At 42.6% G+C, this 70,155-nt stretch overlaps 1 protein-coding gene across 1 annotated transcript; it reads left to right on the forward strand.

Moving 5' to 3' along the window:
• Positions 1 to 25,232: 25,232 nt before the first annotated feature.
• LOC113420049 (mucin-3A-like) lies at positions 25,233 to 47,470 on the forward strand. The gene is made up of 11 exons (XM_087947335.1): positions 25,233 to 25,301; positions 26,706 to 26,793; positions 27,145 to 27,263; positions 27,566 to 27,624; positions 28,141 to 28,304; positions 32,591 to 32,653; positions 38,728 to 38,890; positions 40,495 to 40,656; positions 42,342 to 42,448; positions 42,671 to 42,725; positions 47,006 to 47,470. The coding sequence occupies exons 1-10, from the start codon at positions 25,233 to 25,235 to the stop codon at positions 42,706 to 42,708; spliced, it is 1,032 nt and encodes a 343-aa protein (XP_087803461.1). The 3' UTR covers positions 42,709 to 42,725; positions 47,006 to 47,470.
• The last annotated feature ends 22,685 nt before the right edge of the window (positions 47,471 to 70,155 follow it).

Here is a 70,155-nt window from a genome sequence, read left to right on the forward strand (position 1 = left end):
ATCTTATTTACCATTCTACATTTTCTATATAGCTTCTCCCCTCTTTTCACTCTCTTAATTCTGTTTTATTTATTTCATCTCAATTTAAATCATTATACTTATATCCTTTGTCTGTTGTGTTTCAGCTGTCTATTATCTTTTCTCATTAACACAAAATTTCTCCTGTAATCACTGATTGGAGTATGACGCCTTTATATCTTTCCCCTAAATTTAACACTTAAAATAATACATAATTTTCATTCGGATTCTGTGTAGTACATTCTAAAGCTACATACTATATTTTAAAATAAGAAAAAAATATAAGTTTATAATATAATTAAAACAATAATCCATAGCAATTAAACTCTATCGTTAAAATTAATATTCATTTAAGTCTTAAACATTTTACACATTCCTTTTCAAATAGATATCATGCTTCTATGGGCACCCTTATAAATTTTGCTTAATTACTTCCTCCCCGTTTCACTTATATTTTAAAGTATTATGAAATTAAAATGTTCCAATTACTTCTTAGTGCAATTCTCTCATATTTCATTTCATTTATTTTATTCAAAAAAAAAAAAAAAAATTCACTAAATTACTTTAAATATTTTATCCCATTTTATAATCATATATTGTTCCAATTTTCTAACATTATTTCAAATATAAATACAACAATATAGTCTTATGTACTTTTGCAGAATCTCTTTTTTAGTTATATTTTTACCCATTATCTCTAAATAAATCCTGTTTCTTTACATCTTGTTTGAAACCTTTGTAGCTTCTCTTCCCTTTTTTCCCTCTTTGCTTCTCCAGTCTAGCCTTTTTACCCCTTTGTCTCTTGATCTCCACCCTCTTCTGTATTCCTCTTTTCTGTTGCTTTCTGACATTGTATCGACTTTTGACCTTATTTTTCCCTTTTTTGGTTGTTTTTTTAAATCTTAAATTCTCCATTCTTTCCCCCCCCTTCCCCTTTTCTTCCCCAGCTAGAGTTGCTTGTTCATTAAAGTTGGCTTCTTCTTCATCCCAATCTTCTTGTTCTTGTAATTTCTCATAAGTAGAAATCGCCATTTCTAAGAAATGAAAAATGGAGCCAAAAGAGCCCTTCCCTTCTTGTTCCTCTTCTTTATACTTTTTGAATTCCATTTTCAGTTCATCGACAAGTAATGCCATTGTAGAAAATTTTTTAAACAACCCAAATGTTTTTAGTCTTTCAAATAATAGTTTCCAAAGGTCCCAAAGTCACCAAGCAATCCAAATACACACAGACTGTTTCGTTTAACACTTTCTTCTTTTTACACTTTCTCTTCCTGGGGTTACAATTACAAAGTTCCAATTAAAATGTATCTTTTAGAAGTCTTGTTACAATTTAGCTCTAGTCTTGTAAACTTCAAGCAGCCTCCTCCAGCAAAATCTTAATCTTAATTCTTTTCCTCTCCCTTCCCACTTACAGCAAGAAAAAGATTTTTTCCCCCAATGTTCAGAAATCTTTATTGTCCCCTTGGCTTTAATTTTTTCTTGCCTGTGCTCACTGCTACCCCTTGCTAGGATGGGGTTTTCTCTGTGTGAGTGGAATATGTATTTTCTTGTATTTCTGATGCATCCTCTGCTCTAATAAATTATTGCTTTATTTATCAAAAATATATCCTGCCAGACTACAGAACAAATTACAGATACTATAATGATTTTTTTTAAATACAGTGTTTAGGAATACTTCAACTATAACTGGAATCAAAGGGCCTCCAGAAAAAGTCTATTTTCAGCTTCTTCCAGCAGGCAGATAATATTAGAGCCAATCAAGCATCCAACTACAAGTGATTCCTGGCAGATGGATCCATTGTGGAGAAACAGAACTTCCACACTTAGTTCTCTCAGATCTCCCAAAATTAGGGGATAATCAGCTTCTACTCCTAGCATGATGTTCAGGGCAACTTCAGTGGGCAGATAGTAGCCCTACTGCATCAAGTAGTTAACTCAAGGCCCATTCATTAAGGGCTCTGTAGATTAGACAGCATTTTTACTTGCACTGATAAGTTAATATAGGGCAGGGTGTCAAACTCGATTTCATTGAGGGCTGCATCAGGGTTGTGGTTGACCTCAGGGGGAAGGGTCATCATGGCCAAGGTGGGCATGACCAGGTGGTTTCAACTGATTGGATGGGCATGGCAGGAGTAGATGTGGCCAGCTCGATGTTGCTCGCGTTGGGAGCTCCTGTGGTGGTTGAGTGGGGCTGGGGGAAATCCATTGTCTCCAGCGGAGGAAGGAAAGACCAGGGGTGAGCACCAAACCCTTGTCCACCAGAAGAGCCTTCTCTTATTTCTCCCATTCTTTTCCTCACAAATGTCACAACACAGGGCTGCAAGGGGGGGGGGGCCTGCACACACACACACACACACACACACAAGTGGTCAGAGGGTTCCCATTTTTGACCCCTCTCCCTGTCATTGCCTCTGCACCTGGACTCTGGCCTGACAGGCCTCTGTGTGGCTCTCAGCTCACCTCTCCCAGACCCCAGACCTCTTTTCCTCTCCATTCATGCCAGTCTGGTTTCAGTCCCCCTTCTTTCTAGCACCTGCCTGGTCCCCAGTCCCCTGTTGGACCCCTACAATGCTAAGAAATTATTTTGATTTCTCCACCAAGTTTGTTCTCCCCTCCCCTTAACATGGGAAGCCTCTACTTACCACTGCCTACCTGTTCCCAGCTCTGCCAGGAGCCTCTGACAGCTTAAAAAACAAACAAACATGAGGAGGAGCAGCTTCTCTTTTCCCTCCGTTGACTCTATGCTTAAAGTGACTTTATGCCTGATGCCAAAAGGGCAGTTCTGCTTCCGCGCACCACCACTGCCACAAGCCCATGCCACTGCCATTTGCCTGCTGCATTCCCACCCACCCTCAAAGCCCCTGCAATTGCCTATTGCCCATCACACACTGATTGACAGAAGCACCATGGCTTGTGCCAGCCACCCGATTGGCCTACTCCCATTCAATTCCCACGTAGGGACAGGGGCAATCCTGGGGGCAGGGCATGGAGCTGCTGGTGCAGGTGTGGTGCTGATCTACAACTTGCTGTGGCCTTATAGGGCAGACCATGGTCAGCCTTAGATCTGACCTATATGGCCGCCCAGGAGCCAGCATGGGGCTGCCCTTCTTGTGCACAGGTGTGTGGTGAGCGTTGGCATCTAGATGAAAGGGAAGCACTCAGAATGCAGTCAGCCTGAAGAGCAACATAGTCCCCAGGGATGCCAGGCTCTGCATGCTCACTGCCATCCAGGGGGTGGGGCAGGGGAGGCCCCTCGCCAGCTCCAGGGCAGCCCCATGGATCTAAGGCTGACCACATTTGGGCCCACATAGCTGCCACCAGGTTGTAGATCAGCACCCAATCAGTCTGGGCTGGGCTGAGGTGTCACGGGTTGGTCCTTCACTGTTTCCAGGGTAGACCACATTGTGGCCAGATCTTGCGTTGTGTTTGACATGTCTGATATAGGTCCTACAAACTAGCTGTAATACTGGCATCCACCCCATCAAATTTTGCACGAACTAAAATTTCTGGGTAGTTTTTGAAGGCAGTCCCACTTCCCTCCCACATTCCCTATGTTGGAATGTGGACTTGGACATCTGCGTAAGTAGAAAGTTAATTATAGAGTGACTTTTATTGACTTAACTGCAGCATATGACACTTTTAATAAAAGGATATTGCCAAGCAACTTAAATAATATCACTGGAGATAATAAACTTACTAGGGTCATTGGCAGCTTCCTCCAGAACCAGAGCTTCTATGAGACATTGAATGTAAGCACAGTAGAGGGTGAATGCAGAAGAATGGGCTGCCACAAAGAAGTATATTGTGTCTGACATTGTATATCATATAGGAATGATCAATCAGTCCCTGGAAACACATGTCTATTCATCTATGTAGACAAAACCACAGTGGTGGCACAAGGATCAACTTTTGATGGGAAACTTATAGTAGCACTTGAAGAATTACAACAATATTATACCATCAACCATTTAAAGCCCAACTCATACAAGACCCAAGTATGTGCTTTCCACCTCCAAAAATGAGATGCAAGGGAAGAATTGTATGCTATGTGTCAGCACTGTACAACACCAACAGTATCTTGATGTTATACTTAACAGGACACTCTTTTTAAAATAACATTGCCTGAATATTAAAGCTAGAGGAACAATATCATCAGGAAATTAATAAAGTACATATGGGAAGCTCAACCATCTACATTGTGCACATCAGCTTTGACCAAGAGCAAATTGACATCACTATCAATGAAGCAGCACACTTAGTAACAGGATGTCTCAAACCTACAAGAAAATATATCCTCTCACCGGCATTGCCTCACCTAAGGTCAGGAGCAAGGTAGCAGCAGGCGCCAAGAGCACATACTCTCCATGGACATATGCCCCAAGCCTGCCAACTCTTAGATCTACGAAAAGCTTTATGGCAAGAACAAACATTCTTGAGAGTATGTAAGAACAAAATCAAATTAAAAGAAGGAGGAAGGAAACCGTCAAGCAAGGAATAATATTAAAGGAGGATATGGCAGAAGGATCCAACCTCCAGGAGCCTAAATCAGTTGAGGGTTGGAGAGCCTAAATATAAAACCAATATGCTCAAGGGGAAGCTTTTAAGTGGGTAATAACATGCTATGTGAATGTGGAGAGATGCAGTGTCCAGCCCATCTGCCTTTACAAAAAACATACACCAGCAATGACCTATTTTTGACCAATGACAAAGCCAAGAAGATGACTTCATTCTAGCAGTCTAAAGTTTGTTCTTGACATGGAAGAAGAAGAAGAAACATTCACAGTTATGAAGATGATAAAAAATAACTTCATAACTAATCCCTGCATTATGATCTTCACAAATCTGTAAAGCAAAAGAGAACTGAAGTAAGATCACAAGTAAGTTGTTGTTAGCAATTGCTTGATTTAATTATTAGATTGTCAGTCCCAATTGGGATAACTAGACAAGGACTATCTGTATAGCTTCATGGATCATAATCTGTAAAATGGTAAGTAGAAATCTCTGGGGTTTGGTGCAAACTCCTTCTCTTCTTACTCATTCATAATCAGGAAAGGAGAAGAGCAGTGATTCCCATTGAAGACATCAGAGTTTCCAAGACCTCCATTTCTGGTGCCTACTGCTGCTGAGGTGACACTGAAAAACAGCAAGAGATGAGATGACAGATGTGTTGACAGTACTTCTTCCCTTACTTGGTCTTTTCTTTCTCTATACTGGTCATTGCTCCAGTTGGGCCCTATACTATGGTTACTCTGTAAGGGCAGCCAGAAAACATACTGTTTCAGCAAAGAGATGCAGAAAATATTAACCTGTTGTTGTCATCAAGTAATCATTCATGTTTTTGTATATCAGATGTAGCAGCTCTTCCCATGTGAAGCAGGTTGTTGAAGGACAGGGTAAATAGTAAACAGCCAAGAAAAGCCATGGACGTGCAACGTGTGCCAATTGCCAGTATTTACTTCCTAGTATTTACTATATATCATTGATAACCAAAGTCTTGTCTAGAAACAGCCTGACTAAAATACCCTACTATTTTAATGAGGAAATCATTTCTGTTCCTTATACCCAACTTGTTTAACAGTATGGATAAAGCATCTGAATTTTTGGGAGCACAGCTCAATGTAGAAAGTGTATTATAGTAATTCATAGGAATGTGCCAGATTCCTTCTTGGATATCTTACAAAAGTAAATATTAACTTACCGGGATTAAAGCATGAATTTATATTCTTTTTTTAAAAAATAGATTTTTAATTGTGTTTTTCTACAAATACAAATCTTATTCATATTTTTAACAGTGCACTGGCATCAACAAATATTTTTTGTATAAAAAGTTTTTTATTTTTTACAACAAATATAACAAATAAAACCTTCTTTCAATTACACAGTGGTACATATGTCTTGTGCACAATGTTTATGGTCTTTTTCTCTTAGGTTTACATTCATATTGCATTAATTAACTTCCCATATCATATTGTATTATTATTACACCAGCATTAGACTATTAACTTCAGATCCATGTTATCCTTTAGAGCAAACCTCAATTCTTAATAATTTTTATTCATATTATAACTCATTTAAAAATAATCAGTTTCAATACATCATTACTACTATATTATACTTAAATTTCCTACTTTTCTATCTAACCATTAATAAAACAAATCCCATATCTTGTAGTATTCTTTTTCTTCTTGTTCTCTAATTGCTAATGTTAATCTACTCATTTGTACACATTCCATTATTTTCTTAATCACATCCTCCTCCTTCGAAATTTTCTCGTTTTTCCAATTTTGAGCAAATACAATTCCAGCTGCAGTTAAAATATTAATAATCAGATATGTCAATTCTTTGTTATAGCCTTCAGCAGGGATGGGTTTCTACCAGTTCGCACCAGTTCTATAGAACCGGTTGTTAACACCACCGGTAGTTCTAAGAACCGGTAAAACCAACCCCTGATTGGCCCCGCCTCCCCCCGCCTCTCCTACAGGCCAAAAACCAGTTTTTATTACTGCGCATGCGCAAAATCCCTTCCTCATTCTCCCCCGCCCACCCCTCCCTTCGCTGCTCTGGCCCCGCCCTATCCACCACTCCAAAGTAAAAAAAAACCTTTTTTTTTTAAAAAAAGTTTTTTTTTACTGCAGATGCGTGAAAATATCTTCCTCATTCTTCCCCGCCCTGCCCCACTTGTGCGCTAATTACAAAAATTTACCTGTGTGGCGCCATCGCTCACACCACCACCACCAGCAGCAGCAGCAGCTGAGCCAGCCAGCCAGTCAGCCGTCCCTGCCTGCCTTCTGCTGCCCTGCTGAGTGAGGGCAAGCCGCAAGTCCCAGTTGCCACCGCTGCTAACTGGCCTCACCTGGCTGGCCTGCTTTGCCCTGCCTGCCTCCCGCCACCACTGCTAGCCATCCTCGCCTGCCCGGACTGCCTACCCTGCCGCCGGCCTCCGAAGACACAGATCGGTAAGCACGACCTCTAACCTGGTCACCTACCTACCACCGCCAGTCCAGGATGACCGCCCTTGCTGATGCTCCCTTCCTCTCTCACCCCCATCTTCCTCACCCGCGGCCCTCCATTGTTGCTGCCTTGCCTTCCCACCACCAATTGGTAGTGAGGAGGCAAAGCAGCAATTCCTGCTGCTGGCCCGGTCTGCTACCTCCTCCTGCTGCCACCGCCGCCCCCAGCCGGGTTGAGAGCTGACTCCGGGCCAGGCGCTACTGCCTTGCCCCATGGAGGCCACCATCTTGGCTAGGCTGCTGGCCCTCCACCTTCCCTCGCCCGCCGCGGCCCAAGGGTTGCTGCCTAGCTTTCCCACCACCGATTGGGAGTGAGGAGGCAAAGTAGCAAGTCCTGTTGGCCCGGTCCCCTACCTTCTCCTGCCACCTCCGCCACCAGCCCAGTCAAGAGCCGAGTCCTGGGCCGGCCATCCTCGCCGCAGCAAGCTAGAAGACTGAGGAGGACCCCAGCGTAGTTGGCTAGCCAACTTGCCTGTCTCCTTTTTGGTAAGTTGCTTTTTTATATTTATGTATTTATGTATATTTTTACTATCTGTTTTTGTTTTTATTAATCATAAAAACAAAACAGATGTCCCTGTGGGAGGGCATTATTTTACTATTCATCTTGATGTTTCTTTCTCCTTTGCTTAAAGTAACATCAAGATGAATAGTAAAATAATTTTTATTTATGTGTTTATTTATTTATTTAGTATCTGTTTTGTTTTTATGATTAATAAAAACAAAAACAGATAGTAAAAAATAAATAAATACATAAATTTATTTCTTCTTCCTCTGCCACCCACTGCTGTTGCTTCCTCTGCCGCCTTCTGCCCATGCGTTGCCGCATTTGGAGTGCTGTGCATTTCTTCACCAGCAGTGTTTCAGCCGCTTCTCGGTCGGGGAAGCCGTAGCTTCCACGGTTCCTGCCGGCGCTGGCGCCTCTCTCACCAGCGCCATCTCCAACAACAGCAGCAGCGGTGAGACAGACCCCACTGCTGACGAGAACTGCCTGCCCTCCCACAGGGACATCACTTTGATTGACGGCAGCTGCGTCGACAAGGTCCTGCAAGTCAGTGAGTCTTTTGGGGTTGAGTGGATGGAAGAGGCAGTGGGAGGGTGATGCGATCATTTCTCTCCCCCCACCCACGCCTCACTTTGCTTCCCGCCCCAGAGTTTCGGGTCATGGTCTCGTCCCTTGTATGGTCGGGCGCTCTCCTCTTGCTCCAGCCACCCAAAACCTCCCCGGTAGACCCTTTCTCCCCTATTTAAGTTTTCTTTACTCTCATTCCCTCCATCAGTTCCCTAAGAATACAGACTGGTCTGGCAGCTTCTTCCCCACCCCTTCCAGTAGTTTTAAAAAGGGAACCATCTATCCATTTTGCCCTTTGAGCAGAGGCAAACCTTCCAATCCAAACAGAAGAGACAGGGGATAATCCTACAGACTCTTAACACCAAGCTTCCCAGAGGATTCTCCCAAAAGATTCACCCCAAAGGAGGGGAGTGCATTTAAGGGGGTGAATCCTCTTTCACATTCATATTTTTTTTTATCTTCCCCTGTATTTCATTCTGTAGTTTCCAATTCTCCTTATTTTTTTTAGCTGTATATGCTATTGTAATTCCTCTCACATATGCCTTAGTATCCAATAAATTCTGCAGGGTAGCATTTTGATTCCAGTTTATCATAAAGAATGTTTCCAATTCATTTTTCATCTTTTGATTATATTCCTATTGGGTATTATTTCTACTGTAACAATATCCTTTTCAATTACCCCAATCACCCACACCATATCAATTCTCGACCAGGACCTGTGCACATTGGAATAAAATGTATACTCATTATAATTTGAATTTCTTTTTTACCATGTATCTTCCAAATTAGTTTCTTTTATCAATTCGAAAAATGGTTTGGGTAAAGTTTTCTTTTTTCTTTTTTCAATTTGTTCTTTACTAATATAGTCTTTTTCAATATCCACAACGGCATTAAAATCCCCTACTAAGCAAATATTTTCTTGTTTTGTTTCTATTATTTTCTCATACAGTTTGTTATAGAACTCTTTTTGGTTATCATTGGGGGCATATATCCCCACCAATAATATTTGTTTTTGTTGAATTTTTAGTTCTGCCATTAAAATTCAGCCTTGTTCTTCCGCGTAAATTTGTTTGGCTTTTATTCCTTTCCTGATGTACCTTATTATCCCCCCTTTTTTTGATCCATCAATGCTGTATACAGTACTCCTAATTTGGGACAATCTAAGTATCTACTGTGTTGTTTTTGGATGTGTACCTCTTGGAGGCACACAATATCAACTTTATGTTTCACTAATTTAACCCAAGTTTAATTTTAATTTTATAATTTTAATAGTAATCATACCTCTTCAGCCCTTATTCTTAATACTGGTACACCACAGGGTTGTATGTTGAGTCCCTTACTCTATACTCTTTATATGCATGACTGCATTCCTACTCACGCTATAATACTGTTGCTAAATTTTCAGATGATACAACAGTGGTGGGACTTATCTCTGGGGGGTATGAGTCTGCCTATTGAGATGAGGTAAACCGGTTGCTTTCATGATGTGGAGACAATAACTTGGTCCTCAACACCAATAAGACCAAGGAGCTTATAGTGGAAGGAACAGATCAGACCTCCAGCCCTTGCTTTTCAATGGAGACCAAGTGGAGCAAGTGACCAGTTTTAAGTTTCTGGGTGTTACCCTAAAAGAGGACCTGACCTGGGGTGCCCACACTGCAGCCCTGGTCAAAAGGGCCTAGCAGAGATTATACTACCTGAGGCTTCTCAGAAAACAACTGAATGAGAAACTGCTGGTGACCTTCTACCGCTGCACCATGGAGAACATTTTAACATACTGCACCTCTGTATGGTTTGCCAATTGCACAGTGGCAGATAGGAAAGCACTCCAGAGGGTTAATGTCATTGCCCAGAAGATCATGGGTTGCCCTCTCCCCTCTTTAGAAGAGCTTTATAGCTCCTGCTGCCTTAAGAAAGTTCAAAACATTCTCAAAGATCCATCTCCTCCTGGGAACCCCTTTTTTTAACTATTACCATCTGGCAGATGGTACAGAATAATAAAAACAAGGAAAATTGGCTGAAAAACAAGACTATCCCAGGTCAGTAGCTGTTTTGAATTCTGCTGTATAGTGCAGTGTTGGTGTGGTGTCAGAGGTTTCCGGTTCAATGTGTGGAGGGTGAAGGATGTGTGTTTGTGTTTATTTTCATGGTCATGGTCATGATGTGCACTGAAGATGGTGTTTGATTTCTTTGTACAAGGTGCAATGACAATGAAGTAAACTAAACTAAACTAAGTTTGTTTCCTCTTAGCCAGGGAATTTAACCTGTTAATGTTTATTGAAATTAGTTTAATTTCTTCATCCATTTTACTAGTTGTAGGTCTGTCTTGGTCTTCTGTTGGTTCTTACTACTCTTTGTATTCTTACTCTTAGTACTTCTCTCCTTGGTTTTTCTCTCTCTTCCTTGTCTTTTTCTTCTTGTTCCACTTGTTGTATCTCCTGTTGCTGATCTTCATGGCTTCTGCTTTCCAACTCTTCTTTACTACTGATTTCTTCTTCTGATCCCACCAACTGTTCACACAATTCTTGTGCCTTATCAATACTGTCAATTCTAATTCTTCTTTCTTGCCAAGTCACCAGCATTCCTTTAGGGACCATCTGAACCATATATTTTGTTTATTTAGAAGTGATGCTAGGAATCTATAGTCTTTCCTTTGTTCCCTCACTCACTTGGGAATCTGTTTCAATGTTACATTTTCTTTTTTAATATACATCTTTTGTAATCTTGTAAATAATATCTCTCACCTTCTTCCTCGCAAATCGTATGTGCATCTCTCTTGGCAGCTTGTGTCTCCTCACATCATTGGTATGTATTCTGTAGATCTCATCGAGTTCATTCACAATTTCTTGCCAATCCCTCTGTAGTGCTTCCACTATCAGTTGTGACATTATAGCTCCTAGATCTTCCTCTTTAGCTTCTGGCACATTTTGAAATCTCAAATAGAATGCAGCACATTCCATTTCTAGGTGCACTATCAAATCTTCCAGGTCTTTATTCATTGCCATTACTTTCCTGTCCATCACTTTCAACTTCTTTTCCGTTTGTTCCACTTTAACTTCTACATTTTTTAATTTTTTGCTTGTTTCTCTCTATTGTTTGCTGGATCGTACCTATTTTATCATGCAGTTTGTGGATCTTGTCTTTCATCTCTCCCATCTCTGTCTTCAATTCTGTCTGATTTTTCGACATCATCTCCTACATTTTAAACATTGTTTCCTGAATGGCTAACAGTGTTGTTTGCATTGCTTGCATGTTGGTGGTGTTACTTGTCTTTTCTGCACTGAGCATCCTTTCAATTGTATTTTGACCAGCTGGCAATGCAATGGACAGAGATGAACCTGATGTCATTTTTTTTGCCTTTCAGTGTCGTTATTGTGGTGCTTGTCATGTTCTTTAGCTTACTATATAGTACTTCCCACTTCACCATCCACAGTTGTTTACACACTTCACTTTCTATCCACTCTATCCACACTATTCAGCACCATCTTTCACTATATGTCTTTTCAATTATATACAGTGTACTACAATATTTATATTATATATCTCCTTAAACCAAAATTAGGTGAAATGTCAATTGTTATTTAGAAAAAATATTCCAAAAGGAAAATCCAGTGTCCTCTATATCAGGGGTCCCCAACCACCAGGCCGCGGACCAGTACCAGTCCGTGGAACATTTCCTACCGGGCCACCGGTTTGCTGGGCGCCGCCATCTTGTTTGATGAGAAAGTGTTTCTGGGTGAGCTTTTCCAGTTGGAAAGCGGCGTTTGGGTCCTGAAGGAATCCTCGCGCCTTAGTTTCATCGAAGGGGGGGGGGGCTTCGAACGAAACTAAGGCGCAAGGATTCTTTCAGCACCCAAGGCAAGGCGAGCCGAGTGACAGTCCCAAAGCCGTCCCGAAGCGAAGCCCATCGACAAAGGTACAAAGGAGGAAGTTGGCGGGGAGAAGCGGGGGACGGCTGGCTGGTCAGTCGCTCGGCTCGCCTTGCCTTGTCATGCATGCTGATGCCGGTACCGGGCCATGGATCATTTTGTGATGCCGGTACCGGGCCGTGGCACAAAAAAGGTTGGGGGCCACTGCTCTATATATACATGTGGCCACTTCAAAGACCTTCTGGAAGCTGCAACAGTGCATACTGCAGCTATCTGATGAATAAGTAAAATAACTAAAAAATTGCTGCCTTCTTGCCGGTTGGTTCAAGTTCCAATGAGAAGACCACTTAGTGGTGGTGCCCCAATTACAGATATATCTCTCTAGAGAAGTACATTCAACCTTAAGATTCCTAGAAACAATAAAAGACATTTCTATCTCTTTGTTTCTTAAATGAATTCTGGATTAATTTTTTACTTTTACTGGATTTATTAATTATGATTGTTTTTATTATTATTATTATTATTGTTTAATTATGGGCTGCTCCAAGTGGAAGACGGGTCTAGAAATAAAATAAAAAATAATGAAAATTCCATAAAGTAATCCCCTTAATTTTATATATTGTACCAGTAAAGAGATATACGTATAAGAAGATTCTGTGTTTCATTGCCCAGTTCTATAAATAGGAATAATGACACAGAAACTTCAGATAAGGCATTGTATTCAGAGATGGAGAGAGGTGGAGAAATGGTCAAAGAAAAGTACAACACAGCCTTCTTTGCAGCTTTAATCCTAAGCAGTTTTCCTTTAAATATAGCTATATTCTTTTTGCTGCTCGTGGTCCAGCATTGTTTGAACTGAAATGAAGGTGAGGAAAGCCACTTTTCTATTGCTCAAATCAGACATTTTCATTGGGGACAGAAAGGTAAAATTGGGAATATAAAATATCACATTAAAAACCAACTTCATATTATTCCATTTTTCTTTTTAGGTGGATTCAGCGGTGATGCTAGAAATAGACTTACATATAATGAATCTAAAAAAGTACAGCATGTTCAATGGGAAGAGGTGGAATCAGAAGATGAAAGAACTTGGAAAGGAGTTACTACAGCTGAGGATACTAGTAGCCCTTCCACCACACAAACTATTACGGCCGATACTAACAGTCTTTCCACCACCCTAACTACTACTGCTGAGAGTACTAACAGCCTTTCCACCAGGCAAACTACTACTGCCGAAACTACTAACAGCCATTCTACCACCCTAACTACTACTGCCACGAGTACTAGCAGCCCTTCCACCACCCAAACTTCTACTGCCGAGAGTACTAGCAGCCCTTCCACCACACAAACTACTACAGCTGATCGTACTAGCAGCCCTTCCACCACCCAAACTACTACAGCTGATAGTACTAGCAGCCCTTCCACCACCCAATCAACTACTTCTGAGAGTACTAGCAGTCCTTCCACCACACAAAGGTCTACTGCCGAGAGTACTAGCAACCCTTCCACCAACCATACTATTACTCCTGATAGTACTAGCAGCCCTTCCACCAACCATACTATTACTCCTGATAGTACTAGCAGCCCTTCCACCACCCAAAGTTCTACTGCCGAGAGTATTAGCAGCCCTTTCACCACCCAAACTATTACTGCTGAGAATACTAGCCGCCCTTCCACCACACAAACTACTACTGCCGAGAGTACTATCAACCCTTCATCCACACAAACTACAGCTGCCGAATGTACTAGTTGCCCTTCCACCACACAAACTACTACTGCTGAGGCTACTAGCAGCCCTTTCACCACCCAACCTACTAGAGACGAGAGTACTAGCCGCCCTTCCACCACACAAACTACTACTGCCAAGAGTACTAGCATCCCTTCCACTACCCTAACTACTACTGCGGAGAGTACTAGCAGCCCTTCCACCATGCAAACTACTTCTGCCGAGACTACTAACAGCCAATCTACCACCCAAACTACTACTGCCAAGAGTACTAGCAGCCCTTCTACCACACAAACTACTACAGCTGAGAGTACTAACAGCCCTTCCACCACCCAATCTACTACTGCCGAGAGTACTAGGATCCCTTCCACCTCACAAAGGTCTCCTGGTGAGAGTACTAGCAGCCCGTCCACCACCCATACTACTACTCCTGAGAGTAGTAGCAGCCCTTCCACCACAGAGACAACTACTGCTGAGAGTACTAGCAGCCCTTCCACTACACAAACTAGTACTGCCGACAGTACAAGCAGCCCTTCCAGCACCCACACTGTTACTAATAAGAGTAGTAGCAGCCCTTCTACTACCAAAACAGAAAATGCCACAGGGATATTAACAGATGTCACTTCAATACCTGCATCCGCAAGTACTCCATCAGCAGAAGTAGAGGTCACAGCAACCATGCGTAGCACTTCTATTTCCAAAAGTACTAGCAGCCCTTCCACCACCCAATCAACTACTTCTGAGAGTACTAGCAGCCCTTCCACCACCCAAACGTCTACTGCTGAGAGTACTATCAGCCCTTCCACCACACAAAGTGCAGTTGCTGAATGTACTAGCAGTCCTTCCACCACACAAACTACTACTGCTGAGGCAACTAGCAGCCCATTCTCCACCCAAACTACTACAGCAGAGAGTACTGTCAGCCCTTCCACCACCCAAACTTCTACTGCCAAGAGTACTACCAGCCCTTCCACCACCCAATCTACTACTTCTGAGAGTACTAGCAGCCCGTCCACCACCCATACTACTACTCCTGAGAGTAGTAGCAGCCCTTCCACCACAGAGACAACTACTGCTGAGAGTACTAGCAGCCCTTCCAGTACACAAACTAGTACTGCCAACAGTACTAGCAGCCCTTCCAGCACCCACACTGTTACTAATAAGAGTACTAGCAGCCCTTCTACTACCAAAACAGAAAATGCCACAGGGACATTAACAGATGTCACTTCAATACCTGCATCCGCAAGTACTCCGTCGGCAGAAGTAGAGGTCACAGCAACCATGCGTAGCACTTCTATTTCCAAAAGTACTAGCAGCCCTTCCACCACACAAACCTCTACTGCCGAGAGTACTATCAGCCCTTCCACCACACAAAGTGCAGTTGCTGAATGTACTAGCAGTCCTTCCACCACACAAACTATTACTGCTGAGGCAACTAGCAGCCCATTCACCACCCAAACTACTACAGCCGAGAGTACTGTCAGCCCTTCCAGTACCCAATCTACTACTTCCAAGAGTACTACCAGTCCTTCCACCACCCAATCAACTACTTCTGAGAGTACTACCAGCCCTTCTACCACCCAAATTACTACTGCTGAGAGGAGTAGCAGTCCTTCCACCACACAAACTACTACTGCTGAGGGAAGTAGCAGCCTTTTCACCACCCAAACTACTACTGCCGAAAGTACTAGAAGTCCTTCCACCTCCCAAACTACTACTGCCGAGAGTAGTAGCAGCCCTTCCACCATCCACACTGTTACTAATAAGAGTACTAGCAGCCCTTCTACTACCAAAACAGAAAATGCCACAGGGACATCAACCGATGTCACTTCAATACCTACATCCGCAAGTACTCCGGGCAGAAGCACAGGTCACAGCAACCACGCGTAGCACTTCTATTTCCAAAAGTACTAGCAGCCCTTCCACCACCCAAACTACTACTGTCAAGACTACTAGAAATCCTTCCACCACCGAAACTACTACTGCCACAAGTACTAGCAGCCGTTCCACCATACAAAGTACTACTGCCGAGGGAACTAGCAGCCGTTCCACCACCCTAACTATTACTGCCAAGAGTACAGGCAGCACTTCCACCACCCAAACTCCTACTACTGAGAGTACTAGCAGCACTTCCACCACCCAAACTACTACAGCTGATAGTACCAGCAGCCCTTCCACCACCCAAACTACTACAGCTGATAGTACTAGCAGCCCTGCAACCACCCAAAGTTCTACTGCCAAGAGTACTAAAAGCCATTCCACCACTCAAACTACTACTGCCGAGAATACTAGCAGTCCTTCCGCCACACAAACGTCTACTGCCAGGAGTACTAGCAGCCCTTCCAGTACCCAATCTACTACTGCCAAGAGTACTACCAGCTCTTCCACCACCCAATCAACTACTTCTGAGAGTACTACAAGCCCATCCACCACCCAAACTACTACTGTTGAGACTACTAGCAATCCTTCCACCACCGAAACTACTACTGCCACAAGTACTAGCAGCCGTTCCACCATACAAAGTACTACTGCTGAGGGAACTAGCAGCCGTTCCACCACCCTAACTACTTCCACCACCCAAACTCCTACTACTGAGAGTACCAGCAGCCCTTCCACTACCCAAACTACTACAGCTGATAGTACTAGCAGCCCTTCCACCACCCAAAGTTCTACTGCCAAGGATACTAGCAGTCCTTCCGCCACACAAACGTCTACTGCCAGGAGTACTAGCAGCTCTTCCAGTACCCAATCTACTTCTGCCAAGAGTACTACCAGCTCTTCCACCACCCAATCAACTACTTCTGAGAGTACTACCAGCCCATCCACCACCCAAACTACTACTGTTGAGACTACTAGCAATCCTTCCACCACCGAAACTACTACTGCCACAAGTACTAGCAGCCATTCCACCATACAAAGTACTACTGCTGAGGGAACTAGCAGGCATTCCACCACCCTAACTACTACTGCCAACAGTAGAGGCAGCACTTCCACCCCCCAAACTCCTACTACTGAGACTACCAGCAGCCCTTCCACCACCCAAACTACTACAGCTGATAGTACTAGCAGCCCTTCCACCACCCAAAGTTCTACTGCCGAGAATACTAGCAGTCCTTCCGCCACACAAACGTCTACTGCCAGGAGTACTAGCAGCCCTTCCAGTACCCAATCTACTACTGCCAAGAGTACTACCAGCCCTTCCACCACCCAATCAACTACTTCTAAGAGTATTACCAGCCCTTCTACCACCCAAACTACTACTGCTGAGAGGAGTAGCAGTCCTTCCACCACACAAACTACTACTGCTGAGGGAACTAGCAGCCTTTTCACCACCCAATCTACTACTGCCGAAAGTACTAGAAGCCCTTCCACCATCCAAACTACTACTGCCGAGAGTAGTAGCAGCCCTTCCACCATCCACACTGTTACTAATAAGAGTACTAGCAGCCCTTCTACTACCAAAACAGAAAATGCCACAGGGACATCAACCGATGTCACTTCAATACCTACATCCGCAAGTACTCCGTCGGCAGAAGCACAGGTCACAGCAACCACGCGTAGCACTTCTATTTCCAAAAGTACTAGCAGCCCTTCCACCACCCAAACTACTACTGTCAAGACTACTAGAAATCCTTCCACCACCGAAACTACTACTGCCACAAGTACTAGCAGCCGTTCCACCATACAAAGTTCTACTGCCGAGGGAACTAGCAGCCGTTCCATCACCCTAACTACTACTGCCAAGAGTACAGGCAGCCCTTCCACCACCCAAACTCCTACTACTGAGAGTACTAGCAGCCCTTCCACCACCCAAACTACTACAGCTGGTAGTACTAGCAGCCCTTCCACCACCCAAAGTTCTACTGCCGAGAGTACTAGCAGCCCTTCCACCACCCAAAGTTCTACTGCCGAGAATACTAGCAGTCCTTCCGCCACACAAACGTCTACTGCCAGGAGTACTAGCAGCCCTACCAGTACCCAATCTACTACTGCCAAGAGTACTACCAGCCCTTCCACCACCCAATCAACTACTTCTAAGAGTACTACCAGCCCTTCTACCACCCAAACTACTACTGCTGAGAGGAGTAGCAGTCCTTCCACCACACAAACTACTACTGCTGAGGGAACTAGCAGCCTTTTCACCACCCAAACTACTACTGCCGAAAGTACTAGAAGCCCTTCCACCATCCAAACTACTACTGCCGAGAGTAGTAGCAGCCCTTCCACCATCCACACTGTTACTAATAAGAGTACTAGCAGCCCTTCTACTACCAAAACAGAAAATGCCACAGGGACATCAACCGATGTCACTTCAATACCTACATCCGCAAGTACTCCGTCGGCAGAAGCACAGGTCACAGCAACCACGCGTAGCACTTCTATTTCCAAAAGTACTAGCAGCCCTTCCACCACCCAAACTACTACTGTCAAGGCTACTAGAAATCCTTCCACCACCGAAACTACTACTGCCACAAGTACTAGCAGCCGTTCCACCATACAAAGTACTACTGCCGAGGGAACTAGTAGCCGTTCCACCACCCTAACTACTACTGCCAAGAGTACAGGCAGCACTTCCACCACCCAAACTCCTACAACTGATAGTACCAGCAGCCCTTCCACTACCCAAAGTTCTACTGCCGAGAGTACTAACAGCCATTCTACCACCCAAACTACAACTGCCGAGAATACTAGCAGTCCTTCCACCACACAAACATCTACTGCCGGGAGTACTAGCAGCCCTTCCAGTACCCAATCTACTACTGCCAAGAGTACTACCAGCCCTTCCACCACCCAATCTACTCCTGCCGAGAGTACTACCAGCCCATCCCCCACCCAAACTACTACTGTTGAGACTACTAGCAATCCTTCCACCACCCGGAAACTACTACTGCCACAAGTACTAGCAGCCGTTCCACCATACAAAGTACTACTGCCGAGGGAACTAGCAGCCGTTCCACCACCCTAACTATTACTGCCAAGAGTACAGGCAGCACTTCCACCACCCAAACTCCTACTACTGAGAGTACTAGCAGCACTTCCACCACCCAAACTACTACAGCTGATAGTACCAGCAGCCCTTCCACCACCCAAACTACTACAGCTGATAGTACTAGCAGCCCTGCAACCACCCAAAGTTCTACTGCCAAGAGTACTAAAAGCCATTCCACCACTCAAACTACTACTGCCGAGAATACTAGCAGTCCTTCCACCACACAAACATCTACTGCCGGGAGTACTAGCAGCCCTTCCAGTACCCAATCTACTACTGCCAAGAGTACTACCAGCCCTTCCACCACCCAATCTACTCCTGCCGAGAGTACTACCAGCCCATCCCCCACCCAAACTACTACTGTTGAGACTACTAGCAATCCTTCCACCACCGAAACTACTACTGCCACAAGTACTAGCAGCCGTTCCACCATACAAAGTACTACTGCTGAGGGAACTAGCAGCCGTTCCACCACCCTAACTACTACTGCCAACAGTACAGGCAGCTCTTCCACCACCCAAACTCCTACTACTGAGAGTACCAGCAGCCCTTCCACCACCCAAACTACTACAACTGATAGTACCAGTGGCCCTTCCACTACCCAAACTACTACAGCTGATAGTACTATCAGCCCTTCCACCACCCAAAGTTCTACTGCCGAGAATACTAGCAGTCCTTCCGCCACACAAACGTCTACTGCCAGGAGTACTAGCAGCCCTTCCAGTACCCAATCTACTACTGCCAAGAGTACTACCAACCCTTCCACCACCCAATCAACTACTTCTGAGAGTACTACCAGCCCTTCTACCAACCAAAGTACTACTGCTGAGAGTAGTAGCAGTCCTTCCACCACACAAACTACTACTGCTGAGGGAACTAGCAGCCAAACTACTACTGTCGAAAGTACTAGTAGCCCTTCCACACAAACTACTACTGTCGAAAGTACTAGTAGCCCTTCCACCATCCAAACTACCGTAGCCAAGAGTACTATCAGAACTACCACACATGGTGAGTATCAGTGTTTATTTGGTCTATGTTTTCAGTCTTTCCTATTTTAAACTTTTTAAAATTCCATGACAATTTTTTTCCTTTTCTGTGATCAAATTATGGTGACCTTTGGTCTGAAGCACAGGCTGGATCTTTTAATTTTTTTAGAATGGATTCAGTTTAGGTCTGATAGTATGCATGGGATTAGCCACTATTTGTCACATTTCTATCTAAAATGACATAGTGCCTTGTATGTGTACCTGTGACCGAAGCGTAATCATATGAGGTGATTCTCCTTTCATAATATGTGGATGATATTTGCGGCTTTCCCTGTAGAGTGGCTGCCCCCTTGTCTCTTACTACTGGGGGCTCCTGTCTGGGGTGGCTAAGAGTGATATTTCAGCAGCAGCTGAGAGGCCACGGGAAGCTCCCATCTGTTTGGGGAAGTTGGGAGATTGGACCCCTCCTTTGTGACATGACTGCCTTGTGACAAGTTCTAGAGTCAGGGCACACTAATCATTAATAAGTTTGTGCAGATTATTTCATATTCACCGAATAATCGCTTTTAATTTGGTCTTGCCAAATTTTGATTTGAAGGAGGCCTGTTATGCAGAACTCCCTCTCCAATGTTCCTTTGGAGACAACTGTTAATGATTAAGATTTTTATACTTATTGGAATAATTGCATTGCAATGTTTGCATCTTAAGAAAGGAAAGTCAGTACTGATTCAGAACATCAACAAACATTTAAAAATGATGGAGAGAATGTTTTTCTAAGAAAAAAGAGGCAAGAACTTCTTTTTAAAAAATAAAAACATTCTTAATTGCCTTGATTTCATTTTCCACTTCATTGCTTTAAAATGATCAGCTTCCCACCCTTCCTGTCAGCTAATGTCATGTTAGCAGCTGAAAGAGTGAGGAGCAATTTGGCATTACGTGAACGCATGTCAGCTCACTTCATTTATCTGCTACATTGTTTATTTTTAATACATGCATACTGTGATAAAGAATTATATTTCTATGTAAATTGCTGCATTGATTGTAACTTTCAAATTAGATTTGTATAAGTGGACTTCTCTGTTCTAGACATATGCCTCAATGGTGGAATCTATGATGGAATCAAGTGCATCTGTAATGAAGATTTATTCTACGGACCCAAGTGTGAGTTCCTCGTGGATGAGATTCCAGTCACTGAATGTAAGTACAATCAGGGAGAACGTGATTACTTTTTCCTGAGGGCAGCCAAAAACAAATTGTTGCTTCCAGATATGTTGGATTATCATACTAGAATAAGGAGATTGTATATGGAAGAAATGTGGCTTAATAGAAGCTCCTTTATAGTGCAAGTAAACCAGGAACCAGTAGAGAAATAGATAGCTCTCCGTTTCCAGTTCTCTCTGGGTTCACAGAGGCTTGTAATTTGCCAGCTCCAAGCAAAAGTGATTAATTTGGACCTAATGTTTTCCCCCAAATGACTGAGAGCTCTCATGAATAGCTGAGAAGGTAACTCGGTTCTATGCTGAATAAAGTTTCTTCATCTAAGGAGAATCAAGGAGGTGAGATTTGGAGATTGCCTCAAAAATTGAAAAAAACAAAAACAAACTAGTGTCAGCACAGGATTATTAAACACAGATCATTCCAAACCAGTCTTATTTCATTATTTGATAAAGTGACTAAATTAATAGAGTAGCGAAATGCTGTAGACACTGGATTCAAATAAGTTAATAATGCGTTCTCTACCCTAATGACCATCTGGGTAGGCATGGCTGGGTGATCATGTGACTGGGTGGCCAACTCAATGTAACTCATCATGCCCGCTGCTCTCCTCAAAGATCTCTACAAGATACAATATCTATTTATTTACTAGTACTGAACATCTTAATGGTGGTAAGGAAAATTACAAAACACAGCAAAATTCACTTAAATCTTGCTTAGCAATGGAAATTTTGGCTCAGTTGTGGCCGTACGTCGAGGACTACCCCTTTTGGTGGGGTCCAAATAATGGTTCTCTGCCCTAATGACTGGCTGGGTAGGCGTGGCTGGGTGGTTATGTGACTGAGTAGGCGTGGCCAACTCAACATCACTCATCACACCCAGTCCCACTTCCCGGCCACTCTACCTTTCCTCAGGACTTGGGCCTATATGTAACAACTCCAGAAATGAAAGGGTTAACCAACCCTTAATTTCCTGATGCAAATGCCCCCCTCAGTGAAAGGATAGGGAGAGACCAGCAAAGCATTCTGTTCCCAACACCAAGGAAAGTAAGACATTGGAGGCTGAGCTTATTAAAAAGCAATATATTGTGTCATAACAGCCAACATTTTACACCGGAGGTGGCAGAGGCAATAAATCCCTTTGACTCCTCAGAAGCAATTTACAATTAAAGCCTATTTCCACTCCAAAAATAATAAATAAATAGCAGAAGGAGAACGATTGACAGTACTTCTATGCAGGCAATTATGAAAGAAACTAAGCTAAAGCTGGATCAACTCCTTCCTTCCTTCTTCCTTCTCTCCTTCCTTCCTTCCTTCTTTCCCTCCTTCCTTCTCCTCCTTCTCTTCTCTTTCCTTCCTTCTTTTTGGCTTTCTAAGTAATTTTTTGGGCTATTTTCGGCCATTTTGGGGGTATTTTGGCTATTTTGGGGGCATTTTTCAGGCTGTTTTTGGGGCATTTTCAGGCCGAAAATGCCCCAGAAAATGGTTGCATCTTCCAAAACGTTTTGAGTGAAGCTTTCCAGAATATTCACATCTTTGGAGAGCAACATTTCTATTCTGGGCATTTTTATCTAAAAAAATAAATATGACTCTTCAAAAAGAAGTAGTCCAAGTCTTAAAGATTGACAGTGTGGTCAGATGCTAAACAGAATGGGCACATTTGGAGGTCCTCTGGATCCCAGAAGTTGCAAGGAGGGGCTTGTCCCTTGGCAAAGTCTGAGTACTTACTAGAGATGCAGGTGGAGGAGATGCAGAGACCCACAAGGCCCGTTCTGGGGCCACAGAGCTGCAAGGTTTCTAACTGTGTTGAGCACCCCCGACCTGGCCAAGTCCAGCTTTTTTCACCCCCTTTATTGGCAAGCAGGTTGTCTAAATGTGAGCTTTGAGGGAGGGTGGACTAAGCCAGGGCCCTGAAAATTAAGAGTTACAGGGCAACCTGAATACTGCCGTGTTTCACTCCTGAGCAAGAAGTTCAAAATAGCAGAGCCTTTTCTGGCAAGCCTTGCCGTCCACAGAATCTGCGGGGGTGGGGGAGAGGAGTGGTGCAGGGAGGCACAGCAGGTGTTGCTGCAAATGAACGTGGCTCTTTCGACTCGCAGGGATCAGGAGGCTGAAATCCTGCACAGGCATTGAGTGGATCTTGTCTTGGGGACTGATTGTTGGGTGCTTGAAAAAGGAATCCCGCAGAAGGAAGGGCCGAGCCCGGGTGAGCAGGGCGGGCAGGATGCAGGGCAGGTGCCACTGAAGCCCTAGCCCTTTCAACCGTGTGTCCCCTGACCACCCTGCTTCCCAGCAACTTTCGCCTCCCATGAACTGCGGCCGGCCATGCCCCGCAGGGGAGACCCTATCCAACCCCCCCATTTGCTGCCCTGAGTGATCCCCCATGCTGCCTCCCCCTCACCTTTGAAGATGAAGTTGTAGTCACCTTCCAGCCCCACCACCTTCACCATGCTGCTCTGTGGCTGAGGCGGTGGGGGCAGTGGGTGGTGCCCGTAGGCAGCAGGTGAGGCTTGCCCATGCACTGTCTCCTCACAGAAGGTCCTGGAGCGCATTGCAAAATTCGGCCTCTTGGCATTCCAGGGTGGGAAAGCGCCAGTGGGGAGAAGTCATCCCGCTTAGCCCCAAAGGTGAGCTGTGTGGCACCTAAGAAGGAGCTGGGTGACCACCAAGGTCCATCCTGGTGGGCAGATCTCTCTCCCCACCGGCCAAATTTCACGATGCGCTCCAAGACCTTCTGTGAGGAAATGGTGCATAAGCAAGTCCCTTCGGTGCTGTGAGGTATGTGCATATCTGCTCTGTGTGTATGTTTAAGGCCGAGAAGGAGGAGAGAGGGAAACAGGGCAGAGGTAAGCAAGCTGACTCAATGAAGGGTGAGACCACAGTGGAAATATGCAGGAGCAAGTGAAGTGGTGGTGGGGAGGTGTCCTTTTAGAAAGGCAGGAAATGGGCACACATACTGAACACTGTGGCTCCTCCTTCTCAGCCTTAAACATATTCACAGAGCAAACACACACTTACACACCTCACAAGGCAGGTGGGACTTGCCCATGTGCCATCTCCTCTCAGAAGGTCTCGGAACGCATCATGAAATTCGGCCAGTGGAGAGAGAGAGACCTGCCCATAACAGGACCGGTCTCGGTGGTGATCCTCTTAGGGACCACAGAGCTCACCTTTGGGCTCAGCAGGGTGACTTCTCTCTACCAGCGCTTTCCTGCTCCAGAGTGCCAAGAGGCCAAATTTTGTGATGCACACCGGCTCTCTTTGGCACTCTGGGATGGGAAATGCAATGTAGATGCCAGCATGAGGGAAAGACAAGGAGCAGGGAAGGAGGAAAAGTGGCCTCCTTCCCACAAGTGGCTGCTTCATCGTTGTCCCCCTCCCGCTATCAAAGTGGATCCTGGATGCTGTAATGGAGAGGCCAGGAAAGACGAGCAAGGAAAGAGGAAAAGTAGCCTCCTTCCCTCATGCTGGCCAATCCGTTGCCCATTTCTCCATTGTGGTGCAGCTCCATGGAGCTTGCTCCACCCATCACCATCGCCCAGATGCCCTCGCTTCCCAAGCATTTCTTTGCCTAATTTCCAGCTCCACCACGTGTCTCATTGCATTCTGCCTGCAGTGCCCATGCTAACTGTCCCTTCCTGGCCAGAGCTGGAATGCTGCTGCATTTAAGTGTCAATAGATGCCAGCCTTCCCTCTGGTGAGCCTGGGCATGTGCTGAAGAGAGACGGGTCGGTTTCAGTGCCTAGTACCCAGATGCCCTCGCTTCCCCCTCAAGCATTTCTTTGTCTACCTGATTTCCAGTTCGGTTGCATTTCTCAGTCGGGTTTCTTGCCACCTCCAAATTGTATTGATAAAGGGGGTGGGTGGCTAAGTGAGGGGTGCAGGAAGCCCTGCCATGCCCAATGAGGGGTGGAGAAGGCATGGCAAGAGGAGTCTCATCTTGCTATACGCACCCCAATTAAAGATAGCAGCAGCCGGGCCGCTCCCCTTCCCCACCGTCTCCAGCACTGGTAGCCAAGTGTCAGCCACATGCCCAGTTGTCCATTCATACCACTCTCTGTGTCTCTGGCATCACATGGTGCCAGTCCACCATGCAGGCCGAGAAGGGCACACCTGGAGTGGAGTGGTGGGCAGCAGCAGGGCATGCTTGGTGAACTGCTCAATGAACTCATGCAGGCAGACATAGAGTGTGTCTAGGAGGCAGATGCAGGCCAGGAGGGTGCAGGAATACTCAGGTGCAGGAATGGCAGCAGTTAGGAGGAGAAGAAGGAAGGGCGCTAGGCTGGCCCCATGAAGGGAGGGCTGCCACCCCACCTTGCCGCCCCCCCCCCCAACCTCAGGCTGCCATCCATGAAGAAGCACCAAGATGCCAAAATGGCCTCAGGAGAGGCTGTCCGAGGTGAGGAGTGCCTGGGAGTGGTGAGGGGTGAGACAAGCCAATGCTGGGATCAGCTGGTTCTCCAAACTGCACACAATCTTAACAACCAGTTCGGCCAAACTGGGCCAAATTGGCTGAATCCCAACTCTGCTTATAGTATACTCATAGTATGCTTAGTATACAAGACCCTTATCTGATGTGACCTCCCAGTTACAACACCTACTGATCACACTAAGGCTTTATATGTAGAACACCAACACTGAATTTTCCTAAATTCTGCTGAAGATGTTACAAACAATCAGAAATCAACCCAAAGGTTCAGATAATGAACCTCTACCCTCATCCTACACCTGAGCTACAGATATTCGCCACTACTGCATAGTATACTTAGATTTCAGTAAGACATTCAATAAAGTAGACCATAATCTACTTCTTGGTAAGCTAGAAAAATGTGGAATTGACAGCATCACCACCAGATGGATTGGTAACTGGCTGGCAAATGTTACTTAACATGTAATTCTTAATGGTACTACATCTACATGGAAGGAAGGAAGGAAGGAAGGAAGGAAGGAAGGAAGGAAGGAAGGAAGGAAGGAAGGAAGCAAGCAAGCAAGCAAGCAAGCAAGCAAGCAAGCAAGCAGTGGAGTACCACAAGTTTCTGTCTTAGGCCCGGTACTCTTCAATATCTTCATAAATGACTTAGATGAGGGAATAGAGGGGGAACTCATCAAATTTGCAGATTTCACTAAAGTGGCAGGAATAGCCAACACCCCAGAAGTCAAACACAGGATCAAAAAGGATCTTGACAGACTTGAACAATGGGCCCTATCCAGTGGTCAGATTCAAACATTTTTACTAACGGTTCTGTGGGCGTGGCTTGGTGGGCGTGGCAGGGGAAGGATACTGTAAAATCTCCAGTCAGAGGTGGTATTTGCTGGTTCTCCAAACTACTCAAAATTTCCATTACTGGTTCTCCAGAACTGGTCAGAACCTGCTAAATACCACCTCTGGCCCTATCCAACAAAAACAAATTTTAATGTGGGGCACCCTGTAGCACCTTGCCAGCCAAAACGGGACACGGGGGATCTGCACACACCCCCTCCGCCTCATTTTATCCTTCCATGGCCTCCTAAAGCACTCTGCCAGCTGAAAACGGGCCACGTGGCCCATTTTGGGGCCATTTTCCAGCTGTTTTTTTTGGGTCATTTTTCAGCTTGTCTTGGGCCTGTTTTGGGCCCATTTTTGGCCTGTTTTGGGGCCACTTTGAATCTGTTTGGGGCCTGTTTTTGGACCACTTTCAGCCTCTTTTGCCCCATTTTTTGCCCATATTTTTCGCCCATATTCAGCCTGTTTTGGGCCCCCTTGTTTTTGATATGTTTTGGGCCCATTTTCTGGCCCATTTTGGACCTGTTTTTCAGCTCATTTTTGGACCTGTTTTTGGCCAGGTTTCAGACAACAGAGGTCTGCAGGAGACCATGGAGTGTGAAAACGAGACACGGGGGCACCACACACAGCTCGTTTTAGCTGCCAGAGGCACAGTGGGCCAGTCCCTTGATATTTCCAGGCTGGCCCTGTGTGGGTGGATTTAAGCAGATCTGGCCCATGGGCTTTGAGTTTGACACCCCTGGTATAGGCCTCCTACTTGAGCAGGTAATTGGACTCAAACACCTCCAAGGTCTCTTCCCGCACTAATCTGAAGTAAAAAAATGTATCAATAAATCAAAAATGACTTTTCAAACCAGATGAGGATCTTTGGATTTAGGCATTTGAAAACATGTTGGCGAATGGGAACACATTTGCCTCTTGCCTGTCATATTTTAGAATTACTTTATGGGGAAGCCACTTGTTGAAGTTCATATGAATATCTCTTTCCCTCTCTTTTAGTAAAGGTGACCATTAATGTCGAAGCTCAAGTAAAAATTACTAACAAAGAGTACAATAAATCTCTGGAAGACTTAACCTCTAAATATTCTCAGGAAATTCAGGCTCAGTTTAAAAGCCAGGTAAGATTTACTGGATCAAGGAAATAGCCTAACTCTGATCAATGTCACCATTTCAATGTAATGTATCTTACACTCTTCTTTAACCAAGACCAGCACTCCTAATTCATACCAAGAATGTGTCTTCTTCCCACTCAGAAACTCGATTCTTAGATTATTAGCTTTCTGAAGCTGGAGAATTTAGACAAGACACAGCACACACCACACACTCAATGCTTTAGGAGGCTGGCTTCTAATTAAAGTCTCTTTCCTGGCATAGGTTTCTTTGTTTATGAAGGCTTTCTTTTACTTTTTCTTCCTTGTAGATGAAAGATGTTTATCGTGATGCCCCTGGATACCTTGATGTGGAGATCTTACGAATGAGGTCGGTGTCTAAAAAGAGACTAATTTAGGCTCTGGGATGATGACCCATTAAGTGGTCTTAAATATGAGTAGAACTTTTCTTCCATTGTGGATCCTCTTTTTTGGTTTAAGTAACTCTCCTTCAGATTTCTTTCTTTTTTTATCAATATGGATAGACCAGGGCGTGAGCATGTCTTATATATACTTTCAGTCACCATGTATTCCAAGAAGCATCTGAGGGGGATGAAAAATGTTCTTGCAAGTAAAAGCAAACAATTGAACTAAAGTCCAGGTTGAAATCCCACTCAGTTATGAAGCTTCCAGAGGAATTTTGGCCTAGTCTGAAACTTTTATTTTAAGCTCTCTTGGAAAACTGTTGTGTGGATTAAATGGAGTAGAAATGGAGTAGAAGTACTAGTTCATTTTGCATTTCATGGAGGAAAGGGGTGGGACTATCACAGTCTTTAGCATATCTTCATGGAGCAATGAAGGGTAATTCAGCACCTGAGGAATTGTTCTTCCTTCATTGTTCTCTTAGGGCTGGCAGCATTATTGTGGAGCACAAAGTCCTCTTCCAAGTACAAATAGAGAATAATGAGGAAAAGATCCAGCAAATAGAGAATACTCAGAAAACTATTACAAAAAAAGTGAGCGATTCCTTGGCAGACATCCAAAGTGATGGGCACTGTACCACGGATTCAGGTATGGTCTAGCTTGATAAACTCTTTGCTGGAATGTGATTTCCTTTGACTGACAAATAAGCAAGATTCCTGGCTACTTCTTTTAGACAAGAGTGTTTTTAGGACAAGCCACCTTTTTTCTGCAGGAACAAACATCCTTTTGGATGGCTTCCCCCTTGCCACAAAATGTAATAGTGGGGAAGGGGGTGTTAGAGCAAGGTACCATATCTAGGCTGCAAATCTTAAAATAGCCACTAGATGGTGGCAAATGCATCTTTTTTTCCTGAATGAAGGCAAATATAAGTGCCCCAGGATAATGTTGCAGGATCCAATCTAGGTCAGCCACTGGGGCCAGAGATTTACTCTTCCAAGCTTTCGGATTCATGTTGAACTCCATTCACAGGGTTCTTCCCTTTACTGGAATATGTGCTTTGGGCTATTTTTAAATTATTATTATTATTATTTTTTATTGTATATTTTTTTTGGTTATGTATACAACTTCTACATACACAATAACCAGTTAATAACTCCCATTCACAATAACTCCAGTTCAGAGTGGTTCGGGTGAACCCCTTGTTCTGACAATCAGCTGGCTCCAAACCGGTTTGCTCCAATGAGCATGTGGGCCCGCCCGTCCACCCCTGCTCTTTCCCGTGCTTTATGTCTTTTTGTTAGAGCACAGCTGATTTGCGTGACAGAGCGGTTTGCCGCGCCTCAGCTGTTTTCTTCAGCTGCAGTTGAAGGTAAGTTTTAGCTTTTTTAAACGTGGAGCACACATGCAGAGTGCGTGTTTGGTGCGCACGCATGCCCACCGAACTGGTTGTTGTACCAGTTGAATCGCACCCCTGACAATAACAGTATATCGTCTGGGTACAATCTCTACAATTTCTATTGAGTACAGATAATAAATCTTATACGCACAATAGTTATGACTATAATACCAAATACCTATTCACCTCCATCTTCACTTATCGTTATTAATTTTTTTGCGTTATTTAATTAGGCCCTCTGTTCAATTTTACCTATAATCAGTTAATAATATTCAACATTATAAACATCATATAAATATCACATTTATAACCATTAGCCTCCAGATAATCATAAGGTTTACTTATCTTAATTATTCAATGTTCATTATTCATTTACACAAATTACTTCACTTTGTTTACATATCCAAATTTCTAATGTCTGCTGCTATTTTTAAACCATTAATAAAATAGTTCCCAAATTAAAAAAGTAATATTTTCCCCATTTCTAATTTCTATCTTTATACTAATTCTTAATAGTACAATTCCTGTGTCAAACAGTATTCCGCATTTATCCTTCATCTCTTGCTCATTTTCATATCTCAACTCTTACTGATTTCTTGGCACATCTCCCATACTCCTCCCTTGGGATCTTGTATCCCTTGGGATCTTGTCTTGATCTAAGTATTTCTTCTATCTCTGCTGCTTGTTCATTCTTTTGAACCTTCAATACACCTTTCAATAATCTTTTCCTCACTTTAGGGGTGTCTTTCTGTGTATCCCCTTCTAACTTTTGATCTCTTGAAGTGTAATTTACCATTTCTATTTCAGTTTTTATTATCTCTTCTTTTTTTTCTTTTTTCTTTATCATTTGTTGTTTTCCCTCCTCTCTCCTTTCCTCTGTTCTTTTTATTTTCTCCTCTACTTCCTGAATTTCATGTTTATTGTTCAGTGTCTTTTGCTCATAGCTTTCTAGTCTCACAACTATGTCATGTATCAATTCTTTTATCTCCCTATGGTTCCTTGTCATCATTTCCTGCGTACCTTGGAGCATCAATAATATTTCTTTACGTAAGACATTTATTTTCCCCTGCTGTCCCATTTTGCCTTATTTTAATAAATTTAAATTTTTACTCAGACCTGTCAAAATTCCAATGTCCCAGTCACACCAAAATAGCCAATATTAGACCAGTTCACACAATCACTCCATTAAATAGTTCCTTAACAATCTCCACTTTGTTTCAAAACTCTAAGCTGTTTCACACTCTCACACTGTCCAGCATGTTTATAATCCTCAAGCTTCTAACAGTTGAATGTTTATGTTTTCACAGTCTGTCTCCAGGCATGAAGTATAATCAGTTTGCAAGTGTTGTTTGATGTATTCCAGCTAATCTGCCCTAGTCTTAACAACTTTTGCTTCTTCCACCTTTTCCAGCTGTATATTGCCTTACTCAGCCAGCAAATAAAATGCTGCAAATAAAATGTCTCCAAAAATATTTTCCAATAATTTCCCAAAGTCCTTCAAATCAAGGTGGTAGTAAAAGTATAATCCAGAATTTTGAAACAATTTAAATTTTGAAAACTAACCAATCCAATCTGTCCTTTATTTTTAGAATTACTTCTGTCTACAATTTATTTTCTTTCTTTTCCAAATCTGACAGTAGCTCCAGGTCTTAGTCGCAGCTATTTACCTCCACTGAGTCCCACTTTCCAAAGGAGGTGCTTTAGGGAAAATTCCATGGCAAAAGTTAGAAGAGTTCTTACCCAGACCGAGCACACTGTTACAAGATCTTTCCTTTCTTCTCTTCCGTTTCAGCTGTCATCACAGCTTTGGTTCACCCATAACGGCCATCTTCTCTTCTGCTGGTTCAAGGGGCTTTCTTTGGGTTAAAAGGGAAGATTGCACTCTCCTCGCAATCACCGAAGCATTCCCTCTATCTTTGTCACCCCTTCAGGGTGACTTTCGGCCCTGTAGAGCAGTGATCCCCAACCTTTCTTATGCTGCGGCCCGGTATCCCCAACCTTTTTTATGGCGTGGCCCGGTACCGGCATTAGCTGGGCGCCGCCATCTTTTCATCAAAAAGATGGCGACGCAGCGCTTCGGTGAGCTTTCCGGGTAGAAATGGCTTTCTGCCCAGAAAAGCTCACGGCAAGCGCTACGCCGCCATCTTTTTTGATGAAAAAGCTCTCGTGAGCTTTCTACCCGGAAAAGCTCACCGGAAGCACTTTTTCATCAAAAAAAGATGGCGGCGCCCAGCAAACCAGAGGCCCGGTAGGACTTGTTCCACGGACCGGTACCGGTCCGCGGACCGGTGGTTGGGGACCCCTGCTGTAGAGCCTCCGGGATGAAGAAATCGGAGGGACTTCGCGGAACTACCGCTCGTCCACACTGATTCACTGCAACATCGGCTGCCTTCTCTGCTGTGGGCTATATTATGGGTCATATTTATATGTTGTTGTTTCCCTGTTGGTTGGTTGATTGATGTGTTGATAGCATGTGATTGGCTGTTGCTTCCTTGTGCTGCCAAGCCCTTGGTTCTTAAGTACCTGATAAGCTAGTGGTAAATCAGCCCTTCTGTTGAGTGACAAGAGGCCCATTTCCCAGACTTCAATCATTTATCTGGCTATCTTTGTAGCTGCATGGCCAACAATGTTAGTAGCTTTGAACTTGAATGTATGACATTGTTCATTGCAATGTAAGGCTATCCATGAGTTTGGCATCCTCATCTGACTGCTTACTTGTATTCTTACTTACTTCCCATCTGTCCTCCATAGTCACAGGGGCAATCCATGCAGGGGATCCAGTAGATTACATTAGAAGTATATCTCACCTCCAAGATATCTTTGTAATGCAGGATTTGTCCTCATGTAATAGCCTCTGGACAGTGTGTGATTCCACTTGTAAATCTTGGAATCTGTGTTCTGCTGCTTCTGAAATGTTTTTAATGTATTTGGGTGTGCCAAATAGTTGGCCTTGTACCTTCTTTTTTCCTTTCTTTCCATCGCATGCTGACCAGGCACTTCTAGAAAAATGCTTGTAGGTACCCATTCTGCCTGAATTATTCATGTAGGTCCCAATTGTTTAGCTTTCTGGGTACTAAAGTGGGTTGTCACCCTGCCATATAGTGTGCGACAATTTAGGACAGACAGGGAGGAAGCTAACCACCAGATTGCAAGAATGCAAGCGAGTGGTCAGACAAGGAGACTTGTACTCATTGGTACCCTCACAGTGCAATGAACAAAGACATACATTCAATTTCGAACCTACTAAAATTGTTGGCCATGCAGCTACAAAGATAGCTTTGTAAATGATTGAAGCCTGGGAAACTGGGACTCTTGTCAGGCAACAAAAGACTTTTTAAAACCTTAAACTTAGACACTGATGAATGTTTGACATATCATTTGATGATTTATTTTCCCCAGATTACTTCAAAAAGATAATTATTTTGGTGCAATGGTTTCTATTTAATATCACAATGTTTTTACTGCAGAAGAATCTTGAAGGAAATATACAGTTATACAACCACCCCAGATAACTAATTCATACAATTTTTTTTTTCAGGATCAGAACTATGCTTTGTTCCTTTACCTAACTTAATTCTTGGTTCAAGTTATTCATTCAATGGTAAGTTTCAGTAAACAATTGGGTAGATGTGTCAAGATTATTGGGACTATGATTTATATTTTCAAAGTACGAAATTGTTCAATCCACATTTTAAATGTATAATTGCTTAACAGTACCACGGATATCTAAACCGTTGGCTTTTCACATATAAATGAAAGTCCCTAGAAGATTTGTTAATATAGAGATGCAATCCATCAATCAAATCAATCCATCTCATCAAATTACTTTATGTCAACTTGTAGTGTCAGTCCCATAATTCAATCATGGGGAACCAGGCCAAATCCACGAAGAATCACTCAGTCATTCACTCAGTGGAGGGATTCAGACGGTTCTCACAAGTTCACCTGAACCGGTAGCTAACTGCTTGTGCAGTTTGGAGTACTGGCTGAAAATAAAGTGCAAGAGAGGTTTTTTTTCCTTTTCTCTCCCTTCAGTTAATAGCTCTGGGCAGACAGCCAAGAACCACTTAACAGGCTACTTAATTGCGATAACAGCCAACACATGCCTTGAATAAAGTAAATAAACAACAGAAACTGACAGGATTAGTGTAGGAAATACCCAGGAAAGCCAGCAATCACCCACAGAGATGGCATTAACCTTTTCCTTTGAGGAAGAAGGACAATATTACAAACATTTTCATTATAAAAAGTATTAAGTAGCACTTCTGTGATCAGCTGATACTCCCTGGAGTTCCCCAAGGCCTTTTATAGTGGCTGTAGTGTTGGCTACTTCTTGTTTCTTCCTGGGAGGAAAAATACAGGAGAAGACAATGATGCAGCTTGATCATACAGGCTGTGAATTTAGTGCGTGGTCCAGCCAGCTGTATTTGTTCTGCTGTGAAGCACCCAATTTAGAATATAGATAACATAGAATAATAGAGTTGGAAGGGTTAATAGCTTTTGGCAGAATGTCCAGGCTTTCAATTAGCCCGAGCGGCTGTTCTTAGTTTCCCTCTCAGCTGGTGCTTTTGCTATGGGTTTGTTTTTAAGGGAATGGCTGTTTTAAGTTTTCTGCATTGTGTTAGTGGTTCCTGGCACTGTCCTTTTGGGGTGTACTCAGTGGTGGGATTCAAATAAATTAACAACTGGTTCTCTGTCCTAATGATTGACTAGGTAGGTGTGGCCAGGTGATCATGTGACTGGGTGGGTGTGGTCAACTTGACAGCACTCACCACATCAGGCCCCACATCCTGGCCACTTGCCTCAAACGCCTCAAAGGCATGTGCGGCAGATACCTGACAATCAGCTGTCTGGCGGGAGGCGCGCATGCATGCACAGTCAATCTATTCCAGATGACGGCTCACATGCTGGCAAAAATGGCTATGTGTACCACTTCCAGCATGCATGCCATAGGTTCGCCATCATGGGTATAGAGTCCGTATAGGCACACAAAAAGATACATTAGATACTATATATACTGTATGTGTATCCACACACACACACACACACATACACACAAACACACACACACACACACAGACCTCTTCTAAAACTATACACATTCAACCTCAGTTACTGAGTTTGGAAAAACACACCTAGAATCCACTTTCTGCCATACATTTAACTATAACTTTTGTACATTAGAACATTACACATGCTTTCAGATTTACTTCCCTAACCTGTACATGACTATTAGAGTGAGGAGATGTCATGGGTATTGCCAGGGAACTCTGGGAAACAAAGGGTGTGTCAGCCAGCCATGGCAGTGGGCAACCAAAGTGCACGGCTGGGGCCTACACAGCTGCCCTCCTCCTCATCTTAATGAAGCCTATGTCCTTGGGCATACTGGCAGAAGCACTGGCAACACATGTTAAAACTGTAGTTGCCATCCATGCCGGTCGGAGGTCATGCAGCTGCGAGAGGAAGAGAGACCAGGTGAAAAGGACCCAGAGGCTTCCCAGCTCCCCTCATCCCAGAAGCACCAATCTCACACTCTCCCCTCTCTGCTAGCAGCTGCCCCCTTCATTCTCTGCCTCCCCACTGCCAAGTGATCCTATGTTCCCTGCTGCTGCCGTTCCATAGAGCTGGAGGTGGCTGGGAGGCCAGGCATTCCCACAACCTGACTGGGTGGGCAGGTGGGAAAGGGGCGATCAGGGTGGTGTAACTTCGCCCCCCACCCCCCGGCTGCCCCTATCTGCTGGCAGCCACGGCAGGCAAGGCCCAGCAACTGCAGAGAGTCCAAGTTGGGGCAAGATGCAGGAGGGGGAAGGGCGAGCAAGCAGAGGCTGCTCAACCTGGCTCATCTTCCTCTCTGCCACCAGCTGCGGCAGGAAGGGAGGGGCAGGCAGGGATGACAAGCGTAGCCAACCAGGAAAGCTGAAACGCTGCCCAACCCAGAGCTGCCGGTGGAGGTGGGCAAAGAGGGGGCTGCCGGGCATGCCTGGCTTTAAGTTCCCAGCCTTTTTTTTTTACTAAAACAGCCCAAAAGATGGAGGGGAGAAAAACACCAACTTGGCCCCTTTGTACATGTGAGACAGCAACTTTCTAGCCAAGCAGCAAAGGCAGGTGAAGACAGGCAAGCAGGTGAGGATCCAGAGAGAAGCTGAGCCACAGGGGCTGCATGGTAGGCCAGGGCCGAACGCAGGCAAATGGGTGAGGAGCTGGAAATCAGCTGGGCTGCAGGTGCCTACCACACGGCAGCCATGGCTCGGCTGCTCCCCAGCTCCTTGCCCACTTGCCTGCCTTCGCCCTTGGACTACCAGGCAGTGCCCGCAGTATAGCTGCTCTGCGGCTCTTTGCCCTCTCACCTGCATGGGCGCCGCATGGTCCAGGCAAGGAGCGAAGGTGGGTGAGGAGCAGAGATCAGCTGAGCCTGTACCGTGGGTGCCACCTGGTCTAGGTGAGCAATGAAGGCAGGCAAACAGGTGAGGGAACCAGAGAGCAGCCAGAGAGCAGCTGGGCCGTGGGTGTGACTTTAGGCGTGCGAGTGAGGTGAGATAAGGAGTGGCTGGGAGGGGAGGGGCAGAGTGGGGTGGGTGGGACTGGGCCAGCCAGTGGTGGGATTAGCCGAACGATGTAAAAAGTTAACAACCAGTTTGGCCAAACCGGTGAGAACTGACTGAATCCCACCTCTGGGTGTACTTTCCTCACTCTTTTTGAAAGCCTCTAGTGATGGAGCACCCACAGCTTCTGAAGGCAAGCTATTCCATTGGTTGATTGGCCTCACGCTTAGGAAATTTCTCCTTAATGCTAGGTTGCTTCTCTCTTTGGTTAGTTTCCATCCATTGTTTCTTATTATGCCTTTTGGTGCTTTGGAAAACAGATGGACCTCCTCGTTTTTGGAAGAGTGCTGTTTTATTGTGCTATTTTATTGTGACTTGTGAGCACTATTTTATTGTGAATTGAGGAGTTGTTTGGCAAAATTGATTAAATGGAAAAAGAGGACATAGTTGAATTTGCTTTTTAAATCCTGTCAGCAGTTCTCTAGATAAAAAAATGAAAGATTAAAAAGATCACCAGTATTGTAGAGCTGGGGCAATTTTTGCACTGTCAGTTCGAAACAATCTCAAAATTTCCAATGGAAAAAGCACAGGGGTGGGATCTGACCGGTGTACCTACCGGTTCGGTGATTTATGTTTTGCATGCGCATATGCACTTTGCGCGCGCATGTGGCAGCTGTGCTGCCCGGATAGCTGAGCAATGCTGCGCACGGGTGCGCAGGGTTTCAAACAGCACTTTTTTCCTGCTTTTTCAACCGCAGCTGTGCCGCTCAAAGCAGCTGAGGTTGAAAAAGCAGGAAATAAAGGACAGGTAAGAGCCCGGGTGGGCGGGTGGGCCAAACAGCAGCAAACACAGAACCGTTTCGGTGTCTGCTGCTCTTCAGAGCTACCGGTTCTACAGAGCCGGACAGAACCGGTAGAATCCCACCCCTTAAAAAGCATATAAAAGAGGAATGGATGACTTTCCTACCTTTCTGTAGTTGATTAGGTCGTACCAGTTTGATGAAAGGTGGCTGTCTCAGGTGCCTCCACCTTTGTGTCTTAATGTAGCTGTTTAGTGATTTCTGCTGTCATTGTCTGTCAGAGTCAATCACATGGATGTAGTTACCTGATGTTTTCCCACATAATCCTGGCATGTGAGACAGGTAAGAATTTCACAAGCTATGCCATCATTGAATAAAAAAAATAGAAAAAATTAAGTGGAGAAAAATGAAATAAATGCTGTCGTGTAAGGCATATGACAAGGCAGTCAGCACTCCTTCTTCTTTAGAAGGACATCATTCTCACAAATGATTGATTGATATTGTTAGATGTTTAGCCTGTCTTTATTTCTTTATAAGGAACTCAAGGTGGAGAACTTATCTAATATTCCTTCCTCCTCCTTTTGCCAAAACCACAGTCAAAGAAGTGATTTGGGCTGGGAGAGAGTGACTGGTCGGTCATTCAGCCATTTTTGAAGCCTAACATGGGACTAGAACTCAGAGTTTCTTAGTTTCTGGGCCAGCACCTTAATGGCTACTTTGTTTGTAAAAATCGTATGCGAAAACAGGATTGGAGGAAACAAACTTGTAAAGCTGCAAATATCACAGATAACATTTCAGAATAATCTCCCATAGAATGATGCAAAAAAAAATGAGAGAGGTTGTAGCAAATTACAATTTGGGATAGATCTGTTAGTAGGAAGGGAGACTAGAAGGGGAAGTAATACGAGAATGGGAAGTAATGGGAAGTTGTAGGATGCATCAAACCTGAAGTCAAGATATTTGTTATTTATTTGCAAATGCAAGCAAAGTGAGTGGCCGGGTGTGACAAGGAGTGGCTGGAAGGGATGGGCAAGGCGGGGCTGGACTGGGCATGGCAAGGAGAGGCCAGGTGAGATGAAGCACCCATTGACGTGAATGATGTTGAGTTGGCCACACCCACCCAGTCACATGATCACCCAGCCACGCCTACCCAGCCGGTCACTGGGGCAGAGAACCAGTTGTTAAATTATTGTAATCCCACCACTGCACTCACTCACTCAGTCATTCACTCACTCAATCAATCAAGTCTTCTCCAACTCCTATATGTCCAGTTGTAACATTAGCAGTGAGGCAATGACAGAAAGTGAAGATGAAGAAAAAGTTGTGTAGGTCATGCTAACAGATATTGCAATTTATGTTCTTCGTTTATGTTAAAGTGCTAATCCTTGAGCCAGCAGAAAAATTTATGGGCATAAATTGTAGACCCAACACAGACAGTGGTAAGGCCTGCCCATGATGCAGTCATTCTTGTTAAATGTAGGACAAGTTAAGGAAAGGGATTGGTGGATTCCCTGGTTTCATTTCATCTCCTATCAAGTTTATCCTTATACAGGAAAAGAACCCTCAGTCCTTCTTGCTATAGAGCAGTAGAGGTATGGGATGCAGCTCTCCCTCTGTGTCTTCTTGTGCTTCTACTGAAACAAGGAAACAAGTAAAAAGTATGCCAATGTGAAACTACTGAAACAAGTAAAAAGTATGCCAATGTGAAACTATTTGTTGCCAAAAATAGCAAAAACATTTCTAGGGCGTACAAGAGCGATAAAGCAATAGCAATACAAAGCAGCTACATGTTTTTTCTTTTTCCAATTTAAATTGACTTTCTGTGCAGCAAAAAATCTCTCTCCCAAGAAGTTTAGAAATATTGGTATACTATAAGTATAGTGACTGAAGAAAAAAAATAGCTAAAGATATTCTATAAGGACTCATTTATACTGTGGTTAGAAGGACACGAGGAAGAGCCCAAAGAAAGATGGAAAAGATGAGTTTTCAGTTCCCACATCTGTTTTGTAATAGAATTTTAGTGCTTCCTTGCAGAGCTGTCCTACCTATAATTTTTTCAGTTCTTACAATCATCTCGATTCTCTCTATCTCTGAAGTTGTTGTTCCATCATGACAACTCATTCTTGTTCATCTTGCTATCTTTTATTTTCTACCATTGAAGGATATTTTTCAAAACTGCTTTTGTAGTGTACATGGGCAGTTGGCGCAGGAACAGGATGGTCTTGCTATGTCTGAGCAAATTTGCTGCACTTCAGTCATCAGTTGTAGTACAGTTTGACCTACATGTATTGCCCATATTTCATTATATATTTAGCACCTCTTTTGTTCCCCAGGCACCTGTGAAAATATTATTGATCCGATGTATGCAGACTACTATTATCCCCACATAATTGACGGTACTGTGCGCTGTGTCTCAAGATGTATCAACGGCACTCAAGATTCCATGAACTGCTTCAATGGAGTTTGCCGACTCTCTGGAATTGGTCCCCACTGCATGTAAGTAAACAGGAGGAGGAGGAGGAGTAGTATCGAAGGAGTCCTTAGATTCTACAACCCACTACTTAAATCTTGAATAGTTACTAATTATAATTGGGTACTCTTCCACCTGATTTTTATGATCCATGTATGGATAATTTTTCTGTCTGTCTGTGTCATGCACAGATTATTTTCTGATTACATGGAAGCTGTCCAAGCAACCAACTGGTGCAGAATGGAGGATCAATTAGAATCTTCCCTAAGGATCTGTGGGTTTCCAACAGAAATTTGGAAATAACTGTGAGAATAGTTCCATAGTGACTCTTTGAGTTCCCTAAAAAGGATTTGGTGAAAGTCCTGAAAGAAATTGCTTCCAAATGGCTTCTCCCTATATGCAGACTCAGGAGGATTTCATGGTTCAACACAAGAGATTCAGAACACTGAAGACATAAAATTAAGAATCAGCACAACTAAAGCTGGGTATGAACCCAAAGTTCTGCTTCCACGGTGCAATAAGAAAGGTGTTGTTACTTCTCCAGGCTTCATGTATCAGCAGACAATCATTCAATGACATTAGTTAGGGCATCTCAAACTCTCCTTGGGGATAGCAGATGACACGATCTGCCTCACAGCTCCTGCAAAAAGAACATGTGAAGTTTTTATGCAAAATATTGTTTCTTGAGCATTCATACCTGGATCACAGTAATGCTCTTTTCAGTATTTGGGTCTGACTCTGGAGATTATTTGGAAAGTAGAACTGGCCCCAAATGCAACAGAATGCTTACTGATATGCCCAGTTTATTTCAGTAAAATCCCAGACATCTTGCAAACCTTGCTTTGATTCCTGGTATATTTCTGGGTACTTTGTTGTTGGCTGCAAAGCTGTTTATGGTTTGGTTCCTCAATTTCTACAAGCCTATTTCCTCAAAACAGACTTTTCCAACCTATGCACTCTATTTGGAAATGTATCTAGATTGAGTTGCTCTCTCTAGATCAGGGGTGGGCAAACTACGGCCCGCGGGCCACATCCGGCCCGTTGGTCTTTTTAATCCGGCCCGCCGAAGATTGGTACAGAATTAAGGTTTGATGTGAATGATTGAATGATTGCATTCATTTGATTTTGACTTGTAATGACAGGCATTTTGACACCAGGTGGCGGACCGTCTGTCAAATTTTAAAAGTCAATGAGGCCCCCGAGCCAAAAAGTTTGCCCACCCCTGCTCTAGATGGTCTGGATGTTGACAGAAAAGCTGGATGTTTTTTCCATAGTTATCTCAATTCTGGAATTCTATTTTACGATCTTGAGAAGTTAGGATGGCTCTTTCCTTATTAATGTTCCAAAACTAGGTGAAGGCCATCCTCTTACATCAGATACCAGAAGATAGATTGCAGAAATTTGACATCAGCACAGGTCTTGAAAAATGTGGTTTGATGCCTACTGGTATTATATTATTTGGTTTTTGTTTTTGTTTTTTTTATTATTTTAATTTTATAATTTTTAATGAAGCTTTTCTATTGGGAGTTACCCAGAACCTTCTGAAGTGCACAGCATATAAATACTGTAAAATAAAAAAAATTAAAAAGAAAGAGACCCTTCTTTATCAATTCATTTCTTTTTCCCATAGTTGCAATAATTTGGACATATTCTTGTACCTGGATAGTTACTGCCAAATGCCTGTCCAAAAGACCGCCCTGGGCATTGGTCTTGCCCTGGCTGTGCTCTTCGTGGTCAGTATCATCCTTGTTATTCTTCTCATCAGAGCCAAGCGGAAGAATTCCAAAAATAGGTAAGAAGCATAAGTCCAACATTACAAAATAACTGAGGAGAACATGGATTTTTATATCTGACTGGGGAGGAAGTTGAAATGTAAGAATGCCCAGAAACCCTGAAATGTTTAATATATAGAATAAACAGTCATTCCTAGTTATTTAAGGTCCATACGTTTGGTTTGACCAGTGGTGCGATTCAAATTTTTTTACTACCAGTTCTGTGGGCGTGGCCATGTGACTGGGTGGACGTGGCTTTTTTGCTTTTTTGTAGCCCCCACCCATTTTTTGGGGAGCTTCCTGGCCTCAGAAGAGCCTCCGGGGGGCATTTTTGCTCCCCTAAGGCTCCTCTGAAGCTCAGGAAGGCAAAAAAATGGAGTGGGGGTGTTCAGCCATTTTTTGCCTTCGTGGGCCTCAGCAAGGGGAATCCTGGTATAGCTGATCTATGTACAGCTGATTGTTGGGAGGGTAAAAAACAAAGAAATAGCTTAGGCGAACGTCAGGTGGGTGGGGTGAGCGAGCATCGGGTGGGAGGGCGTGTGGCCAGCCAGAACTTATTACCGGTTTGGTGACCCATGCCAAATTCTTGCTACCGGTTCACCCGATGCGGTGCGAACCGGCTAAATACCACCACTGGGTTTGACCCATCTTTAATAAGGCCCGTCTGTTACAGGAATAGATAACAGCATCTCCCTTCCAATCCACGCCATTATAAATTCAACCCTACCAGGTTTTCCAGTTTTCTGGGATATTATGCCTTTCAGATAAGACTCCAGCACTTTGTTCCATTTTAGTGGCAGCTCCAGCTCTGATTGGCTGCAATATCAGGTGTGTCTCCTCACTTCCAATTTAGGGTTGCTGCCCTATGCATTGAACCCTAGATTTCCAGGCTGCAATATTCTTCACATTTTTTTTAGTAATATTTCAGTCAATAAAGCAATTGCCCATTGAATCAATGAAGTTTACTTCTCTCAGTGGCTACCCTTTCAAGATCTGCTCAGGCCAGGTATAACATGCTACTCTTGCATTCCAGTACCTGCCCAGGGTTGTCCAAAGTCTCCTCTCTTTTTCTCCTGTTTTTTTTTTCCTTTTAAAAAAATCTTTAAGTTACAATAGGAATATTATTTCATTTATATGAAACTAATCTTCATTTCTACAAAGCAGAACAATAGTAGGAAAAGGAGGAAAAGGAAAAAAAATGGTCTAATTTATGGTCCAGGGTATGAATATGGGAAGGGGATATGTTATGTGAAGACATCCATGTTGCAAACATATGGCGAAGCAGAGAAAAAGTGCCAGGAGAGAAGAGAGGGAACAAGCCCTAAAAGGAAAATATGGTCACAGGTAAACTGGTCCATGTGGGAGCCAGCCCAATTTGGCTTACCTTCTCTGCAAGAATGAATAATGGAAGCAGCAAAGGGAGGCCATTGGAGTGGCCATTGCTTGCACTGAGCATCAGTCCAATCCTATTGTCAGTCCGCTATAGTCCAGAATTTCTGAAGCTGGCTCAGAAAATGGCTGAGACCAGCAAGGGAAATAATTATTTTGGGCTCAATGCAGAATTGCCTTAACAGATGAAAAGATGCCATTTTGGAAAAAAAAAATGGTTATGTGCAGTGCAAGTGCATAGTGAAAAGAATAATCTGTCCCATGGAAATAAGCTTTACCTTGTGTTTTTAATATTGACCTGCTTTTGTGATTGCAGCTGGTCTGCTGATGCTGACATCTGGTATGGAGAGGATGCAGATGAAGAATGGATACCTTCAGGTGGTTTGAACATTATAAATACAACAGCAGCCTCATCCTGGGATGGTAATAATTCTTTTTGCCATGAGGAAGATGACATCTGTTTTAAGCACAGGCATCATAGAAGTTTTCTGTTTGAGGGTCAGGATTTTGATTTCCACAGTGATTTAGACCGAAAGAATAATGAAGTGTAAGGAACTGTCATTATGCCCTTATAGACTATAGATAGGCTGTTGAGAGTATGTGTGTGTCATAGTTATTCTCATGCTATGGGTTGTTTTCCTTTAGAACATCAAGACAGAAGGAAAACCCATCACTTCAGCTAGTAAATACTTCACTGCAGGTGTGTACAGCCTGTTTTCTCTTCATATCAAACAGAAAATACATAATTATCTAAGTTAGAGCATCTCAGTCTGAATGACTATAGAACATGTTGGCTTGAAATTTTGAATGAGCATTTGTGAAGTCTTTGGGCATAATGGAAATAACTGTAAAAGGATTTTGAGTAGAGGTAGGGGTTCTTCAAGGATCTTTATTCAGGCTTGTTCTTTTGAAATGGCTCATAAATAATCTGTCCTCAGGGATGATTAGGTGAAGTGGCCAACTTGCAGTTGATACCAAATTATTCAAGATGGCAACACATAAAATGAACTGATTTACTTATTAGAATTGTTTTGTGTGATTCATGATTCTAAGTGGGCTACTTTAATACCAAGTGGAATACTTTAAACAATAATGTACAATACATATAACATGGTACAGTAAAATGTATATAGCAACAATAGTAATAATAAATACCATCAATGTAAATTCAGAAAAAAAAAGCAACATCCTGCCATTACATACAACATCAAAAAACCAAATTCATCTCAGTTTACGCACATTTCTCATACTTATCCCAAATGGAGATCTAAAAAGCCACATTTAAAAAGATTATTTTCAAAATAGCACTAGTACTAGCACTTATATATTGCTTCGAAGTGCTTTACAACCTCCTCTTAAGTGATTTATAGAATCATCATAGTTCCCAACAATCTGGGTCCTCATTTTCCCGATCTCAGAAGGATGGAAAGCTGAGCCAGTGAGAATTGAACTGGCAGTCAGCAGAATTAGCCTGCAATACTGCATTCTAACCAGTGTTCCACCACGGCCCTTTATATTAAGAATGTTAAGAGCAAGAATGCTGTTCTTATATTTGGTGAAAGGGCATCCCACAACTAGGAGCTCCTGAACAGATTCCAAGACTCTTCTTGTTGCACCTCATATAGAGCGTGGACTCTCCCTAGGCATGGCTTGGGTGGGTACATTCTGGTGGGAGTAGGTAGTTTTTAAAGACAGCCAGTTCCCAAGCCATATAGGAGTGATTTGATGGTCACTAGCCCCTTGAATTGCATCTGGAAACAAACCATTAACCACTGCAGCTTCTGCAATATTGTTGTTATATGAGAATATAAGGTTTTGGTTAATATGTGAGTTTTGGACTTTGTATGATTTGCAGTTTTTGAATGGTCTTCAGCAGCAGTGTCATGTTCATCACATTATAATAATCCACTTGGGAGGGTAACAGGAACAGTAGTCACTGTTACTAACACATTTTAAGAGCTATTAAAAATATCCCCCAAATGGATGAGCAGGTTCTTCTTTGGACAATATTTATGTTTTGTCACTGATAGCGGTATAAAAATGTGTACACTGGACTTCTGGCTGACATCATGGCGAGATCAGACATGAGGAACTATAAAGCCACCCTGTAAGGGTGGTGAAGAAAAGAGGGGCACCCTGTAAGTCATGGAGAGCAGCAACTCTCCTGCCTGACTCAGGGCTTCTTCCCTCTCCTCCATAACGAGGAGAAGAGGCAGTCATTATGGCTGCCATGAAACTGGGACAGCCGAGACAACAAAGAAATGTGCAGGAGTGGTATAGATGAACAGTGACTGGAGCTGGGTGAGAAGATTCCTTTTTTATTTAGACCCTAACTTTAAGAGAAAAAAAGAGGAAAATCCAGGAAAAGAGACTCTTAGAACTATTTCTTAAAGTGGCAAACAACTGTAGAGAGAAAAATCCTAGACCAGAAAGAAAGGAACTAAGGAGAGAAAAGCTAACGACCTTTTAAAACATAGAAAATTGGATTTTTAAACTGGATAGGCATTGTTTTGGAAAGGCATTATAAAACGCTGGAACTATCTACTTGAATCTATTTCAATAGCCGACTTTGCTTCCATAAATTGAACTAAATTTGGATTAATCAATTTATCAGACTTGAAACAATGCTGAAACCTAAGGTGAGGGCACCATCTACTAGTAATGGAATATACCATACCCCTACAAGTTTAGGGAAGAAATTGATAAGAGAAATAAATAACATTCATCTGGAGGACTGTGGTGATACTCACTATTCTATAACCAGAGGTTTTAGGAGGTTCTGGAGGTTCAAGAGATTCTGACCAGTTCTGGAGAACCGGTAGTGGAAATTTTGATACCACCTCTGACTGGAGATTTTACAGTATCCTTCCCCTGCCATGCCCACCAAGCCACATCCACAGAACTGGTACTAAAAAAATTTGAATTCCACCACTGTCTATAACTATCTACTTTCTGATTATTGGAGATGCTATTGTGAGAATAAGGAATACTCCTAAGTAAAGTGACTTTTGATTTGTGGAAACTGCCTGGACTACTTAAATGGAACTGATTAATAATCCTGAGATGTAAAGAAATAAGATCATTGAACTTTCTAAGGAGCAACATTGGACTGGAATATATTGTTTTGGGACTTGAGTAAGACCAGGACTTATTAAACTAAGACAAAATGCTCCATCAGGCAGAAATGAGTGAGATTTCAAGAGAAATGCATTGATGTTTCAAAGCATTAGGGATACTATGACAAAGAATCACAGAGATATAAAGAACCTAATGCAAAGCATAAATGGGAAAATAGAAAATATGCTACAATTGATAATGAATGAAGATCAAAGAATCCAGGAAAAAGAGGATACAGCAGAAAGAATGGAAGAAAAGATAGAGCAGACAAACCAGCAAACAAAGCAAGAAGATGAAAAGTAAAAGACAATAAAGATAATAATGATTTATGAGAAATGTACTTTAAGAGATTTAAAAATGGAATTGGATAACCTGGAAGATACTTTTGAAAGGGAGATAGGGGTTTGTGTGGATACTCTGGAGACCTGGCAACCTAGGAGAATAGAGATAGGAGAAATATTTCATCTGAATGGTAAAGACACAGATGCTGATAGAGACAAAGACCCTAGAGAGGAGTATGGGAGACAAGGCAAAAAATGAATAAGCATTAAAGTATTAAAACGATCAAGAGATGATGGATAGAATGGAATTTTTTATTTTTTTCTAATATATTGATGGCCTGATCAAAAACTAGAATAGAGGTAGAAATAAGTATACATACCTTTATATGAAGAAATAGTTAGATGGAAAGATTGGAGGTTGAAAGATGGTATTATTAGGTATGTTTAAATAATAGGATGACTGGTATTTGAATGGCGTATTGTGACTTTGAACAACCAAATAATGAAGGACTACGTCTTACTATAAATATGTGTATTAACACTAGGATTAGTAATGGTGACCTGAAACTAGAATAGAGGTAGAAATAAGAAATAGAGGAAATATTAACGGATATAATTTTTATATAATAGAATATAAGTAATAATTAGATGGACAGATTAGAGGTTGAAAGATGGTATTACTATGTATCCTTATAATATCATTGGCATTAAAATGGAACATTGAAATATTGAATAACTACTCTAGATCAACCATGTATATCAATACTAGGATATTATTATTATTATTATTATTATTATTATTATTATTATTATTATTATTATTATTATTATTATTATTATTATTATTATTATTATTATTGCTGTTTGCATCAAAATGAATCGTACTCAGAGGCTACACGATTCATGTATTGATATTGATGTATATTTAAAAATAAAAATCCAATAAGACTAAAAAAAATGTGTACACTAATTGGTCTGAATCATGTGGCTGATCAGGAAAGAAATCCTGGAACTGTAGTGAATGGCACAGTGAAAGTCACAGTCTAGGGCAAGGGTGTCAAACTCAAGGCCCACAGGCTGGATCCGGCTCATGGGTTGCTTAGTTGGGCCGTGGTGTTTCTGCCAACGAAAATGGAGCTCGGGAGGGCCGTGCGCAGCCTCCCCAAGCTCTGTTTTCCCTGGCAAAGGGCTGCAGGAGGCCCTTGTGGTCGAAAATGGAGCCTCGATGAGTGACGTTGTGTTGGCCACCCAGGCCACAACCCCCTACCCCCAAGGTCAAACATAACCCTCATGTGACCCTCAAAGAAATTGAGTTTGACACCCCTGGTCTAGGGTATATCATTTTTCTGATTCATTGATAGATTCTAAGTTTAAAGCAACCTGCCTGGCCAGCCAGGAACTATGTGGTTTTCTCTTCTACTACTGCTTGGAAAGTCTCAAAACTTTTGACTAGATTACTGGTCACATTCCACTTAATTTAACTTGTATATTAATTTAAGAGTTAATATCCTTATGTCATACTTCGTTTTGAATGAACAGTAAACTGTCAATTTATACTTCTTTTTTGTGATTGCATTTCCAGAAGTGAACTGAATTTTATCGTGGGACACATCCTGAATCTTCCTCTTGAGTAGCTGTTGAATAGTTAAATTAGCATCCTAACCACTGTACCAAAGTATACTAGTAGTCTGGTGTATCTAATAAATGGCATTACTAAAGTCTACCTTCCCAATTGTCTCAGTTCTTAAATCATCAGCTTATTAATAAACCAAAGATACAGCTGAAAAAGATATTGAATGCAACAGTCAATTAAGAACATTGAAATTGCTTGAATAAACAGTTTTATATTATATTTCATTGAAGAGGGAAGGAGTTTATGGCCGTTTCTTTAACATGATTTAGATCCCTCTGAATATATATTGTTTTTAAACTTGGTACATGATATCTGATTTGCTTTTTCTGAAACTGTATGAAACAATATAATTGAGGGAATTACAATAATCCTTCTGTAAATGAATTCTTCTATAGATTGATTAAAGAAATTACAAAGCCCCAATTTTTCATACTTCTTCTGTTGCTTTAATTGCATTAAATTAATTAAAGATGTGTACTTAAATAAAAAAATAACTTATTTTATTTAATGGTTTTAAAATAATTTAAACATCCAGTTTACTGTGGTGGTTAAGGTGCTGGGCCAGAAACCAGGACACTGAGAGTACTATGCCTCCCTGAAACATGAAAATTGCCTGGGTGACTTTGGGCCAGTGTTTTTCTCTCTCTCTCAGCCCAACCCACCCCTCAGAGCGCTGTAATGCAGAAAAAAAGAAGCTAAAATGTTAGGTATGTTTTCTGTGTTGAGTAGTCTGTCTGTCTGTCTCCCCGCAACACATTCACACGCACACATATACACACACACAGAATAGCATTTAATAATAATAATTACACTAGAAATCTCTACTTTACAATATGTCTTCAAGGATATGGCTGGCAGAAGAAGTGATAGTTTTAAAAAGATGACTTAATAAGAGCTCAGTTTTTCCAAGCCTGATGCTAATAAAACATTGCCTTGGCCGATCAAACAGTAGCACTAATAAAAATCTGGTGACATAGAGTCTGGTTCTCAGCAAAGTATTTGGTAATTGAGGAATATTTAATGTGTAAATATAACAAAGCAAAAATAACATGTTAGTTATATATAACTAAACTCAGAAAAAATGACATTAATTGTATATAATTAAGGCTTAATATTCCCATAAAGGTTGGTTATTTACTCAATATTGTTATTTGATAGTTAATACAATTTGTCGTATATACTATTTTTGCAGGGGTGGGCTTTAAAAATTTTAGCAACTAATTTTCTGCCCAGTTGCTGGGCGAGCATGGCCTACTCGGCCTCCTGCATCATGGTGGGGTGGATTTTCATCCTCCCTGGGCTCCGGAGGCTTTGCTTGAGCCTCCGGAAGGGCGAAAACAGCCTCTCCGGGCTCCAGAGGCCCTCTGGAGGCCAGAAACAGGTCCATTTCTGGCCTTCCGGAACTTCCAGGAGGCCTGCTTTTTGCCCTCCCTGGGCTCCAGAGGCTTTCTTTGAGCCGCTGAAAGGATGAAAATGGTCTCCCCGGGCTCTGGAGGCTCTCTGGAGGTCAGAAATGGGCCCGTTTACGGCCTTCCAGAGCCTCCAGGAGGCCCGTTTTTCACCCTCCCCGAGCTTCTGCAAGGGCCCTGCACTTACCTGGCATCCAAAACGGGATACGTGGAGACTGCTGGGAGAGGCAGGGCGGGTGGGTGGCGCCAGCCAGGGGTGGGATTTGCCAGTTCACTGGACTAGCCATAAAATGGCGATAAAATTAGCTATGGATTTGCCCGAAACGGGGATAACCGGTAGCAGCCCACCCTGTATTTTTGTTATTCACATCAAGAATATGTATTTTATATAGGAGTCAAGGTTTAAGAATGAATGGTAGCAATGTTTGTGAAATAATACACTAAACATGACAAAATTCATGACACTCAACATGAAAAAAAATCAAATTTAAAAATAAATAAATTTGGAGATCATTACATGGAAATTCTATGGAAATTGCAACTTTTTTCTCTTTCTTTCAGTGGGAACTCAATAGATGATTTTAAGAAAGTCATTTTATTGGATATAACTAAGACATTCTGGATAAGCACAATATTACTGTTTTAACAATAATATTTAAACATTTTTCTTTTTAAAGCAATGTTATAAATCTTGATACATTGTATTAAAAAGGAAGTAAGAACAATAAAAATTATCAATTATTTACTTCCCAATTTTTATATATTTGCTCATTTGCAATGTTTGTAAACATTCAGGATCTCTTAAAAACAACACCTTTTAAGTGGTTGTATTTACTCTGCTGTGTGGTTTGCTATAGTTTCTCTCTCAAATATTTTTATGATGGAAACAATTAAAATTAGAAAAATATAAATCTGGTTCACTCAAACTTTATGAGCAAATTAAAAGCATGAGAACTATTTAGTGAAGAGTAGGATATATCATGATTGATATACTTACACATAGCTGGAAGGATAAAATCAAATATCAAAAAAGAAGGAAGATTTAGAAAAACAAGACAGAATTCAAAATCCCCATACAAAAATAGCATCTATTAGGGTATATATATATAAACTCTTCATATGATACAGAGATAGAATAAACAAATAAGTGTATGACAAAATAGATGCAGACTTTCAAAGAGCTTTCTTATAGTGATTGAAACAGGAAAACAGGAAGTATGCAAACGTAGGCATCATATAGAGCAGGGGTGTCAATCTTAATTTCATTGAGGGCCGCATCAAGATTGTGATTGACTTTGAGGGGCCGGGGTTGGCTTGGCTGGGGTGGGTGTGGCCATGGTGAGTATGGCCATAGTGGGTGTGGCCAGATTTCACTGCTGCTGTGCTCACTCTCCTTGGCCAAGTTGCTCATGGTGTGCGCAACGTGTGTGGGTCAGAGGGAGGCCCACTTCATCTCCTTACGAGGAGACCTGGCTTTGTAACCAAAGCATCCTTAGTGATAGGATGGGAGACCACCAGGAGAGGTCAGGAGGAGGGGACAAGGGGATGGCAAAAGGCAGCAGGGCTGCAGGTGGCCAAGTGCTAAGGCAGGATTTACCAGACCCTCATTATAATCTCCCTTCCTTCCTTCCCTCTCTCCCTCCCTCCCTTCTTTTTCCTTCCCTCTTCTTTCTTTCTTTCTTTCTTTCTTTCTTTCTTTCTTTCTTTCTTTCTTTCTTTCTTTCTTTCTTTCTTTCTTTCTTTCTTTTTTCCTTTCTTTCTTTCTTTCTTTCTTTCTTTTCTTTCTTCTTCCTTGTCCTCTTTCCTTCTTTTTTCTTCCTTGTTCTCTTCTCCTCTTTCCTTGTCCTGTTTTCCCCACTTGAAATAGCTGTTTGGAACACATAACACTTCAAACAATATGGCTGGCACACACAAGCAAGCAATGTACCTGGGCCACAGAGGGCATTGGTTCCTGCACCCATCCAATTCAGATTCCACGGCCAGCCTTACTGTTTGTAGGCTGAATGAAGCCTTCAACTGAGTGAGGAAGCACTATGGGGCCAGGTCCTTCACACCTATGTCCAGCCTCATTTGTAACTCCAGCTTGCAAGTATTTTTAATCTAATGTTTGGTATTTAGGGCAGCTTTTTGCAAGCAAAAAGCTTGCAAAAAGTATTTTTGCACAGTTAATCTTAGACTCATTTTGTTCATTTAGTGACCATTCAAAGTTACAATGGCACTGAAAAAGTGACTTATGACAGTTTTTCACACTTACGACCATTGCAGCATCCCCATAGTCATGAGAGGCCAGGCGAGGAGAAGCGCCCCTCAATGTGAGTGATGTTGAGTTGGCCGCACCCAGCCAGTCACACCCACCAACTAAGCCACGGCCACAGAACCGGTTGTTAAAAAAATTGAATCCCACCCCTGCCCAGCCCACATGCTGAAGAGGAAGAGCAAAGACTCTGGACCAGAGAAAACCGGGAAGAATCCCAGGAAGGCTCCCGAGAAATCCAGGTGGGACCCTGCCAACACAACCAGACAAGGGGGAGACACTCGCCGAGGAAGAGCATCTGCAGGTCGCAGACAACAGTGATGATGAGGGGGACCAAGATCTGACCTTTTGTGGTCCCAGTGTCTCACAGCCCCTGGAAGAAGGGCTCTGTTGTGGAGTGTTCGAGGCATTGATTGTCTCTGGGTGCACCTGATGTTTGATTAGCTTGTCGACAGTCAATGAGCTAGGGGTTGGGACACGGCTGTTGGCCAAGCCACTGCAGTTCAAGCAGGCAGATGGGTCCCTGTTGGGAGGAGCCCCTGCCACCCACATCATAGAGCCCATAAGGTTGGATATGGCTATGCACTGGGAGCTGATCCACTTCGTGGTTGTATCAATTGAAGCAGTGATCCTGGGCTTGGCCTGGCTGGACAAATGGGGCCCAACTATATGGGAAAGTGGATACAGGAAACTGAGGATAGTCCAGGCCCCTTCCCTCCACCACACGAGCACATTTGTAGGGAGACTGTTAAGTTTGGAGAATAAGGAGACCAGACATCTGACCAGTGACTTCAACTCTTTAATAATAACAGGAATCAGAATGGAACAGAGCAAAGCTATGGGCAGCAGTAACCCTTTTATAGGGTTAGCTGCTACCTTATTAACCAATGAACTTGCAACAGGTTCAAACTACTAACCAATAAGAAGTGTTCCCAAAGTGGCCAATCAGGGTCTAGTTCTGGCCCAATCCCAAGTTGTTGTACAAGGACCAATCAAGTCTGCAGGTTTTCAACCCCTGATTTGCATTTAGAATATCAACTTTTATTGATTCACAACACCCTCCCCTTGGGTTCCGCTTTGAGGGGAGCTGTAATAAAATCTCAAGATAGGCAGGCCGTTTGGTCTGCCTGGATGATTTCCGAGGCTCCACCGGGTTTTGTCTAATGTCCGGTTCCGTGGAGCGCTTTGGATGACCTTTATTAACTTCTATTTCGCTGCACGGCGATTCCGTGCTGCATTCGCTGTGGTTGTCTCTGCTACTCCGTGTTTCTTCGGGTTTAGCAGTTCAGTTTCCCGTATTAAAGTTCCCTGGAAAAGTCAACTCCCTTCCCGCTTCACACTCCGGTGTTTCGCTGGGCTGTAGGGCCTCCGCTGGCCCGCTATTACTTGTATCAAAGTCACCCTCCTCGAAGCTTCCTCCCCTTGAGTTGGAGAAACCGGGGGCCATGACCGCTGGGTGGTAATCTCGACCGGAGCTAGTCTATGTGGCGTTCCACACCCTCCCATCGCCTGTAAGCAGGTGGTAAGATCTAGGCCCGGTGAGGTGGATAACGGTTGCGGGTATCCATAGCGGGTCGCCGAAAAGTTTTTGGCAAAGACTAAATCGCCTACCTTAAATTCCCGGCATTTGCTGCTGGAACCGAAAGGCTTTTCTGGTGCGAAAGCGGGTGGAGCCGGTCAAGGTGCGATCGGAGTTTCCGCCCATAAGAAGTTCAGCGGGCGTTTGTTGGTCACGCTGTGAGGCGTGATGTGTTGCAACAAGAGAATTCGATTGATTTTCTCGTTGATGTTGCCAAATTCCATTTTGTGAAGGGTCTTTTTACGAATTGTACCATGCGTTCTGCACGTCCATTCGCCGCAGGGTACGCGGGCGAGGTTAACGCATGGTGGATGCCCCGATCGGCAAGATATTGCTCAAAGGGCAATGCAGTGAACTGAGGGTCGTTGTCCGAGACCAACACGTCCGGAAACCCGTGTGTGGCAAATAGTCTGTTTAATTTATTAATAACTGAGTCTGTTGTAGTTGTGTGCATTCGATGAATCTCGAGCCAGTTAGAATAGGCATCGACAGTAATCAGGAAAGTGTGCCCTTTGGTAGGCCCCCGCAAAGTCAATATGAATACGGGACCATGGTCCCCTCGGCGTTCCCATTCGGGTTGGGCTTGCTTTAGGTGGGGCGTTGCTGACGTCCTGGCAACGTTGGCAGTAGCGACCCAGGCCTCGATTCTTTGTCGATTCCCGGCCACCAAGCGTAGCTGCGTGCGAGTGATTTCAATACCCGGATGTCCTCATGCAATACCGCCAAAACAGTCTGTTGCAATTTGTCAGGGATTACGACTGATCGCCCACAAGATACAGCCTTTTGGGAAAACAGCTCAGTTTGGTGGGCTTTGAAAGGCGCCCATTCAGGTGCTATTTGGTCCGTCGGCCACCCTCGCTCAACCCAGCGGAGTATGTGTCGCAGAACTGGGTCGCGCTTCGTTTCAAAAGCAATGTCTCTAGCCGCAAGGGTGGTGCCTGTAGAGCTTCGATCTGGAGCGCTTGAGATGGTTGGGGCTGGATCCACAACAGAGTCTGGAAGCGGTGTTCTGCTCAATGCATCAGCGTGGAGAATCGATTTCCCGGTGGTGTTGCAAGGTGTAGTTGTAGGCCGCCAAGAATTCGGACCATCGGGTCATTCTGGGGGACAATATATACGGGTTGGTTTATTACCCGCAATGATCCCCAGTAGCGGTTTATGATCAGTGATTATTGTAAATGCACGGCCATAAACATATTCATGAAATCTTTTAACTGCAGCAACAATAGCTAAAGCTTCTTTGTCCAGCTGACTGTAATTTCGCTCAGCTTTAGCTAAGGTTCGTGAAAAAAACGCGATGGGGGCTTCCGCTCCGTTTGGTAACACGTGGGCCAGGATTGCCCCAACCCCAAAAGGCGACGCGCCACACGTGATAGTGAGCGGCAGAGTCTCGTTGTACTGCATAAGTACTGAATCCGAAGTTAGCAATTTCTTTACTTGTTGGAAAGCATGTTGTTCCCGCTTGCCCCCAAACCCACGTTGCTTTTTTGTCTAATAGTCTATGCAATGGTTCAGCTACTGTTGCTTTGTGGGGTAAAAACATTATAGAAATTGATAAGTCCAAGGAACGCCTGTAGGTCTGCCTTGTTCCTTGGAGTGGGTGCCTTTTTAATTGCTCGTAATTTGTCTTTGGTGGGATGAATTCCTTGGCTGTCCAGGAGATATCCCAAAAATTCTACTCTTTCGGTACATAACTGGCATTTATCCTTTTTTACTCTGAGGCCTGCATTCTGGAATCTTCGTAAAACCTCTCTGAGTCTTTTTCTAGAATGTCTCTGTTAGGGGCGCGATGAGTACATCGTCGAAATATGGGACAACGCCTTTTATCCCCTGTAACAACCTTTCCATTAAACTCTGGAAGATTCCAGGGGCGACGCTACCCCGACTGGAGCCGGTTGCATTTAAATGCGCCCTATGTGTTACGATTGTTTGTGCCTCAGCTGTGGTTGGGTCTACCGGCAATTGTTGATACGCCTGGGCTAGATCTAGTTTGGCTAAAACTTTCCCCGCCCAGGGAATGGAGCAAATGTTGTACTACCAGTACTGGATAAGCACTTTGCTGTAGTGCGTGGTTTAATGTGGCCCGGTAGTCTCCGCAAATTCTTAAGGACCCATCAGGCTTGATAGGCGTCACTATTGGGGTTTCCAACGGGCGTGGTCGGTGGGTTCCAGTACGCCTGCGCTATTAGCTTATCGAGTTGTTCGTCGATTTTAGGCTTCAAGCATAACAGCACCCGACGCGGCTTGAGGCGAATGGGTGCTATCTCAGGGTTCAAGTTAAACGAGATTGGGGTCCCCTTATACTTGCCTAGTCCGTTCGCGAAAACGCCTTGGAATTCTTGCACGAGGTCTTCCTCCCAATCGACGCCGGCCTTGTGGACTCTGGCTACAGTGATTCCGAGCGGTCCGAACCATTGAAGGCCTAGAAGACTAGGCCTGTCTCGATCCACAACAGTCAGTGGTAGTGCGACGGTGCCGTCCTTGAATGAGACCTGAATCTGCGGGACCCGACAACGGGAATTCTGTTTCCTGATAGTCTTTGATTATAACCCTTTGAGGGTTAAGGTCTTGGCGGCAGATCACGGGAATGAGCTGTTGGAGCGTTTTCCACGACACCATCGAGAGGGAAGATCCCGAGTCTACCTCCATCACGCAAGGTTTGTTTTCGGGGCGACCTTCACTCGGATTTTCCTGGCATCAAGGGATGTAGCGTGGCCTATGGTGATTGTTTGGTGGGTCTCTTCCCGCCGGGTTTCTTCGCGCCTGGTGGAAGTGGTGGACGGTTTGTTTCTGTAGGAGTGGTTCACTTTTTCTCGGTGTGTGCCGAAGAATCCTGAAGACTGGCATTCGCCTGTCGGGGTTTGGAATTCTGTTTGCTTCTGCAAACCTTGCGATGTGACTCGTCTCCGCAATGGCGGCAGAGTGCGTCAAGGAATTTGCAGCCGGATCGTGGGTGATTGGACCCACAACCGGCACACGGTCGGAATGAGTGTTGTGTGGACCGGTCTCGCTCCGTTCGCAGTCGGTTGACTTCTTCCTCATCGCTGTCAGACGGGGACTCTAGGTCTCGTGGTGAGTGGATACCGGGTGTCTCTCTGTGCGAGGTGAGGTATCCGTGGCGAGTTTGCGTAGCGGTGCGGCCGGTGCGGCGCATTCGGCTGCCGACTTCTTGGTCGCCTGCTGCCCAGGCTTCCTTAAGGGCTTCGGTGAGGCTGATGTCTCCCTTAGCCATAATTTTACTCTGGATCGTGCCATCTTCTAGGCCCAGAACCAGGCGATCCCGGAGAGCTTCTTCTAAATTTGCGAATCCGCAGAGGCCTCCCAGGTTTTGGAGGTCCGCTGTTAGGTATAACATTGATACCAAATATGGTTTGGGTGAATAAATATATAAAACTTAGATATCATGGTTTAAGTGCTTATCACTTTAAGCACAATGTTGCAGGCAATTAGCCGATTAAGGGTGCGGTTAGAAGTTACAATATAAGGAAGCATTAGAAGCTGGAAATCTTACTGCGACTAACTGTGTCTTACTGCGACTAACTGTGTCTTACTGTGACTGTAACTGTGCCTGTGACTGAACTGTTCTTGTTTGCTACTGTTTGCTGATTTACTGCGTAATTCTACTGTTCTACTGTTTGAACTTCTTGCTGAATATCCAGCGTTTGTTCCTCTGGAGAGAGGCACCGGAGGAGGAGAAGATATCTTTATCGACTGATAAAGATATTGCAAGGACTCTTAACTTGAACTATACTAGTGAGTCTTACTGGATGGAAATACTGTGAATGACTTAATGGACTGAATGACAATGCTTTAAACTCTAAATGGATTAAAAACTATTTAAACTAAAAACAGTGTTTGTGTTCAGTGTGTGTATACTCTGGGGCCCTTCCTGGCTTGACTACTGCTGCAATACTCTGCTAGGGATTAATCCCCAAACACTAACATTGGTTATGGGCCCAGCAGCATAGTCTAACTAACCAGGATATAGCAGAGAGAGTTGGTGTGAGTTGCACATTACTGTAAAAACAAACTGTTTTAATTAGTTTAAATTAGTCAAAATATCTGAAGAGTAATGGCACAAGTAAATTTGTCACAACTGTCCATGATATCCAGGCTGGATGGAACAAACTATGTTTCATGGTCAATGAAATGTAGTTTACTTCTACGCAGAGAAGGTTTGTGGGACATTATAGCAAACCCACCAGATGTGAGTAGCTGGGATCCTGCTGATGATGATGATAACGAAAAGTTACAAGACTTTAAACTGAAGAATGAGCAGGCTTTATGCATCATAGGACTGACTCTCTGTGATCAGCAGCTTGTCCATATTCGTGGAGAAGAAAATGCTGCAAACTGCTGGGAGAACCTCAGGAAGATTTATGTTCGGGACAGTGTAGGAGCACATATAAATCTTACACGGAAGCTTTTTCGAATGCATCTTCAGAGGAATGGAGATATGTTAGTTCATTTAAACTGTATGAAGAGCATTTTTCAAGATTTGCAAGAAAAAGAGCTTATATTTAATGAACTGCAACAAGTCTACATAATATTATCTTCATTAGATCAAAGCTATGATGACTATGTGACTTCGTTAGAGGTATTGCCAAAAGAAAGCCTCTCATTAACCGAGATTACAGGCAGGCTATTAGAAGAAGCCAGAAGAAGGCGTGAGCGTGACGAGCTGAGAGAAGATAAGAAAGAAGAGAAATTATCTTCAAAGCTTGAAAGAAACCAGCTTAGCAAAATACAGCACATGGAAGAAGAGAATTTATCTTCGACGGCATACACAATTAAAAAGTGTTTTAATTGTGGAGGCAGAGGACATTTGGCAAGATTCTGCAAAAAGAGAAAAAGCCAGAATATAAAAAAGCCAAAGAAAGCATTTGAACTAGCCATGTTTAGCAACTCTGATGTGAAGAATGATCTATGGGTGGTTGACAGTGGCGCATCCCACTGCATCACAAGAGATAAGACAAAATTTATAAAAATGTCTAAAAGCTCTCAACATATATCTCTTGCAAACGGTTGGAATCTTAAAGCGAAAGGTGAAGGTCTTGCACATTGTCCGTGCATAAACCAGGATATAAAAATGTTGTATGTACCGCAACTAAAGTTTAATTTGCTTTCTGTAAGGGTATTAGATAAATTAGGTTATGTAATTACTTTTAAGGATAATAATTGCATAATTGAAAAAGATAACAAAAGGGTAACTGCAGCTTTAAATGGAACATTATATGTCTTAGACAATAGTAAGAAAGGGGAGGCACAAACTGTATTTAATAATATAAAACCTCATAATGAATGTATCCATTTATTGCATAGGCGTTTGGGGCATGTAAATTTTAAAATGCTAAAACGTACAGTTGAGTTATCTGAAGGAATAAGGTTAAAACCTTGTGATAAATATTTGCGTTGTAATGTTTGCTGTGAAGATAAGAGCAAAGTATTGCCTGCAAATAGGTTAAATGGTTTCAAAACAAAAGAACCTTTAGAAGTAGTATTTGCAGACATAATAGGTCCAAAGAAACCCAGTATGGGGGTGCTAGATATATACTGAGCATTATGGACCATTATTCTAGATATGGGTTTTGCTATTTAATGAAAAGCAAAACTGAAACATATCAACATTTTTTCAATTGGCTTAGGTTTGCTGAAAGAAAGTCTAAAGACAACTGATAACCCTGGTGACAGATAATGGTACGGAATTTATTAATAACAAATTCCAGAACAGACTTAAGGTAGCTGGAATAGAGCATAAGAAGTCTGCTCCATACAGGCCAGAACATAACGCTTTTATTGAAAGAAGAGGCCAAACACTACAGGCAATGGTTAGAACAATGTTAAATGATTCTGGGTTACCTGATTCTTTGTGGGGGAGGCTACAATGTGTGCTAATAACATATTGAACAACGTTGTTAATACAACAACAGGTGAAATACCATTTACCAGGTGGCATGGCAGGAAACCTGACCTAAGTTACCTGCACACATTTGGTGCACCAGCATGGGTGCATATTCCTGCACAACTCAGAAAAAAAGGGCAACATAGAGCTAAAAGATTTTTCTTCGTTGGTTATCAGGCAAACCATAGGGCATATAGATTTTGGGAGAAAGGCACATCTAAAGTGTTATGTAGTGCTAGTGCCCAATTTCTAGAACATGAAGGATGGGAGAAATTAGAACAGGATGCCAATAAAGATGTAATTATTGAATCCTATAGAAATCCCATTAGTTATCCCTGTAACTTTAAAAATAAAGTAAAGAGACAAATACAGGATGAAATAGTGCCCATAAAGGAAGAAACAGATTCAATAGCTGAACAGGATGAGGAAGATGAACAGGTAGTAGTTCAACAAAGTCCTCCTGTAAGCCCTGTAATTCCCAGAAGAACTACACGTGTATCTAGACCGCCTGATAGGTACCAGGCTAACACAGTGTGCCAGATTAATCAAGTTCCTAATTCTGTTGAAGAAATTAAAAAGTATCCTACTAAGGAAAAAGAAAGATGGTATGCAGCAATGAATAAGGAACTGAATTCATTAAGAGATATGAAAGTGTATGAGAATGCCAAATTACCTGTAGGTAAGAAATCCATTGGCTGCAAATGGATTTTTAAGGTAAAAACAGATAAAGATGGTAATTTAATCCATAAGGCAAGGTTAGTAGCCCAAGGTTTTAGGCAGAATGCTAATGACTACGATGAGGTGTTTGCACCTAGTCTTAAGGCAGCAACCTTGAGGGCAGCTTTAGTGTGGGCAGCTAGTAAAAACTATATAGTTAACCATCTAGATGTGGAAACTGCTTACTTGCACGCCCATTAAAACATACTATTTATATGAAAAACCTGTTGGTATTAAAAGTGAAAATAAGGATAATAATGATTGTTGGTTGTTAAAGAAAAGCCTCTATGGTCTTAAACAATCAGGCTATGAATGGAACCAGTATATTGTAAAGGAACTAGACAATATAGGATTTAAAGCTGGTTTAGCCGATCCATGTCTGTTTAAGAGGGAGACAAATGGGAAAGTATCATTATTATTACTATTCACAGATGACATTGCATTGATAACTGAAACTAATGATGAAGCAAATAAAATAATAGCATCATTAGGAAAGAGAATAAAGATCAAGCAATTAGGGGAGATAAAGAAGTATCTCGGTTTGAATATAAAGAAAACACGGAAAGGTTTTAAGATATCTCAGGAAGATAAGATAAGCAAATTGCTAAAAGATTACAAGATGGAGCTTTGTAAGCCAGCTAAGACTCCAATGAGTCAGGAGTTTAGCAACACTGATGAACAAAGCCCGGAGTTTGATAAGGTGATTTATCAATCTTTAATTGGTAGTTTGAGTTATATTAGTAATTGGTCTAGACCAGATATTTCGTACTGCGTGAATCAGTTGGCTAGATTCAATTCTGCACCATGTGAAAGACACTGGATTGCAGCTAAGAGGATATTAAGATATCTTAAAAAGACAATGAATTATTCATTGTATTTAGAACCAAAGGGTGATTTAATTCTGAGTGCTTATGCAGATGCTAGCTTTGCATCAGAAAGAGACACTAGAAAGTCGACTTCAGGAACAGCCATAATGCTGGGTAAGACATTAATAGGCTGGAAGTCAATAAGACAACAGCATATAAGTTTGTCTACTATGGAGGCAGAATTCTCCTGTTTATCACTGTTATGTACAGAATTAATAATGTATAAACAAATGTTAATTGATATAGGTATAACTGTAGATTATCCTATAATTATACATGAAGATAATCAGGCAGCAATTCAAATGGCCACAAATATTGCAGTAAAAACAAGGAGCAAGCATACAGATCTAAGATACCTAAACGTGAGACAATCTGTAAGAAGTAAGATGATTCAGCTAGAGTACTGTATGTCGGAGGACAATTTAGCTGATAATTTTACTAAAGCCCAAGGTGCCAGTAAGCACCAGGAGAGTTGTGAAAAATATGGGATTAGATTGTAAGGTATTATATATTTATTTCACCCAAAAGGGGAGTATGTTAGGTATAACATTGATACCAAATATGGTTTGGGTGAATAAATATATAAAACTTAGATATCATGGTTTAAGTGCTTATCACTTTAAGCACAATGTTGCAGGCAATTAGCCGATTAAGGGTGCGGTTAGAAGTTACAATATAAGGAAGCATTAGAAGCTGGAAATCTTACTGCGACTAACTGTGTCTTACTGCGACTAACTGTGTCTTACTGTGACTGTAACTGTGCCTGTGACTGAACTGTTCTTGTTTGCTACTGTTTGCTGATTTACTGTGTAATTCTACTGTTCTACTGTTTGAACTTCTTGCTGAATATCCAGCGCTTGTTCCTCTGGAGAGAGGCACCGAGGAGGAGAAGATATCTTTATCGGCTGATAAAGATATTGCAAGGACTCTTAACTTGACTATACTAGTGAGTCTTACTGGATGGAAATACTGTGAATGACTTAATGGACTGAATGACAATGCTTTAAACTCTAAATGGATTAAAAACTATTTAAACTAAAAACAGTGTTTGTGTTCAGTGTGTGTATACTCTGGGGCCCTTCCTGGCTTGACTACTGCTGCAATACTCTGCTAGGGATTAATCCCCAAACACTAACATCCGCGATGTAATCGGCAAGGCTTTCACCTTTCTGTTGGTCCCTCCGGTAATATTCGTGTCTTCTGACGAGGGTTGGCACCGTAGGGTGCGTAGTGAACCCGTAGTAAAGGCTCGAGGACGTCCCAGTCCATCTCTTTACCTCTGCTGGCCTGGCAAGTGACTTTGCCATCTTAAACACGGTCGGCCTGCAGTGAGTTAGAAAGATAGCTCTTTTTTTCCCGCTGTTGCATTTTTTTAGGTTGTTGGTCTCCAGAAACATCTGGAACCTATCCATGTATGACTCCCAGTCTTCGGTTTCTGGGTTGAATGGAGCGGGTGGTACGACACCGCTGGCCATGTTGCCATTGATGGTGCATGATCAACCACGTGCTCTGTAGGTTGCTCTGTAGGTTTAGTCAGCTCTTCGGTCTCCGCATCCCACCCTCGTCGCCAGTGTTAAGTTTGGAGAATAAGGAGACCAGACATCTGACCAGTGACTTCAACTCTTTAATAATAACAGGAATCAGAATGGAACAGAGCAAAGCTATGGGCAGCAGTAACCCTTTTATAGGGTTAGCTGCTACCTTATTAACCAATGAACTTGCAACAGGTTCAAACTACTAACCAATAAGAAGTGTTCCCAAAGTGGCCAATCAGGGTCTAGTTCTGGCCCAATCCCAAGTTGTTGTACAAGGACCAATCAAGTCTGCAGGTTTTCAACCCCTGATTTGCATTTAGAATATCAACTTTTATTGATTCACAACAGAGACGATCCGCACTGGAGAGCCAGTGCATCAGAGAATTGGGAGCCTCCCATACCCCTCAGAGTACGCTGATCTAGCAGACATGTTCAGCGAAAAGAGTGTGATGTTCTGCCACCTCACCAGTTGATGGATTGTGCTGTTGGATTATTCCCAGGGTGAAATTGCTCAAACCCAAAATGAACTCAATGACTCCCTGAGAACTGGAGGAGCTGTGGGAATACATTGACAAGAATGGCCAGAGGCATGTTCTTGGATCGCTGTCACAGTGTTGTTTAAGGAGAAAAAAGATGGGTCAATGCACTTGGCATGTGTATTGAACACATGCACAACGGCATGTGTATTGAAAACATGCACAATGGCATATGTATTAAAAACATGTACCTGCTACCCCTGATGAAAGACATGTTGGCCCAACTTGCTAGAGATAACATCTTCATTAAGTTGGACCTATGGGATGCATACTACAGGGTTCACATAAGGGATGGGGATGAGTGGAAAATGGCCTTCAACTGCTCCCTGGGGAGCTACCACTTTAAGGTGATGTCATTTGGATTGCAGGGAGTCCCTGCAGTATTCATGCAACTTGTCAATGAGGTGCTGCATCAGCACCTATACAAGGATGTATTGGTTTACCTGATTGATATTTTAGATTTTATGGAGACCATGGAGGAGCACATTCAACTGGTCTGGCAAGTGTTGAAAAAAATTACTCGTGGCATATCTGTATGTAAAACTGTCAAAGTGTGAGTTTCATTGCACTCCTTTGGACTATTTGGGTTACCGGATATCCAGCGGGGTGGGGGGTGGGGTGGAGATAGATCCCGCCAAGGTGAAAGCTGTTCTGGAGTGGCAGGCTCTCAGGACGCGTAAGCAGTTGCAGAGCTTCCTGGGGTTTGCAAACTTCTATAGGCAGTTTATACTCTCATTTGCTCAAGTAGCTTTGCCAATCACTAACCTGCTGAAAACCAAACCTGCTATGACCAATCCCCGGCCCAACCAGTCCCTTCAGTGGACTGTGAAGTGCCAGAAGGCTTTTGAAACACTGAAGGGCCTGTTTGTCCAGGAGCTGATCCTCAAGCACCCCAATCCTGAATGACCATTTGATATCCAAGCAGACGCCAGCAATGTAGCCATTGAGGCTGTCCTATTGCAGTCCCACGATAAAGGCAAGCTGCAGTCTTGTGCCTATACCTTCTGGAAACTCACTGATGCAGAACAACGGTGGGCAATGTGGGAGAAGGAGGACTTTGCGGTGTGCTGGGCACTGCTGACATGGCAACATTTCCTGGAGGGGAGTATGTCGAGGTATGGACTGACCACAAAAATCTGCTGGCTCTACAGACCCCCTAGGAAATAGTCACCAAAACAGGTGAGGTGGGCATAATATTTCCATCATTGTCAGTTCATCCTCAAGTATATACCAGGAGATAAGAATTTCTTGGCAGACACTCTTTCCCAGCTACCGCAGTACAAGAGTGGCCGGGAGGAAGTAGTGCATGTAATCAACCCACCGGTACAGCCAGCAGCAAAGATTAAGGTGGAACAACAACAAGTCAAGGGGGGGATCGAGCCCTGTCATGACTGACATAACCCAAACCCTGAAAACCACCTTATTGACTGGCCCCTGGTTCCTAGGGAACTGACAATGGTTAACCTATAGGGGGCATTGGCATAGAAGTCCACTGATCTGTGCATAGTACTTGCTCTCTTCCAGATACATTCCCTTTGGTACAGGGAGCTGCCTGTCAACATATAAGACAGCGCACCATTCAAAGTGGCCACAATGCACCATTTCGGAGTTGCCACACACACGCAGGGGGAGGAGGATGCATGGGACCACAGATGGATGTCTGGTGATGGGACTCAGTCTGGGAGAGGAGCCAGGAAGGCAAGCCAGCTGTGGTCACTTCAGAAGTCATCCAGGCCTTAAGAGTACTTGCTGGAGCCAACCAGAGAGCAACCAGGAACAGGAGGGTGGAGCTTGCTGAGTCTGTATAGCTAGCTGGCTAGCAGAAGCCAGTAATGCTGGCTAGAAACCCTTTTACTTGCATTGTTTACCTTGTGCCAAGCTGAGACTCCAGTAAAGATACACATTCCGCTCAGTGTGACCTTTTGCTGGCTTGGTTTGGAACCATGACAGGATCCTTTTCTTCTCTTATTTTCAAATTTAGTCAGTAGTATTTTGCGAACTATTCAGTAAAAAGACAGAGGACATACATTTACAAACTCATTTTATACATAACCGTGTTTTCCTAAAAATAAAACCCAGTCTTATTTTTTTTGGCTCCGCATTAGGTCTTATTTTTGAGGAAACATGGTATCAAGGTAATCAGCCCAGCTGGGTACCCCCCTGGCATGCACACAAGAGGTGGTGAACGTGCAGGGGCTGATGGTGTCTGGCAGCGCATTTTGGAGCTGCGCAACCTATGCAGCACAGATTGATTACCTGTCCAAGCAGCAGGTGGAGGCAGGAGGGAGACGTGTGATCTAAATGCACACGTGGCTGCCTGCCCCATTGTGGCTGCAGGCAAGCAAAATAAAAGTGGGATGGAGCCTCGCCCATACTTCCCTTCGCTTTCCTCACATAAATTGCCTTAGTGCACCACTGCTCATTCTCTCCCTCCAGTGGGATGTGTGCACCCTTCCACCATTGGTGGTACCGCACATCTCTCTGAGGTCGGCCCACTCCTATTGGCCACCAAAAGTGGTGCTTGCGGCACTTGTCCTGTCCTTTGCTCCCTCATTCCCTGCCCCTCCAGCAATGGGTGCTGTGAGATTAATAGTATTCGTGATCCTTTCTCTTGTATGTTCATTAGGTTTAACATTTTGAGCTCTAACCTGCCACCCTGCCTTGCAGCCTGCCTGAAATTAGTCCTCACCTGCCTGCTGCATCCCTCCAATGTTTCATTGCTGGACAGAAAAGAGTCAGGTTTTAAACCCACTTAGAGAGCCCAGGTTTTGATGCAGAAACTTCGTGGTGTGACTTGGCTGCTTTTCTGGACTGTGGCAAAAGCGCTCTGCCTACACTCAAGCCATCCTTGGAGAAAGAAACCCTAGTGCTCAGCTAAGGCCTAGCTAGTGGCAGATTTCTTTCATCAATAAAATGAAGCCATCTTCATGGAAAACCTATCATACCCTGATTCAAGCCTGATTGTTGGGAGCCATCCTGCATGCTGGCCGACAATCCATGTAATTCCTGGAGAGTTTTTAGTGTAGGAACCATGCACAGAATTCTGCTGTGCCATGGCACCCAAGCTAACCTTGAATCAGACTCTCTTTGGAATTGATTTGGAACTGTGCCACAAACTATTTGTGATGGAATTGGCAGAGATGGTGAAGTTGACAGATTTGAGGGATTAGTTTTGTTTCTACTTGGAAACCACTTTTGGATTTGTGGTGAGAAACTGAAATAATGGTATGTTGATTTTGTGAATTGATTATTAGAATTATATGGCATTATGGAAATAATACTATAGAGAAATATTAACCTTAGATTAACAGTTTGACATGTTTTTAATTCATTCTTTTTCTATTGTCTTTACTTTTTTTTTCTTTTTGCAGTTTTTTTTCTCTTGATCTTTCTCTTGATCTTCTTGATCTTTCTTTTTCTTTCAATTTTCAATTTTTGAAAATTAATAAAAAAATTAACAAAACATTTCATCAATATTATTCCAACTCGTATAAAGAAATTGACATCTCTCTAGAGAAACAGATAAGTATCTAAAGAAATAACATTTACCAAGGATTACAGTACAATAGGGACAGATTATGAATTACCCTCTAACAAAAGAGAAATTTCTAAAATTATTATTTTTTTAAAAAAAGATTAAACCAGAAAAGATGTTTGGACCAGATGAAATATCACAGTTTTATTATAAATGTTCTTAAGACGAAAATTTACAAACTTTATAAAATATAATGAATTCTGCAGGGGACTGGAAAAGATGCCAAAGAGATCAACATAGCTAACTAACTAAAGGGGGACAAGATTTAATTTCAACAAGAAACTATAGGTCAGTATGATTATTGAATAATGGCTACAAATTGTTCGCAACAATTCTATCTGACAGAGGCTGAAAATACTGTTTCAAGAATTTATTCATGAGGATCGGTTGGGTTTTTTAACCTAAAAAAACAGTAAAGAAAAAAAAGTTACAAATGTGTTAGCTACTTCGTCATATTCGGAGCAACACAAGAAACAAGCCACATTTATTTTTCTAGATGCGGGGAAGCATTCAATACTTAGAATAGGAATTTCTTGTTCAGATCTTGGAGACAACTTTATCTCTCCAAGTAAGGGGAATAGAAAATTGCCCAGGTAGTAATTTTCCTGGGGTGAATCTATTGCTGATTCCATATGATCTTGATTGTTAGCAAGAACAAGCCTTTCAGCAAGATTTGCATCAGTTTCATTTTTATTTTTTCATTTTTATTTTTTTGCTGGAATAAGAGAGGAGGACCTAAGGATTAGTCATGCTAATATGATCTCAGTATCCTTGGTAAGGTTTGGTTTATTTGCAGTGTCTTGGCAATAAATAAAAATCAGTAATGTTTATTGTCTTAGAGTCTCTATTGTAAATTACTTAATCTGATGACTCTCTTAGCTTTTTTTATTTGCTGAAATAGCTTGTAAACACTTCCTTTAACATAGAATTGGCCAGAAGTTATTGCTTATTTATATGTAGGGTGGGAGCAGATTTGCAAGGTCCCTCCGAAGACTCTGACCTTTGAAGTTACTTGTCAGCTTCATCATTGACGCCAGGCTTTCCCTAGCATCCACATTTTTCTGCAAGGCTATAGAAGTATAGACTTTTTAAACAATTCATTTAGGCAGAATTTCCAGGATCCTAAATGATGAAAAAGCATTTCATACATATAGTTCTCCTTTGTTAATACTTATATTAAAAAATAGGATAGAAATAAAATAAAATAGGATAGAATAAAATAGGATAGAATTCTTTATTGGCCAAGAAATTGTGATTGGACACACAAGTCTTACTTCTTGTGAGCTAAGAGTTATCTCCACTATAAGTAGTCTTCCTTTAGCTACTACCTCAAACAATGACCATTTACACTTACAACAGTGATGAAAAGGTGCCTTTACAACACTGATGACCTTTGTAGAGTTTCTCTCTCAGTCATGCATTCACCATTACAGTCAGTTAGTACATGTTGTCCTTTGCCTTACCTGTTTTCAGCAGCGCACCAGCCACGAGAATTTATTATTTTTTATTAATTAAACAAATGTATATTCAATGCTACTGAAGCAGTCACAACTTTTCCAGACTTCATTCTCTTGGAGTCATGGGCTCTGGATTTTGCTCACATTGTATAAGTTAGACCATTTGATCCATCCCACCCCTGAAAGGACCTAATGGTAAAGACTGCAATGATGACACTATTAAAGCCAACCTCTTTAACACATTCTTTGGCTCAGTGTTTGTAAACAGCAATGGATCATGCACAACATTTTCTGGTTGAACCACAGACAACTACAATGATCTAACACATATCAATTTTACAGAACACAATGTTGAAAAGGCACTAGCAATCTAAAACCATCTCCATCTATTGGACCGGACGGAATATGTGCCTGCTTCTTAAAAAAGCTGCCCACTGCCATAGCCGAACCTCTAAGCATAATCTTTGAAAAATCTTTCAGGACCAGCTCCTTGCCAAAACTATGGTCACACGCCACGGTCATCCCCATCTTCAACAAGGGAGACCCCAGCCTAGTTGAAAATTACAGACCAATCTCTTCATGCTGTGTCACCTGTAAAGTCATGGAATCAATTATTAACCAATCCATTATCCTTCACTTAGAGAAAAACAACCTACTCTCTAATAAACAATTTGGTTTCAGAAAAAAACTATCCTGCAATCTGCAACTCTTACACTGCAAAAATATATGGACTACACAACTCAATCAGGGCAAAGCAATAGACACAATCTACATAGACTTCTGTAAAGCCTTTGATTCAGTGGTACATGACAAACTACTAAAACTAAAATCTTATGGTATCTCTGGACACCTTCATAACTGGATAGAAGTATTCCTGTCAAACAGACAACAAATGGACAAAATTGGGAGCGTCCTATCAAATTCTGTACCTGCCAAGGCAGTGTTCTAGGACCAACTCTCTTCATACTCTACATAAATGACCTCTGTGATCATATTAAGAACAACTGCATGTTTTCTTTGCTGATGATGTAAAGTTATTCAAGACCACAGACAATACTGCTACCCTTCAAAAAGACCTCGACTATGTGTCAGAATGGTCAAACAAATGGCAACTTCAAATCTCAACAAATAAATGCTCTGTCTTACATATTGGCAAAAAAGATCAGAAAATAAAATACAAGCTGAATAGTCAAGACCTTATTGATGATCCAAACTCTGTCAAGGATCTTGGAGTACTCATCTTTAATGATCTAAGTGCTAGAGCCCAGTGTAACTACATAGCCAAAAAGACATTAAGAATTGTTAACCTAATCTTACGTAGCTTTTTCTCTGGTAATATTACACTACTAACTAGAGCATACAAAACATTTGCTAGACCAATACTTGAATACAGCTCATCAGTCTGGAACCCACATTGCGTATCTGATATTAACACAGTTGAGAATGTCCAGAAATATTTCACAAGAAGAGTTCTCCACTCCTCTACTCATTGCAGAATATCTTATGCCACCAGACTCGAAATTCTAGACCTAGAAACCCTAGAACTATGCCGCCTTTGGTCCGATCTAAGTATAGTATATAAAATCATACATTGCAATGTCCTACCTGTCAATGAATACTTCAGCTTCAACCATAACAACACAAGAGCACACAATAGATACAAACTCAAGGTTAATCACACCAAACTTGTTTGCAGGAAATACGACTTCAGCAACAGAGTGGTCAATGTCTGGAATACTCTACCTGACTCTGTGGTTTCTTCCCCAAACCCCAAAAACTTCAACCTTAGACTTTCTATTATTGACCTCACCCCTTTCCTAAGAGGTCTGTAGGGGGCGTACATAAGCGCACCAACGTGCCTACCATCCCTGTTCTATTGTTTATTTTATTTTTCTTAAATGTATCCATGTATTCATAACTATGTTTTTACTTATAGCTATTATCTTGTAAGCAATTGACAAACCAAATAAAATAAATAAATAATAAATATTGTCTGTGGTGTTGAATAGCTTTACATTGTCAGCGAAGAGAACGCAGTTGCTCTTAATATGATCACAGAGGTCATTTATGTAGAGTATGAAGAAAGTTGGTCCTAGAACACTGCCTTGGGGGACACCACTGTTGACAGGTACAGAATTTGATAGGACACTCCCAATTTTGACCATTTGTTGCCTGTTTGACAGGAATGCTTCTATCCAGTTATGCAGGTGTCCAAAGATACCATAAGATTTTAGTTTTAAGAGTAGTTTGTCATGTACCACTGAATCAAAGGCTTTACAGAAGTCTATGTAGATTTCATGCCTATTGCTTTGCCCTGATTGAGTTGTGTAGTCCATATGTTTTTGCAGTGTCAGAGTTGCAGATTGTAGGATAGTTTTTTTTCTGAAACCAAATTGTTTATTAGAGAGTATGTTGTTTGTCTCTAAGTGGAGGATAATGGATTGGTTAATAATTGATTCCATGACTTTACAGGTGATGCAGCATAAAGAGATTGGTCTGTAATTTTCAACTAGGCTGGGTCTCCTTTTGAAGATGGGAATGACCGTGGCTAGTGACCACAGGTTTGGCAAGGAGCTGGTCCTGAAAGATTTTTCAAAGATTATGCTTAGAGGTTCGGGCGCATGGCAGTGGGCAGCTTTTTTAAGAAGCAGGCACATATTCAGTCTGTCCAATAGATAGAGATGGTTTTAGATTGCGTAGTGCTTTTTCAGCATTGTCTTCTGTAAAATCGATATGTGTTAGATCATTGTAGTTGTCTGTGGTTCGACCAGGAAATATTGGCTTTAATAGTGTCATCGCTGAAGTCTTTACCATTAGGTCCTATCGGGGGTGGTATGGACCTTGAGTCTTTTAGTTTGTTGTTTACAAAATTATAGAAAGCGTGGGTGGAATTGGTGCATGGAAGTTTTTCTTCTTGTTTAATGTGATAATTGGTGCATTCAGTCTTTATCTGGTGGCATAAATTTTTGTGTCGGCTTTTGAAGTTGGCAACATGGCCAGATTTGTTTTTCCGCCAAAGTGGAATTGAAGCTTCCTTATTGTTATGGGTAATCTGTTTTTTTCTGGTTTTTGGAGTTGTTATTGGTACATATAGTTTGATGACTCTTTTGTTTTCTTCAAAGAAAAAGGCCAATTCTTTCTCTATCCACTGTGTGAAGTCTTTTCCCTTTAAAATAGTATTATTTAACATCAATCTAGATCTTCTTCTTTGTCCTTTTCCATTTAATTGTCATTGGACTGTGATCTGCCCAAGTACTTGTTTCAATATTTATTTCTTGAATATTAGTTAACAATTATGTTGACATCCAT

Source organism: Notechis scutatus, chromosome Z, assembly GCF_049901735.1.
Source record: "Notechis scutatus isolate UNSWTSFEM ecotype Mainland chromosome Z, rNotScu1.2, whole genome shotgun sequence".
In the NCBI taxonomy this organism is placed as follows: domain Eukaryota; kingdom Metazoa; phylum Chordata; class Lepidosauria; order Squamata; family Elapidae; genus Notechis; species Notechis scutatus.

Coding starts and splice junctions, on each gene's coding strand:
- LOC113420049 (XM_087947335.1), top strand. CDS start 25,233: ATGAAGAAGCACCAAGATGCCAAAATGGCCTCAGGAGAGGCTGTCCGA. Junction 28,305..32,590: donor GCACTGTACCACGGATTCAG/GTATGGTCTAGC, acceptor TTTTTTTTTCAG/GATCAGAACTATGCTTTGTT. Junction 42,449..42,670: donor AGCAGCCTCATCCTGGGATG/GTAATAATTCTT, acceptor GTTTTCCTTTAG/AACATCAAGACAGAAGGAAA.